This window comes from Perna viridis, chromosome 8 (genome assembly GCF_037379345.1).
Source record: "Perna viridis isolate PV_CMFRI_1.1 ecotype Kerala chromosome 8, ASM3737934v1, whole genome shotgun sequence".
NCBI lineage: Eukaryota > Metazoa > Mollusca > Bivalvia > Mytilida > Mytilidae > Perna > Perna viridis.
Genome location: NC_142452.1, coordinates 39,727,897 through 39,794,876, shown reverse-complemented (window position 1 = coordinate 39,794,876; position 66,980 = coordinate 39,727,897). Strand labels below are relative to the sequence as shown.

The following is a 66,980-nucleotide window of genomic DNA, read 5'->3' as shown; positions in this document are numbered from 1 at the left end:
CTACCATTGATAACATATTTACTTTATATTTATTTTTCATAAAAACGAAAATTATATAGCGCATTTATTGATTTTGAAAAGACGTTCGATAAATGATGGCCATATGGCCTTTGGAAGAGTAGAAGAGTAATCAAAAGAATGTAATCCAGGGACAAAGACCAGACATGGAAAACAGACATACACATCAAAGAACATAAAGTAACTAAAATCATAAATACAAAGTAACAAAAGCAACTGAGCAACTCGCACTCCACTAAAAACTGGGAGCATGGACCAGGTGCACTGGTAGGGTAAGCGTTCTTGAAAATTTGCGAAAGCAATACAATCACAGGCAGAAAAGGGACTGAAGACTATGTATGAGATACTCAAGAGAAGTAGATACAATTGCCTATCGATTTCCTGTCAACGAGGTCTGTAAGATAAGGTTGCTAAACCTATTTTATCACATGGTTCTGACGTTTGGGCTTCCGAAAAACTGAAGTAAAAGAAAAGGTTCAACAAAGATTGTGCCAAATTTTGCTACATTTAAAGTCTTCAACTCCAAGTGTTATGGTTTATGGTGAATTGGGTCGACATCCATAACTTTTGGAAGTAAAACATAGAATGGTGCTATACTGGACAAAACTTGTTTCTGGAAAGCAAACAAAATATTTTAGTATGTGATGTATGAATTATTGTACAAGATACAATCATTCCATTTCCATGTCTTCTTTATGTTAAAAAAATACTTGATGAGTGTGGTCTTTGTTATGTATTGATTACTCAGACTTTTTGTAGTGATACTTGGTTTAAGGCAGCGGTTAAAACATGTTTATTCGATCAATTGTAAAAATCGTGGAATGATATGGTTCATAAAAGTGCTAAAGCTGCAAATTATTGAATCTTTAAGGGAGACCTTGTATTTGAGAAATATTTTGATATTTTGGATGATAAAGATTATATTTTTTTTATTTTACAAATTTCGGACCACTAATCACATACTGTCTATAGAACAAGGTCGATGGAACAACATTTTAAGAGAAAATATGTTATGTGCATTATACAAATACGGCCCTTTGAGGAGGTGAATATCCAAAATTGTCGGCCAAAATCCAGTCATGGAGAACATACATACACAACAAAGAACATGAAACAACCATAATAATACACACAAAGTAAAAAAAGTAAATGAGCAATTCGGACTCCATTTAGAATATGGACTAGGTACACCGGTAGGGTAAGCGTCTTCTGCTGTTCCAGGAACACCCGCCGAGTTGCTCATAAAAAGTCCAGAGTAGACGAAGATGGCAGGAAAACTATGACACGTAGAACAAATCAGTTTTCATGGTGCAGATGGATAAACCGTAACGATCGACGAGAGATCATGTTAACGCCCATAAGACTTCTGTAATGATGCTTTTAATCTTGTAGCAACATAACCCTTTTTTTTAAAGAATACAGTTATCAGTATCCCGTAAATACTTTGAAATTGACAACTATGTCGCAATTTGCAATGTCAATATCGGGTGTCAATTTCACTGAAAGAGAGCCCACAAGAACAAGAGAACAAATATTCCTTAAAATACGTAAATATTTCAGACAGTTAGAAAATGGAATTATAAGGATTAAACACTGTTTTTTCCAAAATTTATGGATGTGTAAAAGCGGACCATTCACTCACAAAAGTGACAGTGTTTAATCATACCAAAATAACCTTCAAAATGATAGTGATAACAACATTGCATGTACATGTATATAATAAACAACAAGTACAAGTTAAATAACATTTGTCTTTTTAGTGTGTGTGTGTGTGTGTGTGTGTGTGTGTGTGTGTGTGTGTGTGTAAATATATGCAACTTTCTTTTATTAAAATACGTCAAAAAAGTCTTACAAATGAATCATGTCAAAACGTGACAAAATACTTAAGTATATTGTTTGTTTGTTTGTTTGTTTGTTTGTTGGGGTTTAACGTCCGAGCAGCAATATTTCAGCTATATTCAGACAATGAACATGAAATGGATGATAAAATGAACATGAAGTGAAAAAAAGGATGGGTCACAAGGATAATAGGGTCGACAAATTTTGATTGGCACTGGAAAAAGAGGGGATGGGTAAGGTCGGGCAATTTAGCCTCCTGTGGCGGCGCGCAAAGGTTCCTACTCCTATCGAATACCACAGCAGGGTTCTTTAACGTGCGGGGAACGTGGCATCTTTCCCAACACGGTGCACCACTTTGGTTTGCGGTCAGGTTTTCCGTATTATAGCCTGACAACCCCAGCATGTAACACGCCAGGGGTACCCCATTCCACCACCTGGGGCACACATCCCAGTTGCTCTGTGGGCATAGCGCCTAGCCCCCGGCTAGGTTTCTGAGCACTATTTAGTCGCCTTATACGACAAGCTTAGCGCTGCTGCAGGCCTATTCTTCTAACACCCGGACCTGCACGGGGCACTTAAGTATAGGAAGAAAAGTCTTAACTGTTTATAGTGTTATCTATTCCAAAGACCTCGATTGGAGTTTCCATGAAAACTGAGGATATTCTAAGACTTGTCATCCTTGTAGTTATGGTAGCTAAATTTGTCTTACGATACCATATATATGCGACTGTAGGAGGACCTTATTAGACCTAAGGAAGTAATGTCGCAATATATGTTCTCCTACTGTCGAAGACAAGGCCACAGCTAGCTACATTGTATTTTTTTACATATTCTATATTGTAATTTTTGTAACGATGTTAGAACTGTCAAATTTGCGATACAAATTTTTGGTCGTTCCCTCCGTGGGACTCGAACTCGTACCGCTGTGACATCTCATATATATATATATATATATATATACACAACGTCTCAGAATGTGACGACTCTATTCGCTACACTGCTCCATCGGATCAAATTGATACAGGGAATATAGCGTAAACTTATAGAAAGGTCTGAAAAAAACCAACGATGTTAGAACTGTCAAATTTGCGATAAAAATTTTTGGTCGTTCCCTCCGCAGGACTCGAACTCGTACTACTGTGAAATCTATGGCAACACCGCCTGCACAAAGTCCAGCGCCCTAGACCACTCGGCCAGCTAGGCTCTATCAAAATATAGCTTTCGCTGGCCGGGTCATTCGTCCTCGTAGGATTAATCTAGGACTGTATCTTAGTACACGATGTATGGTAGTACGGGACAGTTCATTTTAGATGTTATTATGTAGGAGAGAGGATCAAATTAATGATGCATGTCACAACAAATCAATATTATACAAACGTCTCAGAATGTGCCGACTTTATTTGCTACACTGCTCCATCGGATCAAATTGATACAGGGAGGATATATAAACGCACAGAAAGGTCTGAAAAATTCCCAACGATGTTTGAACTGTCAAACTTGCGATGCAAATTTTTGGTCGTTCCCTCCGCGGGACTCGAACTCCTGTGACATCTATGGCAACACCGCCTGCACAAAGTCCAGCGCCACTCGGCCATCTAGGCTATATCAAAATATAGCTTTCGCTATAAAAAAGTTTAAGATCAAAACAGATTCAGAAGCTGAATCGCGTACGCTGTGGGTGATTGTACCTTTATATAACTTTATATATATATATCAATGTTCAGCAAAGTAGATACCCTAAGTAATTCATGTTTCAGATATATATCGGGTTAATTTTCTTTTTTGAAAAGCAAAGTATAAACTGAAATATTCCTAGTATTTGTTTGGCACCCAATGAATCTAATTTATACGAAAGCACATTGAGTCCATTTTCGTAAACTAAAAACTGTTTTTAGCATTATAATTTTTTATTTTATTTTATTTTATTTTATTTTATTTTAATTATAATTTTTTTTTTATTTACAAGAATGAGTTCAGTGGGCTTTCGTAAAGTTAGAATAACATTTGAAGGGGAATAAATACAATTTCACATCTAAAAGAACTTCTTCTTTTAAAATGTAATAGCTAAAACACATACACAATCACTCCATACCTAATTGTTTTCTATTCGGAGAAGGTTCTTGCAGACGAGGTTATAGAACGTAAATATGTAAAGTATGTGACGCCACAAAAAATGAAGCACAAGTAATTGAAAGAGAATCCCTAACTTTTCTCAATACATGCATAATTTTTATATAGAATTTAAAATGTTAATTGTTTGATAAAATTCCTTTGAATTTTATTTTACCTTTTTTTCGACAAACATCTGGCTTCTTTCAAAGCCATTGGATATAATATTCGTGTGAAAAGATCGCCTTTTTATTTGTCTTGGAGCGAAAAATGATTGTTGTTTTTTTTAACAAAAAAATGACCTTCACTTCACAAGAAATATAAAATACTGTACAGTTTTGGAAAAAATATATTTATACCTAAAGTAAAAACTTCTGCAGATAAAACTAATAGTTACCTCATATAGCCTCTAGATTTACTCGATTGGTATTGCGTTTATCTTACATTTAGAATGATGCGGCGGTGACTAAATCATCAACTCTTATAAAAACTACATCACAAATCATTATATAAACAAATACTTTCGAGCAATTTGTTCTCAATAAATAATAATTATCGGATATAGGTCCATGGGTGTGATATACAGTATGTGATATAGGTCTATGGGTATGATATACAGTATGTGATATAGGTCCATGGGTGTGATATACAGTATGTGATATAGGTCTAGGCGTGTGATATACAGTATGTGATATAGGTCCATGGGTGTGATATACAGTATGTGATATAGGTCCATGGGTGTGATATACAGTATGTGATATAGGTCCATGGGTGTGATATACAGTATGTGATATAGGTCTATAGGTATGATATACAGTATGTGATATAGGTCCATGGGTGTGATATACAGTATGTGATATAGGTCTAGGCGTGTGATATACAGTATGTGATATAGATCCATGGGTGTGATATACAGTATGTGATATAGGTCCATGGGTGTGATATACAGTATGTGATATAGGTCCATGGGTGTGATATACAGTATCCATTGGTATGATATACAGTATGTGATATAGGTCCATGGGTGTGATATACAGTATGTGATATAGGTCTAGGCGTGTGACGTAAGGTATGCAATATATGTCTGTGGGTGTGATATATAGGGTACTTGAAATGGGTTTAGAGGTCTGTAGGTACTTGAAATGGGTTCAGGGGTGTGAAATACGGTATGCAATATACCGGTAGGTCTAGGAGTGTGCGATATAAGTCTAGGGAAGTGATATACAGAAGGCAATAAAGGTCTAGGGGTGTGATATAGAATGCAATAGAGATCTAGGGGTGTGATATAGAATGAAATATAGGTCTAGGGGTGTGATATACGGTATACGAAAATCCGTCGTTAGAAGCTCCCGACATCTTCATTAAAAGGATCAGATCGAGAGAAAAAAAAAATGGCCAATCTCGATTGAGCTTTCCTTTCTGCGAGTGCGAATGTTCGGGCCAATTTAAATAGCTAATATCATATAATCATAGAAATCTTGCAGTTCTACACATATTAAATAGCCTTGATATCGTTATACGCCCATATCGTTCGATAAACATCACATATTTGACATGGAGTATGATCGGCGGCGGGGCGATATCTTAATGCAAACTTTGCAAGGAGAATAACCTGCGGAGTGTTATTTTGTTAGTTATATGTTGAAATGTTTACCCTGGTTACGTCATTTGGTTGCCGACTATCTCTAAGTCAAGTTCAGTCTATAAATAGAATCCCTTGACAAAAAATCACCAATCCTTTCACCTCCCTTGAATACGACAGACAGACGGGCAAAATTAACAACTCTCATTTAGAAATGTACGAAAGAATATTAAATCGTCAGACTTTCGAATCCTCGAACTATTATGCCGTCGGACTATCGAACCGTCGAACTATTGGACCATCGGACAACTACAGCCCATATATGCATAAACTAAGCTTTAATTTCAGAATATGAACTTCCAATAGATACAGGATCGTTGCATGTTGAGTTAAATACATTATCCACCATAATGCATACTATGGCAAGCCAAAGTGGACAAAAATAAGCATTTTCTAATATTAAAAAATGGTTTTTAAAATTACAAATTCATTTTTTAATATTACAAATTCATTTTCTAATATTATAAATTGGATTTCTTGTATCACAAGCGTACGCTAGGTGGAATGTACACATGAACATGTATACATACAAAGTGCATGTATTCACCTTCGTTTTAAGATTCATATACTCAGGTGAATGTACATATTTGTTAAAAATTCTGGAAGAGCTATATGTAAAGTGTACATTCTGCATGTAAAGGTAAAACAAACAAGTCCCTTGAACAGCTGCACAAAGAGTTATATTATAAACACCATAGAACACTATCTAGTCTGCAACAAGAACTTGACTCATTTTTGACAATGTTGCTTGAATCTGCTCCAATTAGATAATTTCTGAAGGTGAACAAAGTCAACTTACATATAATAGATTAAAGAACTTACAAATAAGGACAAGACTTCGGTTGCTTACTTTACCCTGTATGTCTTAACAATGCTCACAACTCATCACTTTTGGCATTTGCACTTTTTCTGAGGTCCTGACAGTATGCTTCACTAAATTCACATACCATGAAAACTGATTTATTCAACGGGTCATAGTTTTCCTTTCCTCGTTTGTCTACCCCGGACTTGATTTTTTATCAGCAACTCGGCGGGTGTTTCTAAAAAGCAGAGGACGCTTATCCTACCGGTGCACCTGGTCCATGCTCCCAGGTTTTAGTGGAGTCCGAGTTGCTCATTTGCTTTTGTTACTTTGTACGTATGATTTTGGTTACTTTATGTTTTTTGTTGTGTATATCTGTTTTCCATGTCAGGTCTTTGTCCCTGGATTACATTCTTTTGATTACCGCTATAACCTTGGTTCCCTTGATTACTCTTATAAAGTATATGTTTGCATTGATTTTTCTGTCACACCAACATACATGTATCAGTTACACCAACCAGTTAACATCCATGCTATCATTTAGCAATTTCATTTTCGACAAATAACATGGAGAGAAAACCTTGTTATTTCTTGAATATAATAGAGATCAGAGGCGGGCCCAGTGGTTCTCAAAGGAGGAGGCCCACTGACTGACTTAAGAGGGGGTCTGCTCTTTCATAGGTCAGTGATTTTCTATCAAATCAACTAAATCATTCCTACCTAAGAAATGACCCTGGCTCTGCCTTGGCTTTGTGATTTCCAATATAATCAACTTCGTTTTTACTATCTAAGAGGGGGGCAGGCCCCTTGGGTCACCTTTTGAATCCCTCTATGGAAATTTCCTAAACTGTGGTAATATATACAGAAAACTATAAATATGTCTAAACAGATGTCATGTTAGAATGTATCTACAAGTATAAAGTTCTAAAAAACTTGGGCATTTCTTCAAAAATTAAATTAATATTAATATGTTAATAATTTTTAAGGCATGCATTTAAATGTATGTGCAGGTTATAGATTGAGGAATGAATATTAAAAAACTTAAATTTAAAAACCTCTCATGCACTTGTTTGATCTATTATTTTAAGATAAGCTTTGTAATAAAGTTATTTTTAAATTTTTAACTTTAGTTTATAATTAACAGTGACAATTGAGCCGCTTTTTTAAATACAAGGGAAATGCTCATTAGTACGGTATGCTCTCTATCTAAATTTTGCAAATATTTAGTAAATACTATATGTAGAGTTCCTATCTACATATATATGTATAGTTACATTTTTTAAACAAATTCTAAACAAAGGCTGTCAAAATATTCCTGCAGAATGCAGAAAAAATACTGAAAAAAAACCCATTATTTTTCATCAAATAAATTCATATTTTAATGAATTTGAATGTTTGAATGAATATTGTGAAATATGCTTGGGGGTTCTTGTGTATTCTGGGGTATTCGTTGATATTACTGTGGTTCGAATTTTACTGCTTTGAATATTAATATCTCATTACTAGTAGAACTTTTTAAGAACTTTATTTTCAAATGTGTCTGTATTACTCAAGGGACATACATTTTGGAACTTTAAAAAAAGCAGATTAAAAAGGAACTGAATTCGTGAAATTAGAAGTAAGTCTATTCTCGTTGTCAAATTACTGCATTAACTTAAATCGGATTAATATAATATCTCACCTCAATGTAACTTTGTCCGGTAAAACGACTTTATACCTAGCCAAAGAAGTTGATGGGTATAACGCAAACCCCTCTTTGACTTTTTTTGAAAAATTGTTTGGTTTAGACAGGTGTTCTGTTTGCCAAGGTTCAAAATACATTAACACTGATATAAAGGGCTTTCTAAAGGTGGTTCAGATAGAATTTTCTGTGTTTTGATATTCGGTTAAGAAAGATTTTTCTTTAATACGTGTATTTTTATGTCATAGAAGTTTCATGTTCTTTACTTTTAGGTAAAATTTCTACAATTGTTTAATACACACGTACGCGTGTACATTAAAGTATTACTGCGTACACTAAATGTCCAGATAGACATCCCATATTGTCGATTATATTTCCAATAATTATAAAATCTGCTTATATAAATATGCTTCAATTCGTTAGTTTTGTCTTGCTCATTTTTATTTTATGCTTTTATCGTTTCTTAATTTCTTCATACCAACAAAGATAAACTATGAAACGAATGCGTAAAAAAAAAGTTTTCAGACATATTTCTGCAGTGTTCATATATAAATGAATGAGTTTGACCCAAATAAATCATATTCAAAGCATGTGTAATATTTCATTTTGTTCTGTTTTCCTTAGTTTCTTATATGTTCTCCCTTACATGAAATATAATGTTTCGTTTCAAAAGTTGGTGCCGACTGGACCAACAAACTAAAAAACGGCAGTAATTTTGATATTATATGAATGAAACGAAATTTGAAATTATAATGGAATATAAGTTAGTTTTGTCTCACGAGATAAGTACAAATCTATATACATTGTAGCTGTCACGGTAGACGTGATTCATGATTTAGAAAAATAACAACCAAACGATGTTTTTTTCAGCTATATTACCAATTGCCGTATACAATTATTTCCTCTTCGTTTTTGCAGAATAAAGCATAAATGATCAACGGGTCATAGTTTTCCTTTCCTCGTTTGTCTACCCCGGACATGACTTTTTATCAGCAACTCGGCGGGTGTTTCTAGAAAAGCAGAGGACGCTTACCCTACCGGTGCACCTGGTCCATGCTCCCAGTTTTTAGTGGAGTCCGAGTTGCTCATTTGCTTTTGTTACTTTGTATGTATGATTTTAGTTACTGTATGTTCTTTGTTGTGTATATCTGTTTTCCATGTCGGGTCTTTGTCCCTGGATTACATTCTTTTGATTACCGCTATAACCTTGGTTCCCTTGATTACTCTTTTCATATTATTACATTACTATTTAGGACTCCTGCATACAGATCTGTATATTTGGAAAAAAATAAACATACAAACAAACAGTTAATTATCCACTACTTAAACCAACCAAATCAAGAACCATAACTCTTGCAAAGTGCCAGTTTCATATGTACAATATACATGTACATGTAAAGACAAGTTATGATGTCTATTACATGTACTGTCTATAAATAAGAACTAAAAATGAATTTGGTGGGTATCTGACCTGTATAAAAAAAAACCTCTTGTCTGATAGTTATATCGCTGCTTTGAAAAATTGATATTTTTTAGTGAACAAACTGATCGAAAAAATGCCTTAGCAACGAAGATGTGTCACCTGTTAATATGGCAACGGCTATTCAAAGATAAGTTCACAATTTTTTTTTTATGTTTATATGATGCAATGATACTATATTTAAAGTTTAGGTATAATCTGTTACCATGTGTGCCATGCCCAGATTTTTTTGGTGACTCCAGAGAATTGGTCTTAATTTCTATGCATATCAATGTGGACCAAACACATGTCTATACATAACGTATTTTATTTGGCCTTATACATATAAAACAGAGTGTTTTTCGTAAATTTTGTTGGTATTTAAAGTTCTTAGTTCAAAGACGAGCAGAAGTAATTGGTTTTCGTATGACCTATCTAAGATATTTTAATTTGCTGTTCAATGCCATACTTAAAGTCACAATCTCCTTCAATATCTAAGAAAACAGTTCTGCTCCCTTCTGTCTTAAGATCTTTATATTTGTCTTTTAAAATGGTTTTCATATCGCCTGTGTAAGTTTTCAAAAACTTATTATTGTCCTTTTTACTGTGAATATTCACTATAACTGTCCCAGTAATTGCAACAGCGGATTTGAATGTGTATTCCGAATGTCTCTCAATTATTTCCAATTCGGCGGTAAGTTTTGAATTAGACGGTACAGTAAGACTCCCTTCCGACACCCATGTTAGTGTTTTCTGATCAGTTGTTTCTTTCGTATAGTTAACGCTAAATCCAGAAGAAAATCCGACCGAAGCTTTTACCACACTTCCGGGTGCCTCTAGTGTAAGGCCCATGTTCGTATTCGTTGTAAAACTTTTCGATAACGAGGCTTTGCAAGATGCTGTTGTTTGTCGCTCTGCTTTCAATGAATGTGTTTGAGGCATGGCACTGTTGTTATCAAAAACTGACTTAAATATCACATTTGTTACAAAATGTTCCGTTCCTTTCTTTTCGGTAAATTCTGGTGTTTTGACCTCAAACGTGACCTCTGACCAGTCAAACACTAAATCAACATTTTTCAACGTCTTCGGTTGGAATCTTTTCCTCGTTCTCAGATAGAAGTTCCACGCCCGTTCCTCTACAATATCTTTGAGGTCAATAATTATTTTATCCGATGTCATTTTTTCTGAAAAATAAATGCACTTAAATAATTTTTATAATCTACCTGTAATTGAAAGACGCAGTTCATTGGCGTTGAAGTGATCTGTTGCCTTGATATATATATATATATATATATATATATATATATATATATATATATATATATATATATATATTATTAGTATACCCCCTGAAAGTGCACATTGGCCTTACTCCGCTTGTTTCTCTTACGGAATTACGCAAACTCTTACTCCGCTTGTTGCTCTTACGGAATTAAGCAAACTGGCTTATACTTGTTTTTATTGCAGTTAAATCGCTATCGATTATAGTTTAAGTAGCCCAGTGTCAGGTCTGGGGGAGGGTTCCGAGGGTTCAAAAGAATAATCAAGGGAACCAATGTTTTAGCGGTAATCAAAAGAATGTAATCAAGGGGCAAAGGCAAGACATGGGGAACAGACATACCCAACAAAGAACATGATGTAACAAAATCACACATACAAAATAACAAAAGCAAATGAGCAACTCGGATTCCACTAAAAAACTGGGAGCATGGACAAGGTGCACCGGTAGGGTGAGACGACTTCAATCTTGTACCAACACAACCCTGTTCCAGAAGCCTATTTGTTAGAATTCTAGCGCGATACAAAGTCTCAAATACCCATTTGTTGGAAGATTTTGCTGATGTCCGCAACATTTTGGTAAAAATGAGCATTTAATAGTTTGAGACACCTGTAGATCCGCCCCTGTAACTCTTCATGCACGATATATTGCATGCTTTGCGTATTCAGACTGCATGACACAAGCATTTGTTCTCAAAACTTTGTAATGGATAAAATATTTGAAAACAAATTACATCAACCTGAAAAGCATGTTTTAAATGCATTGGGTGTGTTGATAAAAAACAAACAATGACAATACTGACGTGTATCGTGGGGGCGGGGACATGGAATTTTATGTCAGATAAGAATCGCAAAAATTTGTTTATTTGTACATGTATTTTAGCAGCAACAAGTCGATATTTATATTTAAAAATCTGCCTTGTTAAGTAATAGGGAAAATATAGAATAATTACTTTTTATGCTTTTTTATTTAATTGATGAGTAAAATTGTTTTCTCCTAAATTGGAAACTAATTTATTTGTTTTTAAATCTTAGCACCCACCCATCCCCATCCATTTTCTCTAGTAAAACGATCGGTGCCTAAACACATCTCATAATGTTTACTACTGAATGTTTCTCATTGTTAAGAACAAGATGCCAACATTCCATTGAACGTACTCTTATTATCAGAACTCCAGACAATACTCAGCTTTATTTATCAAATACATAATTATCGTTAACCCTACAGTTCTTGAATCCTCAAATAATAGATGCATTGCTGAAACAGCTGTTATTACCATGTATGTTAGGAAAAAAATTGAAAAGATGTCGAACTATTGTCATCACTTAAGCTCTTTTTTTATGAGAAGTGGATTTTATAGGAACATTGCTGACTTAGACAATTACCATCTGTATAATATTGGACCAGCCATTTTCATACATAGAAACACGAGATTTAGTTGATTAAAAATCAAAACGAAATATTGTTCGTGTTGTTCGACAAAATCACGACTGACAGGAATTTCTACCCCCCCCCCCCCCGGTGCTGTATCCTAAAACCTAAAAACGCATCACCAGTTTCGGGGCATGTTATATTTTACATACTAGCTTCGAACGCTATATATGATTTTTCCAGGACCATGTATAATAGTTTGACACTTTTTGTTTATTTATTGATCCATTTGTTATTTATCAACCAGTATATTGCAATAATCTATCAAATAAAACATAATTCCCAAAGTAAGAAGATTATTCATATTGTACAGTGGTGAGTCTAGAAATTTTGACAAGACGTCCAGGCTATTTTTGTCCAATTTTTACCCAAAAAAATCCTGGAACCCCTACCCCCTTTTAATTCGTCACTGTTGTATACATCAAATAGAAAGAAGTTGCGAATACCAAACTGCAGGAAAAGACTTAATAAGTAAGATGTACTTCTATCTGACCCATTTTGTAAGTTATTCTACTAATAAAATATGCTTAATGTAAATCAAACTGCGAAAGGGATACGATTCTTACACTGCATGCTACATATGGTCCAGAGTTTTAGCTCAGTATGAAATGTTCTTTAAAATTGAAAAGAGTAATGTCCTAGCATGCAAACGTTTACTGTAAGAGTGTTTATAATCATTTTGTTTAATTCTTTGCAATCAGGTACGAAACCACAATTAATTCCCCTTGGTTTTCGTTGTATATAGTTTCAACTTTGGTAGTAGGTACTTTCCACATTTTTTCATATCTTTACTGGAAACTTATTTGCTGAAGTTTTGCTCTAATTGGTAGAAAATAGGTTAAAATTACATGTGATTTTTTTTTCATTAATCAGTTCTGACTAAAAGTTGTGATTTGGTTCAGTGGAAGAAGGTTAAAATTTAGGACTTTTAACTCAGTTCATTTGTAATGTTGTTTACCCCATCTCCGGGTTACATGTATTAATTTCAGAAAATGATGGTAAAATTTTCTACAATTTATATATAAAATCCTGTTTGTACATATTTTAGGCCAGAGAAGTTTTATTCAGTTTGCGCCGGTGGAATTTTTTTTAATCTGCTCAAATGTGTACATTGAAATGCACTTGAAAATTAATTGTGGTCTCGTGCCATCATTGTTGAAGAGAGGGTCAATATTGCCTGACAAAGATTAATCGTTATTTGAAATGTTGTTGGTAAAGCCTGCATTTTCTGGTGCGCATTCCTGAAGCAGCCCCTAATTCTGATCCTTGACTATCAAGTCAAAATTTACATGTTTTCAACTCTATCTGTTTGACACATCCATTCTAAAAATATATTGTATATTTGTTTGAGTGAAATACTGACACGCCTATAAATAATTAAAATAACTACCCCGCCTTATATCAAAAGATTAATATTTCAGGAAATATTTCCTGAGCTTTTTGGATGCCGACCAACTGATCAAGAGGCTGCTTGATTTAATGGCGTTGTTGCTTTTTTTACAAGTGCATCCATTTTACATCGATTTTTTTACGTACGAAATGTACCGGTACATGTAGGTGTATTTTGTTATTTCATTTCATGCAATGGACAGATAATTTGATAACTTGAACACTCTACTATTGTTTTCTATTGAAAGTTATTAAAAATTTAGGATCAGACAAAAATCAAAGAGAGCCTCGGATCAGCTAGGTTCTTGTTTGTTGTATTATAATAAAGAATTGTTTTATACCAGGCTTGGCTAATGCTAATATTGTTTGATTTATAATTTTTTTCTCGTCAAGTAAACTATTTTTCCTGAAAATGTGGGTTCGTTTGAGTATCAACATAAGCTCATAAGTCGCCATTATGAATTATGTTAATTTGTAGCTGCCAGCTGGCTGCAGCATATCTATTCAATTATATTTTATGTTTAGTTTCATTGAATCTTAACTCCTAAATAAAACTTACTTTCTAAAGATAAAGTTAATGAACAACGAAAAATACCAAAACAAAGCGACGAAAATTTTATATTGAATGTTATAATGCTCGTTTCGATTCTGTCTATTGATCAAAAATTTGTTTTCACATCTGTGACAGATATCCCACCTTGCCGGAATCAACAATTTTAGCCCCTGAAATGAATTCTAGAAAATTAGCGTGAATCTTAACCTCGTTAAGTAAAAAACGGGTAACTATAATATTGAAAAATGTATGGCAATTTTATAGAATATTTGACAGGTATTCGTATTGATATTCAAAAATGCATTCATGATCATCAAATATAAGTTGACACTTTTATTTTTTCGTAGCTTTGTACTAATGATAATAGTTGCTTAATTACCAAACATTTTTATATTTCGTATAAACGAACAGACTTACCGAAAGGACAGAGGTGAATTACACTTTCAATCCTGCTACAGAAATCAACATATATTTCTGATAAAATTTCTATTCTAGTGATTGGTTTAAACCGCTCACGTGACGCCAATGAAAGCTCGATCAGATCAATTAGGCTATAACGAAGAAACCATGATAGCAATATTATCTGTTTACAATTAGGAAAATGATTGCTTTCAGTGAAAATATGAATATGATGATTAAACCATCAAGAAAATTCAATATGTCTATAGATACGGTTGTGTATTGCAATGATATAAATCTGACTCAGAAATGAGGCTACACATATGCGACGATTGCCGTCATAATTAGGACCGATAACTCTGTATGTCTAGTATACTGGTTCGCTGTTATTGAGAGGACCAGTTCGATTTACCTGTAAAACCCAAGCTATATCGTCTGAATAAAGCTGAAATATTGCTGCTGGGATGTTTAACCCCAACAGTTTTCATTTTAAAGAATGGTCACAGGAAGTAAAGATTTATAGGCATTTGGTATGAAGGCAGATAAGAATTATTTTGTTAGTTATCAAATAAACTTTATGAAGGATTAAAAAAAGTTAAAATAAAAACCTTTCCACCTGCCTATCAGCAAAGGATGATAATAAAACTACATTTTTTGTGACTTATGTCTTCAAATGTCCTTTTTTTGCTTCTTTTAATCTTTTAATGTCTTCAACCCAGGTATATTTGCAGGTGTATTTATTTCTTTAATTAAATAATTCACTTTTCTAAGTTAAATCATATCTTTTATTTATGATATTTTAATCTAATTATGTTCTGAATTGCAAATATTAATTAATATTAAGCAATATCAAATAACCATTCAACAGGTGTCCCTAAGACCTCAGGCCATGCTGTTCTGAGTATACCCAGCCAATGAACATTCTGTATAATTAGGTGTTTGACAAGTATGGTGTGCTACTGCTTCATCTTAGCTGTGAATTACAGGTAAAAATGGTAAGCTTGGTTTATACTGAACATTCACTTCCTAATGATGTGGATATAATTTCCAAACTGGGACCTAATAGTATATAGTCAGAATCAAATTTTATGAGCCAATCATATATTTCCCAGCTTGATGAAGTTAAGAAATGAATGCAGATTTGGAAAGTTGATATAATGTGTATGGCGCTACTTTATATGATAAAACGGCTTAGTGTGTACTTGCAAAAGTTTGTCAGGAAAACTACAATTGAAAGAAGGACCTCTTACCTTTTCACACTTAATAAATACTATTGTCAAACCAAAAACAGGATTTGATACAAAAATAAAAAGTGTGAAGATTGTGATTTTCGCAAAGAAAAAGAAAAAAAATGCATCTGTCCATTACGTCAAAAAGAGTTACTTATGACGGTTCTGTTATGTAAAACAGACGATGATGAAACACAAAAATAACTAAAATAATTATTGAAAGCAATGAGTGCCTTTTCCTGAAATATATCTATTCTACAATATTAGTCGATATCTTGGATGACAGCTGATTTTTCAAATATTCCCTGCCAGTACAAACTATTTAGTATGGCAAACTAACATGATCAGTGTTGTGGTTAGATATAACATCAGAGTATTCTCGATTCTGGTATCAATCAAGGGAACAAAATCCAAACAGTACATGTTATGATCAATTACACTATAGAGAATAGAATAACACCAAAAATGATTTTCATAAAAATTATCAACTAAAACATGAAATAAAAAGACCCAATTACTACAGACGTTCGACAGGGTTATTCTTTACAACCTCTTTTATAGACTTGAATTTTATGAAGTGCAATGATGGGAGGCTATATCTATTGAAAAATAACAAAAGTTGATGGCATCATAGACTTGTTAAAACATTCATAAATCTATGATGCCAAGTAGTCAGCATTGAAAAAAAACTTTAATGAATGTTGTATCAACACCTCGTGTACGTATAATGACATAAAGATGGACTTTTATGTATGGTTTAAGTATAAATTATGTATATGAATTTAGTCGACAATCAAACTCTTTTTAATTTATTCACAGTATTATTTTTTTTTGATAGGGAAAAAGACGATACATTTTACGCATTGCTTACTTCCGGTTTTAGACGCCATATTGTTGTTGTTGTTACGTATACTCCTGCAGAACTGCAGGTCCGGTGCTTATATCTAACGTTATCTGCAAAAATCCTTATCTATAGTTTGAGTTCGGTAAAATTTATAATATAACTACAAAACACTAGAGTAACTCTAGTACCTGATGTATCGTCTTTTTCAGCCAGCCATCCAGGCTATATCTCCCGTTTTACAGGGTCAGTCTATATATATATATATATATATATATATATATATATCAGTTAGTTATGTTATATCTAATTATAAACTATTGCTGCAGCTAGCAGGTTTGAGTGTGCAATATGCAGAGCATAGGAGAGTCCAGTACTGATAGTTTCAAATTCGTTACGGCAACTGTTCGAGATATAAGTGAATAAGGTTGTATCAAGTAAGAGTCACTGTCGTTATTCACAGTAAGTGGCTCCAGTTCAAGCACTGAGTTTAAAGACTGTATAAAGGGTTGACGGACATAGTGTAGTGCAGTACAGGTCACAATGAAATGTAATCGATCTTCTGCACCATCCCTGCATAGTGGGCAGGTCGGTTCTACCTCATACTGATTGAACTTATGACGATTTACCGTAGAAAATATAGTCCAAGTAATATCTTACATTTAACATGTGCTTTAGCAACTAACATAGGCTCAGTCCCAGCCAATTACCATATATTATGGACTTTCCCAGCAGCCAAATTGTAAGCGTTGAGATATTTTAGCGATGATTTACATTTTGCTTCTTCCTTCAGTTTTGTTTCCCATGCAGTATCTATCAACTGATCTGTAAACCATATGCTTCCAGGTAAATTTTCCAAAAGGTGTTTCCAGAAGTTCAAAAGCTGACGGGAGGCTGTATTGCACCAATATATCTCTAACTAAAATGAACCAACTATGAGATTTACTGTCTTTAATAGAAAGTTGCCTCCAGGCAAGTTGATTTTCAACTGGATTGTAATCCCTGCAGATACTTCCATATGTAGTTAGGATTCTCTTATGCAGTTCAGCAGTTGATGGTGATTCACCAAGTAGTAGATATGACACACTGTCTGCAGAGCGATCTGGGAGATGCTGGGTATACTTAAGCGGTCTCTTATAGTAACTATCAAGATTATTTAAATCTTTTGTATTGGATAATTTATATGGATAATTTGAGACTAAAGTAATGTCATCCGCCACTGTAGGGGTTCCACAATAGATTGGTCCTATGTAACTACCAATACCACATGATTCCAACAAGTTAATGAGTGGATTAATGAACAGCTTATATGCAAAAGGGGACCAGACTCCACTTTGTCTCACACAAATATTCTCTTGGAATTCCTTCGAAAAACTGTTTTTTCATTTAACTCGAGATCTCAAGTTCTTATGCCATTCATTTAACATAATCCATTCGTTTCCATCAATTCCGGCGAGGAAAATCTGTCTGAGCATTGATCCATTCCAGACTTTGTCGAAGGCCTTGGCCGCATCTAGGAATTCAAAAAATATGGGAGATCGATTATCTCTTGCCTCTGCTCTGAACTCTGTTACTATTAATGCCGCCTTAGATGATGATACACCATTTGTGAAGCCACGTTGGAGTTTAGGTTGTCCAGAGACAATCTTATCTGTTACTAAATTGAGATGTAATTTCTCCACCAGTTTACCAGCAATACTAACTACTGTGATCTTGCGATAACTGTTAGGATCGTGTAACGGTTTCCCCTTATTCTTGAATATGATCTGGTATCAGTCCTTTGACAAGAATTTGATTTATCAGTTTTGTTAAGAAGTCAGTAATTTATATCCGCCATACTTGAAATGTTCTGTCATTACTCCTAGACAATCTGGGGACTTGCGATTTTTCATTGAGGAGATTATATCTTGCACCTCAGTTTCCAGAAATATTGGTGTGATATCTTTATTATTTTTACATATATCTTCCAGTAGAAGGCGATCAAGTTCGACTTGGGAGTTGTATGAATCATCTGAGCAATCAGGACTATTTGCCGTAGTTAGATCTTTGAAATATTCTGCCCACCCCTCACGAATCTCATCATTAGTTGTAAGATTTTGGTCATTCACGGTGAGGTAGGTAGTTCCCCTATTTCCATCTTTTCTCTGCTCGCCTATGAGTTTGTAAAAGATAGTTTGATCTCCCTCATGAGCTGCCATAATATTTTCATATGTTGATCTCCTTTTGCTTGCCTCGTGCTGACGTTGTAATTTACGGTGTTTCTTTTTGGCTTCTTTCGTGAGTTTAAAGTGTTCATTATATGGGTCAACTGGTCTATACCATTCTTCTTCTGTACCCAGAAGTATAACTTACTTTCTTGACATGCCTTATTGATAACAGGTGACCAAGAGCGTTTTTGTTTCTACCGCTTTTTGGTTTTTATATTTAGTTTGGTTTATTTGACACTATTGTTAGTAGATCACACAACTGTAAGATGAGAGAGTTTACAGACTTTAAAATTAAGACTACGTTCTAGGTTTTCAATGGAAGTAGAGACGAGTTCTTGATAAAGTTCAATATCAACTTTTTCCCAGTTTATTTTATTACTCTGTATAATTACTTCATCCGGTTTAAATCCAGGTTCACCCTTAGGTCACCATAAATAGGATCGTGTTGTGACGTGTTAAGAGGCTCCACCTCAAGTGTTTTGTAGTTACTAATGATTCCAAGTTTACTTTGAATAAAATAGTCAATTTCAGTCTTACTACTGACATTTGGATGGAAATAGGTACAGCATTCTTTGACGCTGGCAGGTTTACATATTTGCTCATCTTGCATAAATTGGATCAATAGTTTATCCCTTGTTGTAGGACAATCTCTATTCAGAGATGCATTCATATCTCCCGCAATTATTATTTCACAAGTTGGCCTGTATTTATGTATAATTTCTCTTAACACATCAAGCGAGTCTGCATATTCTAGGTCAGCAGATGCCTTACCCCGACATGGGAAATATACTCCAAAAAGAATTATTGATGTAGGTGTAGCATTTATCTTGACAGTTGCTATCCTTGGAGAACCATCCAAGAATGCCTTTCTTGTTCTATCAGTATTGAGCGTTTTGTAGTTTTTTGGCATGCCTGTATGTAGTAGATTTGAGACAGCCCGAGTTGTGTTGTGGGTGGCAAGGCTTAAGTTTATAAGTCTATATATCAAATGACTTTTTTTTCTATCAACATTTTGCTTTCAAAAACATACGTTTTTTTTTAAATTAAAAACCCATGTCTTATTTGATTTCACGCAAATTCTGGATACAGCCAGTTGTAAATGCATCGATCACATCTGCATGTAGGTATACTTACGTTTATTTACATTTTTACAAATTATTTAATAATTTAACCACTTGCCTTTATTGGTAGCTATTTTTTGTAACAAAGTCTCTCTTGTTTACATTAAGAACCCCGGATAAACACTGCTGACAAATAAGCTATCCCCATGCATTCAAGTGGTCTTTAAAATTGACAAATTTACATTTCAAATTATTAGCATAATCTGCTAACCTTGAAAAAGGAATTTGTTTGTATTTCTGAAGAAGTGTTTAATAGAATCATGCCCAGTGAGTCGTTTTTATTCGTAGTCATTAAGGAAATACTAAAAATATGAGTTCCAATTTCTCTATCGTGTTCTCAGTACTTTGAAAGATATTGCGGGAAAGGGGAGATAACACTGTAAACACACCACCATGGCTGCAGGCGAAGAATTTCGCATTCCAACAGGTTTCGATTATATATTATTTCACAGGTTCCTGTGGTTATTTTCCCTTCTGTCTGATTTAGCTAAGGAAAATAATGACGGTGTTTCTTTGACTTGCAATGCTCTCATTTAATACTTCATAAATTTCAAACATTAGTTATCCCTGGTGAAGACACACCCGTAATCGTATGGATGCAAGTCGTTCCGGCCCCAAACCTGTCCGGTCCAAAGTCGTTCCGGCCCCAGTTTTTTTATTGTATATATATGCATCATTTGGAAACAGGACGATGTTGAATGATCATGACCACTAATACTGAAAGAATTGAATACAACAACGAAAAAGTCGTTCCGGCCCCAGTTTTTTTTATTGATATGTATCATTTGGAAACAAAGACGATGTTGAACGATCATGAAAGAACTGAATACAACAACAGAAAAGTCGTTCCGCCCCAGTTTTTTATTGATATGTATCATTTGGAAACAAGACGATGTTGAATGATCATGAAAGAACTGAATACAACAACAGAAAACAACAACAGAAAAGTCGTTGTAATAAAATAAAAACAAGTATATGAGTAATTGTAGAACCAGTAAGTCAGGATTATGCTCTGGAACATGGTCATCATCCTGAAAAAAATAATAGAAATTGTTGAGTTTTTATGAAAAATGATGCATTACAATGACTCAAAAGTATACAACACATAGGTATTGCACGGCAACATGCTCTTAATTATGAAATATTGTGATAAAACATTACAAAAGCAATGTCTATGGTTCTTGATGGAAACATTATGAATACATATTTGTTGACTAATCTTTATAAAAAATATGCGACTTCGGTAAAATCTCAAATAATTTATCTAAATTCATTGACTAATTGGTAAAATTAAATATTTTTATTTTGGGGATGGAACGACTTTTAAAATGAGGCCGGAGCGACTTGGGGCTGGAACGACCGAGGCCGGAATGACTTCGGGACGGAACGACTGGAAAACAATCATATCATGCAACATGGAGATTTTGTGAAGTTGCATCAGTAACAGTACTTTCCGCAGGGCCACTCTATACCTTTGTTGTTCTCTTTAACTGTATAGTCGTAGCTTTTCGTGTCAATTAAAGGTACTTGGAAAAAGGGGGGCACTTGCATACATGTGTACAAGTAAGATGTCTAGATCATGCCAGGTGTTTCCAATCGGTTGATCAGAGTTCTTAACCATAGGAAATGTATGTGATCTAATGTTGGTTGTGGATTGATCTATTATTTTTGTACTCTGGCTACAAACTCAACTGTAGTGTAACTGATTATTAGCATGCACTGTCTTTGTACTGTTAACATGTACATTTATTTGTTTGTTTTGTTAATCTTACACTTATAGGTGTCCACTCTCTATGATGTTGCAATTGATAGGATGTGCATTTACTTAACCAATATCTTTGCTAGATAGAAATTAAGGGATGACATGCTCAGCCCTCTAGGTCCTAAACCTTCTACCCCATCTGAGGCCTCCTATATGCTCCTCTTTATAATTTCAAAATTCTTAGAATGAAGTTTATGTTAACAGTGTCACCAAAATCTTCTCTACACATGTATAGGAAATAAACATTCATTTATATATTTTTTATTTGTATATATTTACTTTTTTTCTGTTGAGTAAGAAATTGTTGCATCTTTTTTTTTATTTTTGAATAAAAGGTGATTTTTCGAGTTAAAAAAAACACACCAATAAAGTAAATACTGAAATACATGTATTTAGTGACTATACATTTATGTTACTTATTGGGATAGAGTGAATAACCAAAATATGGTCTTAAGTGTTCAAGTACATTAATGTTCGTGTACATCCAGATTTAATGAGTATGTGGAATGCCCAACTTGTTCCGTGTACAAGTTAAATCTTTAAAGTGTTCTTGACATGAATAATTATACAGGAATTATCCTGGGATGGGCCCTTTCAGTTTTACGGGAAAATGTGTAGAGATAGAATTAAACTGGTCATTTATTTGGTTAGGCCCCTTGATAAGGCACAAAAATAAACTGTTTATTTGTGCCTTTTGACAGTATTAAAAGATTTCTAGCCCAATGAAATTTTGCTAGGGCCCATCTTTTTTCCAAATGCCCCATTGAAATCCTGAATATTTCCACTGGCTCCTATGTAAAATGGGCCATTGACCCATGTTATGGGCCCATAATGGTCAAAAGCCAGGAAAACCCCTGTAAATACATGTATATTACATGTATCTTATTTATTAGACAGATTTTCTCTATAATTTATTGCTATTTTCAACATACATGTACATGTAAAAACAATATTTTGATCCATGGATTGATATTCCTGTTCAGATGTTTCAGAGGGAGAAAGTACGAGGGTAAAATTAAGCAATACTGTGAAAGTGCTATTGTTTGTGGGATACCAAATTTCGTGGTTTTTGTGGGTAGGCTAAACCATGAAATGTCGTTCCAAACAAAAGAAGATTTCCATTGATGTGTATGCTTAACAGGGTAGGAAACTCACTCAAATTCCAGCCAGTCCTGAATACAACTTTTCAATACATTTGCTATATGGCTATATAGATTTTTGCTAAAATTAGCCAGCCCTGCCAAAACATAGCCAGTCTCAGGCTGGCGTGCAGGCTACCATTTCTAACTCTGATACTTAAAACCTCAAAACCACAAACTCCAGGAACTAAAGTACTTTCACAGTAAGTCACTCCTACATGTATTCATGATAAAATTAGAAAACACATGAATTTTCACCTCGGCAATATTTTCTCTGAACTTTACTTTCAGTGACAGCGGAGGAGGAAGATCTAAAAACAGTTCGAGTAGTGGCTATTGTTCCCGGTTTTGAGGTATCAAAGTCATTGGGTATAATTGGTGAAGCCAAGCCTGGAAAAAACTGTACTGTTGATCCTAAATATTCTTCGAAGTAAGCAAAATATTTCCACATACATGTTGATTACAGATCTGGCCCTGTGTGATATACTAGTTCAAAACAGTTAAAGTTTACTTAGTCAAATGTTCTCATCTAAAATGTATGAAAAGTCTTCGTTTGATTGATTTATTGTGGTTAAACGTCCTATGACAGATATTTCATGCATTTCAGAACAAGAACTTTTGACCAATCAAACAGACCCTGTAAGTCAGGTATTTGTTATACCCCCACATGCAACATTGGTGGTACATGTACAGTTGTATATAGTGATAGGGGTGTCCTTCCTTCCAATTTCTTACTTCCTTCTGTTACACAGGAGGGGACCCATCTCTTATCCATTACTCCTCCCACACCACTGAATGGAGTTAAACGAAACTTTCAAAGAATAAAAATGGAGGTTGCAAGGTGCAGGAGTGGGGGTTGTCAAATTAGTGAGCATTCGGATCCATGTTAAGATTATAATAATCATTTTTCTGATTACATTAGTTTAAAGTGAAGCAATTTTGCTAGGTCAATCATAATTATTTACTTTGCAGTTGCAGTATGCCACTACATGGCAGTTCCATATTTGTTTTAGGCATACATGTACATGTATGCTCCACAGTCATGGTCTATTGACTTTAAGTTTAAACTTAAACTATTTGACTTTAAATTGCTTTAAGATTTTGATATTAAGTTTTCTGATTAAGTTAGTTAACTACTCATGGTATTTAGTGTAAACGTGGGTAAGTTTCATTAAGTGTCAGATTCTGTAAGAATCAGGCAGTAATACTTGGTATGAAAAAAAAACCCACCATTTTGAAAGTCTAATTTGACTATTTACACCATCAGAATCAAGGAAAAAAGTCAAGATTTTCCATATCGTGTTGGTAAATTGAAATATAATTTCATTGAAATGCATTGTAAATGCACGTTTCATGAGTAGAAAACTCGGTTATCAACTTCATTTTTTTTGCCATTCTATTGAAAAATTTCTGAACAAATCCTGTGATGCAGGGATCAAATAATGGACTTAATAAAGAAATTATCCTTGAGTGAAATTATATTGTCAGTTTGGTGGGATTTTGACATGCATATTTCTGATTTTGTATAATTACAGCTCCTTGGAAGTAACTGTTGTTGTAAAGAAGAAAAACAAGGAAGAAAAATTCAGATATACAGTGAAGAAACTGCCCGGAGAAATTGTACCAGAAAAATGTGAAACTAAGGTACTTGAAATAGAATCTCAATCATTGAAAGCAAATAGTATTCAAAGTACTACCTTATTACAAACGTATTGTTATACCTCACTTGATATGGATGTACGTCCGTACCTCCTTCTGTGCACCTCCTATTTCAGATTTTGATCAAAATAAATTTGGGTGTTTTACATATCAAAATATGGACATTGTCATTTGTGAATATGGGGATATGGGGGACCCATCTCTTTACGTCACTCCTCCTACACCACTGAATAGAAAATATTGTTACTTGCCCCCATTGTGCACCTCCTCTTTAAGACTTTTATCCAAATAATTATGGAGGTTAAAAGGTGCATGCTATCAATTTGGTGAGTCTGGGGGGTATCAAGTTACTGAGCATTGCTCACAGTTTTTCTAGTTTAGTCCTTGCCATGCCTATTGGTACATACATGTAGGGTAAGGACAAGCTTCCTCCACTGTTGGCTTTTCTTTGAATGGTATTCAAGGTGTATCCTAGTTTTTTCACCATTTCTCTCTCAATGGTTCATTGCTGTGTTGTTTAAGGTTCTCCTCTTCCTTCTTCCTTCAGGTGTCCATTTTAGAACCTCCATGATCATGTCTTAAGGGTGTCTGCAAAGAACATGACCAAGCCATCTCAAAAGTAATAAAAATTGGACCTATATATTGTTCCATTCAGTCATTGCCGGTAGGATGTAACAACACTCCATTCCACTTTCTGTTCTGTTGACCTTTCTGACCAGCCAATCAGATTTCATCTTTCTTGATTTTGAAAGCATTATTCAACGGCAAAACCTGAGGATTCTTAAAGGTCATCTGAACAGAAAGTAGAATGGATTGTTTTTAGATCTTACATGCAGTGACTGAATGGAACAATTGATAGGTTTAATTTTATGTAGATTGAAGCCACCTCTATCCATTTTGTATCAGTAAAGTCTCTATTTCTTTTGTGTTTGTTATTCTGTACAAGTCAACTTTGGAGATTTTATACGGCCAGAATATTTTCATTATCCTATTCATTATACTTCAGAATTTATTTTCTATATTAAATCAAGTGTAATATTTTAAGTAATTATTTTGAAAACCCAAATTAGTTATGTTTAACAAAGATTAGAACCAGAGAAAACCTTAGTTTTATCAAGCCCATAGTTTAAAAATCTTTTTAGTAGAGTGCTTTACCAAATGTAAGTTCATTTTTAAGATATTCATGTACATGTACATGTATGTTATATAGCTCAAGATGAAATTCTGTAAGCTCCTAAAATAATTAAGACCCCACCATGAAATGTGGCAGTCGCCTTATAGTGATCTCTCTGTCCATCCCTGGCCTGTAAATTTTTGTCTTTCGATATGGGCTTTTGATATTTGGCATTTGGATAGATCACCTAAAGATGATAAGTTGTGTACAATCAATAGTGGACTATGACCTTGAACTTTGACCTCAAGGTCAAATTCCTGTTTTTTTTTCAATATATGACTTAACAGAGATGGATTCCATTTCAGTGGTTTCTAGTTACACTTAGAGTCTCCACTCCAAATGGTAAAATCAAGGGTTTTCAATATGTGAGCCTTAGCAAGCATATTAAAATTTTAATTTTGCCATAGAAAGTATTTTCTATTTTGTAATAGGTTATATGCTGGTGGTGGATTTGTGTTTCACCAGATGTGTTTCTTTTTTTATTAGAGAGTAGAGAAACAATCTAAATCAGGAGAATCAGGATCTCTCATGAAATCTGTAGAAAAATTTGAAATTTTGAAATGGTAGAAAGTCTCTGGCAGAAATTTAAATACTTCTCCATCTAAGAATCAGGCAAAATGTGTATAGGGTGTAGCACATGAAGGAAAAAACAGATATTTTATTGCATTAACCAAGTATTTATACCTGATAACCTCCAGAAATGACCATTAAAGTGTTTGTAAAATATGCCTTTTTAAGATATTGATAGGTCAGATTTAGTTGAAATGCACTATGGAAAAATGGCGGGACAATTTTCCTTCACTTTTTCTTTATGTTAGCAGTGAAAAATTCTACATCACATTTGCTTCAGGATAAATTTAAATAGCTTTTCAGTTGTTTTCTAGATGAATTGAATATATTTGTGGCAAAACGGACCAAACTGAAAAATATGATGTGCCACCCATTGCCTGATTCTTACACAGAATGGTACTTAATCACTTCCTATTGGGTAAAATGTTACATGCATGTTTAATCACAGGCGTAGAAACATTGATTTTTCAATGGGTTAAAATTTTGTGGTTTGATCTAAACTTGATTTACATGGGGATTAGTTTTAGTTATATAAAATATCATATAAAGGTTTATTTTGATTTTTTTTTTTTGGGGGGGGGAAGGGTTCAATTTCCGTGAAAATTATTTTCAGTGAAATAAATATTATTTAATCACCAATGAAAATGTCCGTTTATAACGAACTGTAACTTGGTACACTACTTTTACAAATGTATGTGCAATACAAGATTCAGTGATCTGCTCTCTTACAGAAGGGAGACTACTCAGTATGTCTAAAAAACAACATTTAAATCTGTCTTAACCAAATCCGTTTTGAACTTTAAAATTGTTTTTTTTAGGTGAGACAGGTTATTTAAATTACTAAGGTGCAAAATTCATCTAAGTAGCACTCCAGCTAAGAATCCTGAAAAATGTGATACATGGTTGGAAGGCCTCCATATTTTTATTTACGATATTTTGTTTAAAATATCATATAGTAAACAGAAAGTGACATGTGGTTTTTCACATATTCTGTATTCATAGGAGATAAAAAATATGTAGATTACAATGTAGATTTCAAAATTAAGGGAGATAACTCTGTAAATGATGCTAAAATACAATAGAAACTGTTGGATTTTCAATATAGATTATCTCCAAAGAGCAGACAGATTGGAATGAATGATTATACTTTTCATTATGTAGATCTTTAAAGCAACTTAATAACAAAAATAAAATTATCTAGCATTTTATGGGTCATTCATGTATTACTTAATTTGCGTGATTCTTACAAAGACTGCTACTTAAATTGATATATGGGTAAAGAGACTTTGAAAAGTGTATTGTTTTTTTGACAGGTTTATGGATTATTCATATTTCAGTTTTATTTTTTTAACAGTACAAGAAAGAACAAGTGATAATGAGGCTACACAAGGCGGAGGAATCATCATGGGCTGTTCAGTTGTCGAAGAGAGGATTAGATCAATCTGAAGATGAGTAGTTTGGAAAATCGAACTATGCTGTTTTTTGGCTTTGAAGTTGAAGCACAAATTAATTCAAAATGACATTTTAAGCAAAGCAATTGATTGGTTGTGTTTTATATTTTATACTCATTACTTAAGATTTTGAACATGAGTATTTTTCCCTGTAAGAATGAGGCAGTTGGTGAATCATGGTAGAATAAACACACAAGTCTTTCCATGAAATCTTATTCAAACTGTGATTTGAAAAGTAGTAATGGTATTCATTTTTTTTAAGTGTCTGTAATATGAGGAAAGAATTATATGAAATGCTTTGCGATTTCATCATCAAAGGGAGATAACTCATTTTCCCTTATCTTGAACTCACTTTTCTACATCCTTTGGGAGGTCTTAAACAAACAAACTGTCAATTCAATTGACCATAAACATGTGCCCACATTATTAATTGTGTTTGTTTTTTTATGAGCATGATTCATTATTTTTTTTCGATTTTGCCTGATTCTTGCAGGTTTCAACACTTGATATGCTACAAAATGTGATTACTAAAGGTTGTAAACGAAGGGAGATAATTTTATGAATGTTATTTTTTACAAATGCATTCTACAAATGATTCTTTGTAGATCCTTGTAGAGTATTGAATACCACTGTTTTTAAGGTTCTGTTTATAAATCTTAATTTTAGTTATGTATACATCAAACACTGGCTTTGAAGCTTGTGGTTATTTTTTTCTACTTGACAAATTGACATTTTTGACAGATTCTTGAATAATTAAATATAGATGCATTGTATAGCCAAAGTACATGTAGCATCATCTTTTACTATTTTTTTTTTCAAAGGTGGGAAAATCTCATTATAGCTGAATCTTAAAGGCTAACTATAATTTTACTCCTACAACATATGAGGTTAGAATTCTGTTCTTACATGAAATAGCTCACAAGGCAACCTCTATCATGGCTAATGTTACTGTATCTCAGATAATTTGCGTTTTTTAATGATGCAAAAATCTGACTGCCAAAAAAAATTTGGTCAAAATGAATTTTTAAAACATTGTATTTTAAGGCCAAAATTAAAAATTAATTTGTTTGCCATAGCCAACCCACCTGTCAAAAACCTCCCAACTAAAAATATTTAATAAAGGAAGATTGTGAATTTTTTGTTGTTTTTTTAAATGATTTTGACCTTTGTATTGAGACGTATTTTATGACTGATTGGATATAAAAATTCTGGCAGTAAATTTTCCCGAACTCTTCTCCAGTGACTAACTTTCATTTGCACTCTTAACTTGCTGAATACAAGACCAACTGATGGATTTTCAATGACAAAATTTTGGGGTTGAGAAATGAAATGAATCACTAAATCATTAGCTTTAGCCTGGTTTTAAGACATAGATGTACTTAAGTTCACACATAGAATGATTTGGAAGAAAATATTATGTACCTACCTTTTAATCTAGTCTTTTTTGAGCACTTGGACTATGGCAAACAGAAATATTTTTAAGTCTGGCCTTAGTTGTAGCATTTATACTAGATTTATATGCATAATCCTTTGTGAGGACTTTGATTATTGTCAGTTCAAAAATTACTATGCTTAACCTTAATTATTTCTATTTTTTCATTTAGTCCAAGACATTACCAGTATTTCAAATATTGTGATTTTTCATATTATTTAAGTCAGAATTTTTATTCTGTGAGTTAGAAGTATTGTGATATATAGGCCGTAGCATTTTTTTTTGCAATAACTAAAACAATTAAAAAAAATGTCTGAAATTACAATAGCTTGTTATAGGCTTCATCAACTTCAGGGGCGTTTTCAGGATTTTGGGTTGGGGGAGAGGTGGGACATAATAGAATTAAAAGCAGAGGGGAATGGGGCAAGAAAAATATGGGGGAAGAGTTTGTGAAAATTCAAGATTTTGATCCCACCCACCCCCAATTTTTTTTTTTTAATTCCCATTTTAGTAGGGGGCAACTGACTGGTACACCTTTTCTTGGTTATTCACCTGTTCTTGTGAAACTCCACTGTTTTTTTATTGCTGTGTTATCACCCAATTCATTGCATGTTAATGTTAGTTAGGTATAGAGACTATTGCATTTGTTTGTCAGTGCAATATATATTTTTTTTCTATGTAGAAACATTCTGGATAATTAGATTACATTGTACATGTAAAAATTTGATTCTTTATTTTGCTTAAAAGTTGCAATTATAATTGTATGCAATTGTAATAATTAGTAGACACTGTAAAATGTGATTATACCCCCTCATAAGTACATTAGGGCTTAGAAATCATATGTATATATATGTGTGTATAAATACAAATGATTGCAACATTTGTTTTCATATGTTTTAAAACACATGGAAACAAATGTTTACCTACATTTTATGAAAACCATTTTCTTTTCATATAATTAAGTGTCAGTCCCTATAAGAATCAGGCAGTAGGTAAAACATGGTATGAAAAAAGCCATCAGTTTGTTAGTGTAATTTGACTATTTGCACCATTAGAATCAAGGAAAATAGACCAGATTTTCCATATCATGATGGACCTTTGAGTTATAATTTCATTCAAATGCATTGAAAATGAGCATTTCAAGGGCAGTTAACTCTGTGAAAAACATCATTTTTCTAAGATTCTATTGAAAGATTTCTGAGCAAAGCCAGTGACGTAGAGATTAAATAGTGTAATTTTCAAATAAGTATCCTTGAGTGGTATTATATTGTCAGATCTGTGGATGACATGCATGTTTCTGATTTTTCCCATTTTGCCTGATTCTTACAAACTCTTAAATTCTAAGGAAGACATGTGCTTACAATATGATTTTTATTTACTTGTTTTTCACGAGTAAATTTGTTTGCCCTAAACATATGTTTTTCATGTGTTTTTTGTGGTGGTATGAAACACATGAAAATATATGAGAAACATGTTTTCCAGGTGTTTTTCAACATATGAAAAACATGTGTTGCAGTTTCTCTTAGGCATGTACAGTAAAACACGTGATATTCATATAAGCAGACAATATTTGCATTGGGAAATATATGAATGTTTACAAATTGCTTCTTAATTTGAAAATTTTCACTGACATTTTCACACATCTTTGTTTATATTACTTTCCAAAAGGAAAATATTTTTTGCATAAAATTTTGAGAGCTTGGGTAAGCTGCTTTATATGAAAAAGAATCATGTTTTAAGAATGTTCTATCTTGAGTTATTTTTTTCAAATAACTGTCTCAGGATTTATCATTATTAACTCTTTGAAATCCTTCACAATTGTTTGTAGTTTTTCCCAGTGCAGCAAAATGAATTAGTAATGGATCTTGTACTAATGTAAATGTTATATAAAATTGTTGTTTTTTAAACATTTTTTTTTTTCTGGAACCCCACCTTTTCAAATCTCAAAAAGTAAATTGCTGAACAATACATGTACAAATGTACATGTTGTTGTTATATTTTACATGTAGGTTGTTTTTTTATATATTGTTGATGGTATTAATTATGCGTATAAGTAAAATTTAGTACTGGTTAATATTTTATTACCAAAATAAAACAAATCAATTTTATAATTGTTATATATTTTATGGCCTTCACTTAGATTGTTGATCATAACTGTACATTCAACGAACATGTAGCTTTTAGCAGTACTGAAGGGTAAAATAGATGGAATGATGTATAGAACTATAGTTATGATTAATATATATACAGTGAAACACCATAGCAGATCTGTGGGGTTAAGGAGTTGTTAGAAATTTTGTTTATTATATTGGTAAAATTTGGATAAAAATTAGGAAATAATAGCTTGTATACACCTCCACACACACACACACAGATACATTTTAAAAAAAAATCTCTGGATCCATTCCTGAAACTCTGAAAAGCTTATTGTTGACAATTTGTGAAAACTCTTCCCCTTTGATACATGTACTACTAAACCAATTACAACCAAACTTGGTATAAATGTTCCATAAGATATTTTTTATAGAATTGGTGTAGGGATTTTTTATCTGTGTACAAACATGACCACCGTTACTTATAACAGAACATATATGTCAGACAGAAGTTTTTCGCACATATCTCCAAAACCAATAGGTTAAGCAAAATTCTGACATGGAGTTACAAGTCCTCAGCATGGTGAGATATGTCTGTGGTTAAATTTTTGTGTAATTATGTGTCAAGTCATGTTAGAGTTATTGCCCTTTTTCAACGTTTTTTCGCTTTTTTTAAATTTCATCACTTAAAACAAAACATTTCCTCTGACATTACTAGACAAGTTAAGAACCAAAATTGGTATGAATGTTCCGTTGGGAATTCTGCATAGAATTAATGTGGTGGTTTTTTGATCCATCAAAAATCATGGCTACAACTACTATAAGTAGAATATAATGATATATCATCCATTGCCTGACTCTTACAAAGAAAGGTAAGACTATAAGTAATTGGATCTCTTTGGCATTGTACCACAAGATACAAAGGAAGGTTTAGGTTGAATGTAGGGAGTATGGAACGAACTGTTTAGGAATGAGGGGCCAAATAAAGGGACCAGAAACAAGCAGTTTCTTGATGGTCGGGCACTACCTTGAGTAAATATGAATGGATCTCTTCTAGATTTTACCACAATGTGTCAATCCACAAAAATAAAGTTGGTATTGATTTTGGGGTTGCGACTTGAATCGTTTAAGAATGAGGAGACGAACAGGGAACCAGAAACCAACATTTTTCTGATGTATGGACTAAAATTTAAGATCTCCAGACCTGAAAATTATACTGCAAGGTGCCATACAATAAGAGGAAGACAAGGATTCATTTTAGAGATAGTGATATATACTTATTAGGAATTAGGGCCTAAAAGGGGTCACTTTCTGGTCAATTTCATATACTTTGTCAAAATTTAATCTTTATCCACCATTAAGAGCTGTTTCAATTAAGCTTGAATTATGCATTGTGTCATACTTATTGTAATTGAAACATGTGTTCAAATCTGTATCAGTAGTATGCGTTAATTACATTATAATATTTGCCAATGAGATACGGTAAAATAAATTTGCACATCACACAAATTGTTCTATTTTTAGATCTTACTCAATATAGTTGCTTATTAACTGGTAATTAATTTAAAACATTGTGTCTTACATAATTGGAACTACGGGATTTCTTTGAGTTGTTTAATTTTTCAGTTTCGGGTCAAATAATGGAAGGTTTAAAGCCGCTTTAGCTGTCATTTTCGTATCCTTTGTTTCTGTTGAAATATGCCTGAACTTTGAATTATCTTTACTAAATTGTACTATTCCTATATAGTTTCATTTGATCTCCACATATAAATGCATTAAATACATCAAATAGATATCCGTTATTGCTATTTTTAACAAGGTGAAAGTATTTTTTAACACAGATGAATGTCCTGTCGGTAATCATCGGAAGTAATGGCGAAAAATAATTAGATTAGAGCTATCGATCTTCTTTGACTTGAATGGTTGTTTTATGGCTTCAATTGCATTACTTCATGTACAAACTTATTTCCTCGAATCAGCAAAATTCAGTAGAATCAATATGAACAAATTTGGCAGCTAAAGCAGCTTTAAAATACTTTGAACAGTTTCATTTTCTATCAGAACCTTCTACTGTGTCCAACATTAAATCACAATTCATACTCTAACCTAAAAAATGAGTTTTGTCCAAATTTGTCTCAATTGGTTAGGGTTCGGCCACTGTGGTCGTATCAAGCTGCGCCTTGCGTCGCATTTTATTTACATGTATAATGCTCTAACAGCCTGTATTCCTTTTAAAGGAATAAACCGGAACCAACTTCAATAGTATCCAAACAAAAGTTAGTTGTAAATTATTAACATTATCTTTTTGATTTGAATTCACCATTATGATTACGAATAACATTCAATTTATTATAGTAATATCACTCAAAAATCACGTGGCATCATAGCAGCGCGCCAGTGTGCGTAATACTTAGGTTCATTGTCGGTTTACATGGAACAATTAGATGAATAAACACAAAACTCCGATATTCTGCAAAATTGGACTATTGACTACATGTTGGCATTTCCGACCATCTAATTTTTCAAGTCAAAATTCAATTCAGCGCACTTTGTAAGTCGGAACTGTTTGTCACATCAAACTTTAGCCACGCTGAAATAAAATTTAAATCTGCCCTTAGATCGATGCATGTACCTTTCATATACTTTCAACTGTTTCTCAGTTGACAAGCTAAAATAGCCCAATTGCAACAAAGTGTCGCATATATATTCATAGGTACTTAGGTTTTTCTGTAAAAGCACTCAAGTTTTGAGTACTTAGTTCCATAGACACGTACATTAACACGCCGAAATCTTTGAAATATTCCCTATTATCTCACAATTGAAGAGCTGAAATACCATGATTTCCCGCCATATTTCTGGTTTCCTGCCAATTCAATGCTATATATCGTAAGTCTTATGTTAGGTACCAGTTGTATCATTTTCATTCGGAACTTCGGGTTTTTTTCTTTCACTAAAGGTACAGAGCAGACATATTTTTCAATTAGATTTAAGATACCTCTTATGATTTTTGATTTAAGGAGACAAAGGGGACACACCCCAAAACGAATATTTTTTTTTGTCCGTTTTTGATTTTTGTCTTGGATTCTTCATGAGGACCCGTCCACTATAAAATAAACCTTTACTATTTGCTTCATCCGGATAAAGTGTATTTGGTCACCGATCGAATGTTTACTGGAAAAAATATGATACTATTTTTATCAATATGTAAATTTACTTCGTGTGTTTGATAAGCTTAAGATGTCTATAAAATTGTTATTGTTCTATAATGAGACGTTACCTTTTGATATGTTGTCAACATTTTTAGTTTAATCATTCGTCATGAAATATTATATTCGAAAGTGTAAAATTGTGGGACTGTTTGTTGTGTGTTTATTGATGGTGGACGCGTTTCTTACCTTTATGAAGTGGGGTGAGTACACAATTATAGTCCTTTGAATAACAATGGCCAGGGCGGATCATACATAATTTGAAAGGAGCATCGACCAATTTTTTGCAATTGTGTCACCCGGAATTAACAGAATTCTTTGAAAATGCGGGTTTCAAACCGCCGGAACTTCCTCATGGATTAGCCACTGCATAATAACATTATCAAAAGTTCATAGAGCGTTTTTACCTAATATATTAACAGAATACATCAAGGTATTCATGCATCATAAAAGTAATATTGAACAAACAAAACAGCAGGTACATACTTTGTGATGAATCGAATGCAATTGCTCAGCTGAAAACATGTACATGTATATAAGACTTTGTTTTTGGAATAACATTGCTAGTATGTTTACTTCTTGATAGATTTACTTATAGCCTTTGATCTTCAAGCAGACAAACAAAGCACAGGGGCGGATTCAGATTTTTTTTGAAAAAGGGGGTTTACATGTAGATAAGTTCCGAAAAAAAGAAGGTTACAGACTATTATTTGCAATTCTTTGCCAATATTTTGCAACCAACACAGGTTTGCAACCCTTGGAGCATTCTCTACCCCCTCAGACGGAAGCATTGTACCCCCATAAGCGAGTGAGATCGAGAACGACTATTTGATGGTTATGTGACACTAAGAGGACTATAGTTAGGTCTTGAACAGCATCAAACTATTCTGGTGAGGTTGATTCAAAAGGGGGCGGGATGGGGTCCAATGGCGCGTTAAAGAATTTTACCACACCACCTTCCCAAGATGTTTTCTCTCTAGCTGACTTTAAGTTCCACTCATTATAATGCATACATTGTAGTTCATTTATTGTAAAAAGCATGCTCTCTTTTTCTGTCTAAAATTTTGTAAATTATATACGTGCAATTGCATATAGGAAAGAACTGAATAAGTATGAATTATTTATATTATTATATACTTGTATTGAGTTCAATCCATTTTGTTTTGAGCAATTATCTAATGATATTGATAAAGTTCATAAATATATATAACTTTATATATATTAATATGTAAACGTCTTAGAATGTGACGACTCTCTTCGCTACACTACCCCATCGGATCAAATTGATACAGGGAAGATAATGTAAGTATCTGAAGTGTCTGAAAAATTCCAAACGATATTAGAACTGCCGAATTTGCACAGCAAATTTTAGCCGTTCCCTCCGATGGACACGAACTCGTACTGCTGTGACATCTATGGCAACACCGCCTGCACAAAGTCCAGCTCCCTTGACCACTTGGCCAGCTAGGCTATATAGTATTATAGCTTTCACTGCATAGTCGGGTCATTCCTCCTCGTAGGTAAATTTAGGGTTGTAACTTGGTAGTAAGGGACAGCTCACCTAGGTGTTTTTATGTATAATGTCTTCTTTCGTAATCAGGAATCGGTCCGTTTTTAAGGGTACGCAGTAGTCCCGCATGCGAGTACCGGACACAAGAAATTTCTTAAATGGACTCAGTGATGTGAATTGTTCGCTGGACTCTGTTCAAATCATAGGCCATATGCTGGACTCAAGGGTAAGGGGGTGGGGTAGACCCCCTTAATTTATTAGAAAAAGATTTGTTGATACTAACAACGATTGTTATAGTAGTTCAAGAATCCTTGTGTTATACAACTTTTTTTACCACTTTGGCTTGCCTTATATGAATGCATCCTATCTGAGATGGTGAATATGTGCATAATGGTGGGGTCAGATGGAAGTGGAATTGAAGTGAATTTAGTAATTGGCAGGACATATCATTTTTGTCTCTTACAATTCTAATTAAGGCAAGGAATACAAAAATGTACGTAATACCTCATTTGATTGGTGAACCCGTGATTCCGCTATCTATAAATTCGCTTTGGTATCCTATTGTTAGCACCCGATAACCCACAGATGATATATTGAATTAACTAGAAATAATTACCAATAGCAAACGGTATTGATAATTTAGTTCCGTTATCTACCGTGTTATCGGGCGTTATCTTTGGGTTAGCGAGTGTTGTCTATAGGTGAGCCAGCGTTATCTATGGGATAGCGGGTTGCTAACTTACAGATAGCGAATTTCATTATCGATCACAGGTGATTTAGTGAGTTAGGGCCGGTCAACCCATAGATAACGGTGTTATCTCATTGGTTAACATGGCGTGCAATTTATACAGAATGCGAAAACATTCATGATCACATGATATTAGCACTACCCCTAACGAATCTGCGAAGCTGATTCCAGTATGATAATTGGGTGTTGTTCGATCGACAGAAAATAAAGCCCTTAAATAGCGAATTTAACATCTGGTATTTTTTATCTATTATATATCTACTCAATTCATACACATAGTTTTATGGCCATGCAATCATTTATCATATATACATTTTGCACCTTGAAAATTTGAGTTTTCGCACCTTTGGAAAATCAATGAATGTAGCTTATTTGAAATTGATGTATTCAAATAACATGTACAATTATTTATGAAATCCGAAGGAAATTACGGCATGCTTCAATTTATGTTTATTGATCCGATTCTTTCAATATATATTTTATTAAAAATTAATCGGAATGGTGTTTATAAAGCAACACCATGCAAATGTCCTACCCTTTCGACATTTTTCAAAAGGGGACCCAAAGCGGTTGTCCCAATATTTTCCTTCACGAAGAACTGAAAAAAAAACATGAATCATATCTCCTGATGCTAAATTACAAATGGACTTTGCTTAATTATCATAATCCATTGAATTATATTGCCTCAAACATTTTTAACGTTTTAACTTCAATTTCATTAAGGGACACACCCTTTCCGGATCCGTTAACATAACATAAACCTCTACTGCTTGCATTTGTATCTTGCACAATGGATCACACACAGAAACGTGTTCACTAAATTATTGTTTTTATTAAGAAATAAAATCATTTAAAAAAGGACTATACGTTTTATACACATTGATAGTATTGATATTGCACAGCTGCTGGTGAACGATCCCCAATTATGTATTTACAGTCTGTCCAAATTAAGCGTGAACTGAAATGTTATCCACTGTTACTTCACTGGCAAATCGATATATTTTGTGAAGGGAGCTCATGGGGGTTTCCAGAAAAAATGTTTCCAGGCTATTACTCCCTCATTTTTGCCAACATTTTACAAAAAAAATTAAAAAATTAAGAGAAAAATGTTATGCTCAAGAAAAAATTTGACGTTTTGATCTCAATACACCCTTGGATCAACCACAGAATGTTTTCTACAATAAATGTTTATTTATTTGGTACATGCCTATAGGATATATACAAATGCAGAATATGAACATGAAAGAAATAAAATTTGAAAGTAAAAATTAAAAACAATCAAGCTAAGCTACATGTTTGCCAACCCCCCAAAAGTCAATTCGTAAGGTAGAAACGGACTTGGCACAGATTAGAGACCTCAACTTCAAGTCATTGCTTCATTCGGACGAATTGTAGTTGGTCGGAGCGTTTATTAGAAAAACAAAACATGATCATAGTTTGAATACGTAGATTTATGTGTGTTTGATGGATGTATCTATAAAATTATTATTGTTCTTTGATAAGTATGTTGTTAACATTTCTGGTATAATCATTCGTCATGAAATATTATATTCGGAAGTGTAAAACTGTGATACTGCTTGGTGTGTATTTAGTGATTGCTGAAGTGTTTCTTATCTTTATGAAGTGGGGTGAGTATACATTTTTTTAAGAACAACGGTCAATGCGGATTAATAGATTTTGAAAGCTAGGGGTGTTTTAGAAAAAGGAGGGTTTAAACTTTTTTCCCATGTGTGCCCGAAGTAAAGAGAATTTTGACAATGCGAGTTTTTGACCCTGGAAATTCTTCTTGTATTCGCTACTGCATAATAACGTAAGTTCGATGATGCGTTTTTACCTTATATAAAAACAGAATACTTATATCAACATATTCATGGATAATAAAAATAATGTTGTTGAAGAAACTAAACAGCAGGTTAATTTTGAATGATGATGCCAATGGCTCAGCTTGGAACATGAATATAAGACTTTGTTCTTGGTACATGTATAACATTGCATGGTAACCGATTTTTTAGGCGGGCAAACAAAGCATAGGGGCGGATCATGAATTTAAAAAAAAAGGGTGCTAGATGGAATCGGAAATAAGAGGTTGCAGACTAATATTTGGGGAAAAAATAGACAACTATAGTTAGATAAATGACATTGTATAATATATGTATTCAAACCATTACAATACGTTCAAACTGATCAAATGATTTTGACAAAGTTCTGATGGGATTCCAGATTAAGGAGGCCCCTGACAAGCTATTGTCCTATCATTTTTTTTCATATTGTACATAAAATTACAAAAGACAACCAACAAAAGATGGCGGGGGGGGGGGGGTCATGATATTCATTTATATATTATCTACCATAAAATATTGACTTGAATTAAGAGATATATTTCGTATATTTTTTTAGGAATGTTTGGGAAAAAAGTAGGTGTCAATAGGCTTATTTTCCAATAAGTTTTAAAACTAACTCCGGTTTTCCATGTTTAATTCTCGTTTTAAGATTTTTGTTTCGTGTTGACAGATATTCACGGGTGTAAGATCATAGTTTATAATCAAACTTCCATGACATAATGAATGCTTGCATTAAGTATTTTAAGGAGGTAGACCTAGGGTAAGGGACACAACCCTTACAAATCATTGGAACGTTTGTATTCAGGATTTTACATCAATGTCATGTAAGCATCAAAGTAACTTAGATTAATTTCATTCTGTGTCAAATGAAGCTTGATAGTCTTTGGTGAAATTGAATATGATACAAACATATCACGGACTTCATGAGATATGTCCCTTACCCTAGGTCTATCTCCTAGAAACTTAACTGCATTTAAGTGTTTGGCAGTGTGAAGCCAGATATTCATCAACTCTGAACAAACTCCAGGGCAATTAGTACGATGCATTAGTCGTAAAGTTGATATGAATGTACATGTACAGTTCAGTAATTACTATGTTTAACACAACATAATTTTTAACGAAGTTAAAAAGTCATGGAACGCAATAGTTGCAATGAAATTGACATGTACGAAATAAGCAATTTACAAAACGCGTGAAGAAATGAACTCCCATGCATGAACAGTTATAGTCATCATCATATAGGTTACATTTGTGGTATTGATTCTTTTGGTACAATTTCGTAGAAATCAATATTCGTTTATTTTTTTATTTTCTTAAGTAATTGCACAAGCATAGAACCGTCTTTTGTGAAAGAGTAATCCAGGGAACGAAGATTCTAGCGGAAATCAAAAGAACATAATCCAGGGACAAAGACCAGACATGGAGAACAGACACACACAACAAAGAACATAAAATAACCAAAATAATACATTCATTTTGTACAAAGTAACAAAAGTAAATGAGCAACTCGGACTCCACTAAATACTAAGGACGGCACTATACCAATTGAATACATGCATACATTTGTAACCACAAACATTTTTTGCGGTCGTATGAAAATCACAAATCGAAGTAACTGGTCATTTATTAGCAATAAACTTTGCTCATTAAGCTCAACTTTGACTGGCGCAATTATTAATTTCCTATTTTTTTTAATAATGACATGGTGGATTTCATACCATTTTCAAGGCATTTTCTGTACAAAAAATAATCTGACTTTTATATGTTTTCGACCCAACTGCAAAATTTCACATTATTCAACCGATAAGAAATTTCGTTAACCTTATCCTATAGTGAGATAAAGATACATGTACTGAGTGTGTCTCGACACTTTAATTACACATGAGATCAGTTCTCACCTCTCAGGAGAACTGTCAGAAGATTCGGTCGGCTTTCGGGCAGTTCTAAAGGTGTCATAGAACAGTTCTAGAGCCAGCTGTTCTGACAGTTCTACTAGCAGGACCGGCTCTACGAAAACATTTTTACTACTAGAGCCAGCTCTTTTGACATTTCCAGCAGAGCCGGTTCTACGAGAACAGTACTAGTACATGTAGTAGAGCCAGTTTTACTGGTAGAGCTGGCTCTGTTAGAACTGTCAGAAGAGCTGGCACTGTCCGAGAACGGCTCTAAATCTGTCATAGAACTGTTCTTCTGACAATTCTTGAACAGTTTTGTGAGAGGTTAGAATTGATATCATCTGTAAGTGGTATCCAGTGTGTTTATTTACGGTCAATCATTCGTTTTGCTATGATTGCCGTTTCGGAATTCGAAACGGCCTCAGAAGTGTGAGGGAGTCGATGGTCCGATCCAGTGCCGAGTCACAACCAATACTTTAAAACTGATAGAATGACGTTTTCTCTTCCATCCACGCGGCATAAAGGAAACATAGCGATTATTGTTTTGCGGAATAATGAACAATTAACTCGGTGGATGTTTCTAGAAAAGCAGAGAACGTATAAACCCTACCGGTTCACATTGTCCATGCTCCGTTTTTAGTGGAGACCGGGTTGTTCATTTACTTTCGTTAATTTGTATATATTATTTTGGTTATTTTATGTTCTTAGTTGAGTATATCTGTTTTCCATGTCTGGTGTTAGTCCCTGGATTACATTCTCTTGATTTCCGCTAGAATATTGGTTCCCTTGATTACTCTTACTTTAGTTTTTGCATGTACATGTACGATGTACATTGTCTGTGCGTGTTATTTTGGTTATTTCATGTTCTTTGTACTGTGTGTCATTTATTTGTCTGGTCGTTGTCCCTGGATTGTCATGGTTCTTTTAAAAAAAAAAAACCCTTAATCCCTTGATTTCCCTTCCGAATAACGTGTGGATTGGTATTGTAGCGGAAATGGCCGTGTAGTTTCGATTGGCGTGAACCAGATTTAAGAAATAAGTCAAGGAAACTCCATTTTATTATTGTTTTACCAAGGGCTGGCTATTCATTTTGTATTGTTTTAGCCCAAGCGATAGCGAGGAATCAAATAACAACATAAAGGCCAGCCCTTGATAAAACAACGATAAAATGGAGTTTAGATTCTGTAATTTATTTCGATTCTGATAGGACTAGCTTCTGCATATTTTTGAATAGACACAGCCTGTGTGTTGCACAGTATGTTGGCCATGTGTTTATCATTTTGTATTACGACTGTGGTCTGAAGAACATTAAAGCAAACCATATTAGTATCGTGGATAGACTTACGAACAACGATACACCAAAACAGGACTACAAGACGCAAATGCCTGAGATTTGGCAAAAGTTTAAAATACCAAAGAAAAAACAAAACAAAAACAACAGATCAAGCGAAAATGCTTCAAAATCAGCATCAAAATACGTGAGACTTATCATGACAGGCCTAACATAATACGCACCGGTCATGACAGGCGTGACATAATACGCACCGTCTAGAAAGAGGGGCATATAAAAGCATCTACTTGCAACTTGTAGTTGAAATGAATTTATGAATAGTCAATAAGCCACTCTTATAGACAGAATGATAGACAACGTGTGCTTAAGTGTCTGATTTATGACGACTATTAATGGTAAACCAAGCTGATAAATTTACACAAAATAAACGCGTCAAGGTCTTCATTAAACGTCAGTGTAATCGTTAAACGGCTGACATGTTTGAATAACGAAATATTTGAATGTTCGTCTGACAAGGAGGGAACATATAACCGAGTTATTATATCAAGTGAAGTGTTCAATGTTGACTTCACCTATTTTAGGAATGCTTAATAAAATGCTTTCTGGCAATTAAGTTTTTTTAGAACGAAATTCCAGCCCCTGATATTCACCCAGACCATGACTAAGACAGACCGAAATGTTTTTTTTTAACCTACATATTTTTTTTCGATGAGATTTTTTTTCGCGTGAGCGCGATAATTATACATTGTAGGTATTATTTTCAGTAACAGCCAGTTTTGATTTCCCCTTGATGCGAGGCTCTTTTTAAAGTTGAATTGTGGCTAGGACCAGATGCACAATATTATGTTACTAATGCTATTTTTTGTATTTTTACGTATTTTTTCTTATACATATCCATGTGTACTTTTTATTGTTTAGACCAATCTCAGGTCCGCCACGAGTTGTAGGCAATTCTAATCCAAACAAAGGGGGAGGGTCTACGTCGAACGCGAGCCCTCCCATTTTTCTGAAAAAAAGGTTGTTGCTTTGATAGAAAATCACTTAAGCGTGACGATTTGCGCCAGTTTCGTTCATTTTTCTTCATTTTTATTTTTTATGTAAAATTTAAAAGGATAACATAATTAGATTTATTTAAAATTTCTGCAGTGGTAGATTTAATTAACATAAACGGTGTTTACAAATTTATCCACCAATCATCGTCCGAGGTATCGAACACAGCTGTGTTGTATTTTCTTTCGGGGGGGGGGGGGTGGGATGGGTGCATCTATCAAAGATAGCTATAAATAAAGCCGGGGATTACCACTGCATTTGCATAACAGTATGACATCGAATGTACGGGGCACAATAGGGGAAAATTATGATTAGATGGATCTTTTCCGGGGCTGCAGAATGTCATAGACAATGTTAACATATTGGTTATTTGTATATTTATATTACATTTATATATTTATTTTATATTTGCATAAGCTATCAAAATATTAATGATATAATATTTCTATACTTTTATAGATACTGAACAGAAACCCAGAGCGAGAATCTCGTCTACCCTCAACTACAAGCATTTTATACAGTTTGTAAGTTTATGTATAGCATTTCACGTAAGTAATGTGAGTTGCAGAAAGTTGTTGACGAGCGAAAATTATTTTTAAAATGTATTATCATGGCTAATAAAGGAATGAGATCAAGATAGTGAAATAGGGGAAGTGAATGTATTGGAAATATGTTCATGTACATGTATAAGGTCGCCACCTGGAGGATAGAACTACTTTGAGTTGCGTATGAGTACAATTCAGGCAAATTTTTCACGAAGAAATTCTCCTATCTGCATCCGAGGTTATTTTTTAGTGTAGAGGAAATGGCCAAGAATATTTTAGTGTTGACAGTAGCGGAAATGGCGGCGTAGTTCCGGTTGGCCTCTGCTGATGATCCATTAGAATATAACATCTTGGTATGCATGCATGCAAAAACAACACAAAACAAAAACAAAACACAAACAAAACAAAAAACAAAACAAAACGAAACAGATACAAATGCAAATACGAATACAAATATACAAAAACAAAAAAACAAATAATAAAATCAAATATGCGATCTTTTGATGTATCAAATTCCGATAACCTAACCGTTTTAATTTGGTTTTATTTAGATTTATGAATATTGACTATGTGTGATATAAATATCTAGATGAACTGCCAATGCAGTTCGTATTTCTGTTCGATTGGATTTTTTTTACTGAGATAAAAGCAATTTTTATGAACTATTCAGTTGCCCGGATTTTTTAAAAGTGGTTTGAGATAACGACTTAAGTAGCAGTCTTTGTAAGGATCATGCAAACTCTGTAATATATGATACATGTACACCCCAAAAAGGCTACATTTTTTATTTTCTTAATTAAGTTGTCTTATGGGATCTATTTGATGAAATGTATGATAATTTATTCCAATTTGTCTATTCTTATGAGATAGTGTATATGTACATTGAAAATTTGAAGTTTATATTGTATCTTATTTTCATTTACAGAGTTATCTCCCTTAATTGTGAATTCTACAGCGCATTCTTTATAATTAATTTCATATGAAAAGCAGCATGTTTATGTTTGCTATAAAATTTAAAACAAATTACACATGTAGGCATTCCAACCATGAATTACATTTTGCATGATTCTTAGCTGGAGTACTACTTTAAAATATTTTCTTTTTAGAAATATTTAAACATGTATGACTTCACAAAAATCTAAGTTTCAAATAGTTCTATGACTCTTTCATTTTGTGACAGGTAGGAGGAATTATGCATTGATGGTATACAATTATTGTACTCTTGAATATGAAATTGTCGTAGTTTAAAAATATAGTTATCTTTCTTCTGCTACATATAAAATATTTCTGTGTCCCTGTAAAACTTGTTCAACCATCAGAGTCAATCGTTTGATTTTATGAAGGCATGTGTACTTTAATATTTGACCTACATGTCCTCCATATTATGTCGATCTAATTTTGTCCAAAATATTTCACACGTGTTTTTTCCGTGAACTATTGTTCCGCCGTTGGATGTTTTAGTACAAAACTGTGGAACCTGAATAAACCAAACCCTGAATAATCCAAAAACCTGTCTGAAGCAGAAATTTTAAAAGTCCCTTAACATTCGAAATACATTTAGAATCTGGATAAACGAACACAGAAAATAATTTACAAATAAAAAGTCCACCAGGGGCGGGACCAGGTGAAGGCGTAATGGGCGTACGCCGCCTCTTTTCAAAGAAAAAAAATCTATCGTATTCTGCTAAATATTGAATGTATTGAACGTGACAATTTATCATATTCATAATCTATTTATAAACATGTCATAATCTGGATTCCTTTTATATTAATTCTCGTAATTACGACCATCCTTTCATAAATTCCACATTTGTATTACATTTTTGTACTTAGACGATTTCTATTTTAGCCCGGCGAGCGAACCGACTGGAGACGCGCTGTACAGGTCTTCAACACAAGAGATAGTCCGAATGAAAGTAAGTTGTACTAGTGATTGTTTTTTCCAGATCATCATGCAGGAGGGAAACAGATTTAAAAAAAAAAACACAAATTCCACTTTCATCTCTAAGTCAGAAACAATTACAGACCGGGCGGATAACCAAAACTCAGTTTTCATTCGGCTGTCACACTTTTCTTATGATAGATTAATTGTACATAAATTTGGTACATATTTTTATGTACCTGTACTATGCAGGAGTTGTCGTTCTCGATTCGGTTACGTAGGAGACGTAAAAAACAAGCGATGCAGAGATCAAATAGAGGCCTTTTCAAATGGAAAAATAGTGAAATTATATTGTCAGTTTCGGTGGGTTTTCGATATGCATGTTTCTGTTTTTTTTTTCATTTTGCCTGGGTCTTACAAATACTTACACTTTATTGCTATAGCATCAGTATTTTACATACGTTACAATAGGTCTTCGTATGTTGTATTAAATTAATATTCGAACGGCAGACGTCACAATTACATGTAGGATCTTCCATGTTCGGGTATATGTTATATCTTTAAAGAATACAATTATGGCACCTGACGCATATCAGAAAAAAAACCCCAAAAAAACAAAGTACAAATGTAAAATTAGAACAACGGAATTCTAACATGACAGTTTAGTCAAATTTTCAGCTATTTTAATTCATGTATTTGCATAGTATATGTACAATTCTTGTTTGAAATTTTTATTTTCATATTTTGAGCCTTGTCAATTGTAAAACGTCAATTATTTTAATACAAATGCAGTAATGTAGCGAGGAGACATTCGCCGGTATGAACCGACTATAGAAAAATATACTTCCGGTTCGTCTGTTATAAATGTATACCTGTATGCCGTCGAAGATGCAATCTTCTCCGCGGACCTATTGCTGCTTCCTGGTTTACTATATATCACTCCGCTAGCATTTCAGCTCTGCTATAAAGGATTTGAAATAATAAATTGGGCAAGAGCACTACTCATTACAATCTGCGATGTGTTTCCGCTGTACTGTACTAGTTTGCAACATATTTGTGTGGTGGACGTGTTTTTCAACAAACGGTCAGCATTCTAATGGGAACAAATTATGCTGCTTTTCTTGATGACATATTCCTTCACTCTTATGATGCTGACTTTATAGCTGATCTGATCCGAAAGAAAGAATATCGTTTGGCTAGATCCTTTAAACTCAGTTTACGCTATATAGATGACGTTTTATCTTTGAACAATCCTAATTTAGGGGATTTGATACATCGCATCTACCCAAAAGAACTTGAGATACTGTGAAGTCAGCCTCATATCTCGGCCTACACTTTGTAATCGATGGCAAAGGAAAACTATTGACCAAACTTTACGACAAACGTGATGACTTTTCATTCAGAGTTGTCAACTTTCCTATCATCTGTGGCAACATCCCTTCAACACCTGCGTATGGAGTGTTCGTATCACAACTGATACTTTATGCCAGATGTCATTTTTATCGTGCTAGAACTCTAAAAAATAGGCTTCTGGGACAGGGTTATGTTGCTACAGGATTGAAGTCATCACTACATTAGTTTTATGGTCGTCATCATGAACTGGTGGATCGTTATGGTGTATCCATCTGCACCATTAAGATTGATTTATTTAACGGATCATAGTTTTTCTTTCCTCATCTGTCTACCCTGGACTTGACTTTTTATGAGCAACTCGGCGCGTGTTTCTAGAAAAGCAGAGGACGCTTATCCTACCGGTGCACCTGGTCCATGCCCCCAGTTTTTTGTGGAGTCTGAGTTGCCCATTTGCTTTTGCTACTTTGTATGTGTGTTACTCTATGTTCTTTGTTGTGTTTGTCTGTTTTCCATGTCTGGTCTTTGTTCCTGGATTACATTCTACAACCGTGGTTCCCATGCGTACTCTTGCATAAAGTGTTGAGTGGCAGTGTTGTGAATTTTTGAAATAGCGAATATACCCTCTAGATCAATGCAGGAGATGATAGACGAACCACTGGGTAAAACTAATATTGGAACACGAATCTGTGGTTTTGATTGAACGAACTGCATAATGGAAAGCACTGACAGTTGGGTCTCTTTATATTCATTTATAAGTGCTAGGGCTCATTTCAATTTAATTTAATATTGTCTCGTTTGTTTTCTTTTCAGAATTTCTTACCATAGGAATTCCAACCGTCAGGAGAGAAAAATCAAGTTACTTTTTCGAATGTTTTGGTAGCTTGCTGAACTGTACTGGAACAGACGATATGAAAGACATTGTTTTTGTGATATACTTGGGAGATTTCAATCAAACTTGGAAGGAAGAAATGGCAAATAAACTGCAAAGACAATACCCTAAGTTAATAGAAAATGGAACTATTCGTGTGATAGAATCTCAGTGGGATTTTTATCCGCAGTTAGACAATTTGAAGCATACATTCAACGACAGTGAGGCTAGAACAAGATGGCGTTCAAAACAGAATGTTGATTTTGCATTTCTGTGGTTATATAGTCTATATTTAGGACAGTATTATATGCAGATTGAGGACGATGTACTAACAATGCCAGGCTACATGTCAATAATAAGACAATTTATTTCTGAACAAAAGAATGAATGGACGTGTTTAGAGTTCTCACAAATGGGATTTATAGGAAAACTTTTCCATTCTAAGGACTTAGAGCTGCTTGCTAAAACCATTTTATTGTTTTATGATAAACAACCTGTTGATTTTCTATACCAATATTTTAATGCGTTAAATTTACAACGGGGAAGAATATTTCGGAGGCCCACTATATTTCGACACATTGGTTTTCACTCTTCACTTTCGGGAAAAACAATGGAGGCAGTTGATACTTATTTTGACGACGCACAAAAATCAATGAAGGGAGATAACCCACCTGCCAAGTTGTTTACAACGTTGCGCCAGTCTCCTGATTTTCCTTTGGAAAATGCATACTCATCACAAGATGGGTACTTTTGGGCGCATTCTAGTCCAAAAGTTAATGATACTATAAGTATATTATTTAATCAACCACAAAGTCTTCGAAGAATTTCTGTAATCACAGGTTCTAAGGGACACAAACGCGATATCTTAGAGCATGGACGTCTAGACGTCTGTATGCGTATTCATTTAGGGCCTACTAATGATGCCAGATGTTTAAACAAGACCGTACTTGGTACTTTTGTGAACGGAACTGTTCATATAAATAATGTTTTCCAACTTATCAAAGGTACAATTTCCAGCTTACAGATTACGGCTACAGCGAGTCAGAATTTCTGGTTAATTGTTAAAGAAATAGCCGTCTTTAACAAAATATAGATATTAAATTCTTTTTAAATTTCATTAAACAGCAGTACATCGGAGTAATCGGTAATAAGAGAGCTTTGGATTATACGATCGTCTCCTCAAAGTAAACAAACACATACTGAGTGATAGACACAACAGTCGTTTACCGTTTGACAGAGCACATTGCAGGGACCACAAGTGCTCTTTACTGAGGACTTAGGCAGGATTGAGCACATTACAGGGATCACCAGTGCTCTTTACTGAGGATTAGGCAAAATTAAGCACATTGCAGGGACCAACCAGTGCTTGTTATTGAGGACAGAATTTTGTACATTGCAGATATCAGACAGTATTCTTTTTGAGAACTGAGGCAGGTTTAAGGATGCATAGACCAATCGGTGCTCTGTATTAAGTATTGCGGTAGGATTGAGTAGTACGTGGACCAATCAGCGCTCGTTGTTGAGGACAGAGACGTGCAGGAGTAGGTTATTGCAGGGTTCTATCTATGCTCTTTATTGTGTATCTGGAAGGGACCTATCGGATTTTTTTATGGAGGACTGAACAATGCAGGTGTTACATGTACATGTACCTATTTCGTTTGATATAACTTAAAAGAAATAGTTCTCTGTGATCTAACTGCATAAATGTCTGTTTTGCAGAAGGCGTGTTTTCTTTTGTATTTTTGCTGAGTTTGAAAAAGTGACAGGCATCATTTTTAAAGGTACATGTATTTGATTGGTGCGAACGTAGTCATATCAAAATAAAATGATTGGAGTGTGTTCAGTTGACACCAAATTCGGCCTTGAAAATAAACTTTGTACATGTAACATCAACATGGAACTGTTTTGGATAATAATGAAGTAAATAATGTGTACATACCTCGCCAACAAAATCATTTTTATTTCGTTTATCCATGCATAACATTGATGTCTTAGAGCAAAATGGAGTGAAAATGCGTTAATTCTGTCAAACTGGCAAAACAAAACTCTTGATTTACATGTAATTTCATTTCTTTCCGGGAGATACTGGCCACGTGCACATGGGTAAACAACTCGAACATATTCCAAACATGAAAGCATTTTGCATCAAGACACTTTTGACAAATATTTAGTTTTTCGAAGCATGTGACCAATATTTCCGATAAACTACGTAGGTAACTGGTTAGGGCACTTTGAACAAAGAAATTATGTCGTAATTACATACCGGTATTGCAACGTCGTATGTCAAAATTACGATAGAGTTGTACAAAATGTATGTTGAAATAACGACGTATACTTCTGACATACGATGTCATAATAAAGACATGACTAAAAATCATTGTAATTTCGATATTTTTACATCGCTTTATCGTAATTTCGATACCGCTTTATCGCAATTTCGACATAGCTTTATCGTAATTTCGACATCGCTTTATCGCAATTTCGACGAAGGATGTTGTACGTTGCTACAAGATCACCACTACAGAAGTTTTATGATCGTCATCGTGACCCTGTGTATTTGCACCATGAGAACCAATTTGTTCACCATGTTGTAGTTTTCCCGTCCTCGTTTGTCTTGACATTTGCGAGAAACTCGGCGGTGTTTCTATAATAGCGGAGGACGCTTATCCTACCGGTGCACCTAATCCATGTACTCAGTTATTATTTGGAATCCGGGCTACTCATTTTGTTTCTTTGTACGTGTTATTTTGGTTCTTTGATGTATGTTGTGTGTGTTTGTTTCCCTATCTTGTCGATATCATTGGGTTATATTCTTTTGAATTCTGCCCGAATCTGATCCATTGATTAATATTGGGAACGTGCTGTTTTGTTTTATGTGTATGTTTTTGGTCGATATTTAGCACAGTTGGTGGTATGCACATGTACATAATGTACAAGGATCGCTTCTGCAGACCAGTTACCGAGGATATATTTTCTGGCAAAATTATTCATCCCACGAACATCATCAATACAATAATTAATTACGACTTTCCAATTTCGAAACAATTTATGACGAAGCTGAAAGATAAAATTTCCACTTTTTGGTTAGCAACAACAGAAAATTCTAACTTCTGACAAACAAGATTCTTACTAACTGCTAAAGAAATTTATTAATAGAACCGTTTTTTTTCGATCACCTGATCCTATATTCGATTCTTTCGATATTGATGATAACACGTCAACATTGCACCTTTACATTTAATATAAGATAGTTTCTGTCGACTGTTTACTTGCAAGTACTCTGAAAAAAAGGAAAAAAAGTGGAACAAAAATTAGAAACAAGATCAATGCCTGGACCTGCTTTGCACTACAGCTGCGTGTGATTTATAGTTGCTGAGGAAAATACGACGAAAGAGGTGTTAATGACGGAGACACGGAACTACAGTTACTGTACTTAATTCCAATAAATATCAGAGGACCTAAATTTCATGATAATATGCACAACAACTTATCGTATTCTTGTTACAAACCAAGTTTTATGAAATTCAGTTGGGTAGTTTTAGAGGTGTTCCGATGACAAGCTGAAGAGTTACGGATGGCTGACAGACGGACGGAGTGACCAAACTCCTAGACCTACTTCCGCCTTTAGCGACGCATGGAAAAAGAAAGTTTTAATACATACATGTTTTCGGCTTCGCAACTATGGGTTAAACATGTTATTTTCCTGTATAAAATTCAGACACTGCCAGTGGTAAAGTGATTCATGGTGTAGAAAAACCCACCAAACAAACGATGCTTTTTCACTCTACATATGATATATTTTCACATAGCGATGTTCATATTTCTGTATTAATTCTGCACTTTTGATAAAGGCATATATTTATCTCCCACTAAAATCAACCAAATCAAACAAACCCAAGAACGATAACTCTTGCAAAGTGCTGATTTCATGTACAATCTGTATAATATTTATCTCAAAAGTGCAACAACCAAATGAAAAACTAATTCTTGTTCTGTGATCAGAAACTGTTTCTGAGCAAGAATTAAAACTGAATTCGGTGTTTTTTTTCACATGCATGAAATCAACTCCTGTCTGATTGTTATAAACACTGCAACTTTCAAAAAGACTTCCTTAAAATATTTTTTTTAAAAACCTGAAGGCTTGCTTTCACACTTTTTCCAAATACCGCACTATGAAAACTGTTTGAGGTTTTGTCACTGCAGTACTGTCATTTTTGACCGAAATGGAATTTTACTTGATAACATATCAAAAATACCTAGGAGCGAATCCAGGGTGGTCTGGGGATGGTACTCCTCCTTGTGTTTTCTTGATTTCGTGCAGAGTTTGGGAGAGGAATGAGTAAATAGCAGCCAGGACCGTTTTTAGAAACCGCTGGACCTGCCCAGGCCTGAATATAGGATCTTTTTTAGAGAAAAAATCCAAAAGGAGTATCATAAATAAATGGGATTCGTCCTTACCGCAAAAAAAATTGAACTTAAAGTTGATAAAAATTGTAGTGGAGTCCTTGACATCGGTAACAAATTTTATTCAAACGATCATTTTGACCAACTACAGAAAACAAATACATCATTCGAAAACATGAACAACGCAAGTATTTCAATGGTGAAGTGTAGGTGTTTGTAAGAATCAGGCAAAATGGGAAAAATCAGAAACAAGCATGTCAAACCCGACCGATCTGACAATAAAATATCACTCGAGGATGCTTTCTCTATTTGAAAAGACCATTACTTGATCACTGCATCATTGGATTTGCTCTTAAATTGTTTTATAGAATCTTAGAAAAATGATCTTTTTGACAGAGTTATTTTCCCTTGGAATGTTCATTTCAGTGCATTTCAATGAAATTGTAACTCAATGGTCTAGCATGGTATGGAAAATCTTGTCTGATTTCCTTGATTCTGATTGTGCAAATAGTAAAATCACACCATCAAAATGATGGGTTTTTCATACCATGTTTCGCCTACTGCTTGATTTTTACAGGGACTGTCACTTAAAGCTTTTTGCATCAAGACAACTTATGACCAAATATTTAGTTCCTTGGAGCAAGTCAGCGACTCATCCATAGACGTTTAAAGGAGAAGGAAAATTATTGAAACGCGTGGTTTTCCACGCTTTCAATTGCTCATTTCCCCCAAAATTATGCACGGAATCAACGAAAATTTTAACGAAGAAGATAAGGGCGTCCAAACCTTGAAACCCAAAAGTTGCCAGCATTTTAAACAGGAAATTCCACGATGTTAATCAGAAATCGCTGCAGATAGCACAACAATTTTTTGATGCGTAAATGAAGTTAATAAGACTGTAATGAAATCTTTTTTTGTATATAAGACAAACTTACCCCATCGCAAGAATCTTTGCAAACAAAAAAGTTACAACTTATATTCAGTTTGCTTTTTTTCTTGATTTGAAACAATTTGAACACTGGACTAAAAGCCTCTGTGCCTTTCATTATAAAACCATCCGTTTTCTTTATCGGCCATCCCGTTCCGCATCTGCAGTTAAAACTATAATTATGAACATATCCCTCCCCCACCAAAAAAAATGTCGGAATATTTCACCAAGGGAATAATTGAAACATTTTCTTTATCTGTAAGATCAAAACTTTCAGAAGGAACATTTTTAAATTTCAAAGGCATTAACTTCAAGAAGGCGTCTTTTCTTTACCCAATTCAGTTGAACACTTTATTGGACTGATCCTATGGATGATTACTTATTTCATTCTATCTAAGTACTTTTGTTCAGGACAACTTAAATAAAAACCATAATTATAACAACTTTCGTCGAAACAAAACTGTTAACTGACTTTTGGGCCAGGTAAGCTAAAAAGGGGCTCACAAAAGTCCGAGTTGCTCACCTGGTTTCATTTCGCCTTGCTTAACCATGCAACTCGAACAAGAAGCAATACTACAACTTCGACCTGTGAAGAATACTGGTGGTCTTATTAATTGAAATGTTTTCTATCCATTATGGTTTTTTTTTCAATATATTGGCTAAAACTGAAAAAAAAACGTCTGTCTTCAACTTCGATCTCATAAAGACTTTTGTCAGCTATATTATGAAGATCATTTTATCTATTTATCTATCATGGGTTAAAATTGAAAAGAAACATATATTTTTTGCCCTTCAAGTGCAATAACTCTGACAAGGAGTGGTCCAATAACTTCGACCTAGTGAAGACTTTTATAAAGATCTTCAAGTCGAGGGAGGAAAGCCATTTTCAGTTTTTCTCTATCCCTAATAATTTGTTAGATATACGTGGCTTTACCCCAACACAAAATGTATGCTCTATAAATAGACATGATGGCAATGTTTTGTAGGGTAGTCAAGGACGTTAAAAACCCCCATCATTGACTGTTTTTGTAAACGCACTTTTTGTGCAGGATATCCTAATGAACATTGATGGCAACCTTAATTAAAATCTGTCAAGTAGTTTCTGTGTAAATCGTTGGAACAAATTTACATACGATGACGACGACGAATGCCAATTCATGTCAATAGTTTATATGGTCCTATGGGCCAGAGGAGCTAAAAGGTCAACTCTTGCTCCTACGTACGTGTACAAACTGTAATACGTAAACCATGAAACTTGAAAACATCTCCCAGACATCGATTTCTATGGATGTCTGTGAGACTTATATAAAACACATATTTCACAAAAACTTCACTAAAAGCTATTAAGTACAAAAATACTAATAGTATACATTGTTATATTGCAAATTTCGCTATGCTGTACACATTTTTCAAAGAGTAACATCTCTTCAGCAGCATTTATTTTAAAATAAAAAGGAAAATCTGAATCGAAAAAGTATTGTATACAAGAGGTACTGAAAACCAAAGCTATCGAATTAGTACACGTAAGAGAGGGTTTCTACCATGTGCAATACAGAGAATGGAGCCTCAGTATCTGATGGATTGCGCTTTATATCAACATTAATGTGAAGTTACATCGGTGTGTTGCCAGGAACGTACATTATACCCATACCACCTCATACTACAGAAAAAAAACCCATTAGAATTGTTTTCTATAAAACGTCGCATGTAGGTAATACAAGCGGGTTTTAAATTTCGTACAAAAAATAATGAATGATATCCCATCAGTCTGCAAACAGAAAGCATAATATAGCTACCCTGTATTACGCATGTTTCTCGTTAATTTTCAGATACATGTACTGGTAGACATGTCATTAACCATAGCCTATCTAAAGAACCTTTGTCTTAACTGCGGGATAGTTTATTTGCAAGCATACTTCCGCCAGGCAGAGCCATCCCCGCAGAAGTCTGATAGGATATTCAAAATGATTACCGCATGATAACACAAATCGGTCTATCTGGCAAGTGTATCAGATACAATGTACATGCAAATCATATAAATCACTACTCTATATCATAGTAAGAACATGGAATTTTTAATAGATAATTAAGTGCCTAGATACTATTTTAACGACGAAGTAGTTCTACAGAAAGAGGCCAAAAAGGGGGTCATTAGTACCTGAATATTGACTGTTTACTTTAAATATTCCCAAAGTTCCATGCAAACTTACCCTTGAACAAGTATCTGGAGTCTTTTCTTTTTATCATCAGAAAATACCTCACAATTAGACACAGTGAACGCTGTGTCTCCTGGTGCCGCTGAAAAAAAAAATTCTGACAAGATTATACTTCAGAATCTTTCAATAAAAATTTATATGCTCTAAAAATATCATTATATCAGCAGAGCAAGGAGGTGGATAAAATGTAAGAAGATTGTTACTCGGAGTAAAGGAAATATCCGTAAATGTATAGGTTACAGACCACCAATTCAACCAATGAGCATTTGGAACGTACGCAAAAATAGTCCTACCCAGAAATTACCCCTGTTCCTCATAGCGCTGTGAAAAAAGTTCTCATCTTATTTAAAAAAATTAAACAGTTTCTGAAAGGACAAACATTTCAGTACATTTTATAGGTGCATTTTGCTTCTTGTGATGTGAAGCCTAATCTCCATAATGATTTCTAAATATACCCCTATCTTGTGAAAACACTGGGATTTCCCATGCTATTTATAGACACTTCACTTCCGGTGACCAGTACTGCACTGCAAGTCTGCTAACCTCACATGCCATTCTGAGGATTGTGAGCTGACATATGTAGAATCATGCTGATATATAGTCCTCTGCAGGTTAAAGTTAAGGTAAAGTCCAGAGAAGCCATTGAATATTGTGAAATTTGCATAGAAGCCTATGGGAAGTGGAATTAGTGGTTTCTAGCCTATATATAGTTACATCTAAAATGGCGGACGCGGATTCGGCTCCTCAGTATTTATATCGGCGATTTTGTGAATATTATTCATTATTCAGTATTTCATGTCTTATCACTGGATTTGGAAATTAACTACCCAAATTGCTTTCGCGATAATTTGTTCAAATAATATAGAAATTGGCCTTACAAATAAAATGCATTAACGTGTGTAAGTGTTTATCAATAATCTTTGAAAAAGATTCAGGCTAAATAGACCCTTTTTTGCTAAATGTGGGATAGCCAAAAGACAGGCAGACAGACTACGTCCTATATACCCGAAAAAAAAGTTTGTTCGGCATATGATACATTTCCTCAAATAAAAGCAGAGACGCCTGAACAATTCTACGCTTTGTAAATCTCAAGGTAAACAGATAGGAGTTGAATTATAGGATCCATTGTAATTAATTGGAAAGAGTGAATAATCAAAATATTATCATGACTGTCGAAGAACGCCAAGATTTAACGAGTGTTCGGAACTTGTTCCGCGCACGAGTTTAATCCTCAAGCGTTCTTGGGACGAGTGATCATATTTTGGTTATTCACGAAAACCAACTGATTATCCTATTTATTATATAGTCTAAGATTTTTTTCATAATTTATCGGTATTTTCAACATGAATTTTAAATTCTGTGATTGGCGTATTGATATATAAGTTGTGACGTTTTGGCAGGAGAAAGTCCGAGAGCGAAATTACCAAATTTATTTCAGTGTGAATTATCGAAATTTATTACAATGGGAACATTCGATAAAACACTGCTATCCATATAATAAGTGCTTACATTCCAAGCAGGAATGACACATTAAAAAGCCATCACGCCAACGGCCAGTAGAAGTTTACAGATACACACATGCCAATGATGTGAGGACGAACAGACAGACAAAATCATCTACTGTAGATACATATACTACATGTGTATGTTAAAAAGTAGACATATGGACCACAAAGAATTTTACACTGCTAATACAGGAAATATCCTCCCAACGAAAAAAAAAAAAATAAAAACAAACATTTTTTATCCTTGAAAACTTGCCAATTCTCTTTAAAACCAAATGGTTATATACTATTTAACTAAAAAAACTTACGTGTCATAACCGCCTTGAATATAACAAAATCCCCCGCCCTTGGAGAAGAAAGTGGGAGATCTTTGTGAGTACGAAGGCCGACAGTGTAGGACGATTGGGACTTAGGTCCAGAGGGTTGAGCCATTACTGTAGGAGCAGATACTCTGAAGAAGAGGTTTAAACACTGATTTCATATTTCAGGAGCAATAGGGGTGACAAAATTTTAACATTTTGGTTGTAATTTGCCTCTGATATGACACTTTCTAAAACGTAAGTAAAATGTTATATCAATATAATAATAATCATAATCATACAAAAATCATATTTTTTTATTGGATAAGCATGTGTTATTTTGGTCTATTCCTTTCTTCAACCCCCCTAGAAATGATCGGTATATATCTGAGTTATTGCACCATGAACACTTGAGTTTCTTAATTAAAGGTTAAGCACATGTGCATAAAAGTGTGATGTACCAAAAAGAGTACTCAGTATATTATAACACATATTGTCCCCAGCAGATGGTGATACACCGAGTTTCATACTCAGAAAATATATCGCCCTCCACTACGTCTCAGGCAACATATTTACCTCGTGTGTTACTTCGGTATACCACCCTCTACTACAGGCAATAGGTGTATAATGAATTAATCTGTCTTCAGTGGTTTCATAAAATGTGACTTCCAAAGTGCGCTTAAGCAAAGAAAATTAAGACATTTAACCATAGGAGACGATTCAAATAACAGAAAACGTCTTAAGATACGGTTAAGAAGGCAAGTAGGTTAATGCAAACGTCATAGGAAACGGTTAAACAAATACAAGGGTCAAAGGGGACCGTTAAGTTAAGACACAATATTACAGTAAAGCATCATAATTTATGCAGTGCCGCCCGGGTCCAAGACGCCTGCGGAGTAACCCACTGTTGTTGCATATATCGTAGGAAAATGTTGACAAAAACGTGGACCCCACTTTTCTGTAAGCTCTATCCAATTAAAAATATCTGGGTCCGTCTCTGATACGCCAATCACTCGACCAATCTTATACTTACTTTGGGGGTTCAGAAGTACTTGTGTGATTACCATTGGCTATCATGGTATAGTAACATCTAATATCAAAATGTTTATCTTTAGGGGTATCAAATCTTTCCATAAACATTCTAACTTTTACTCGACCAACATAAATTGTATGAATGTCTGAATCTCTCTGTAAAAAAAAAAAAACAATGAAATTACTGAAGGATCAGTTTTATATGAATGCATGTCTCCTCAAAAATCAAGTTAAATGGATATGAATTCAAACATGTTCGCACTGAACAGAACAACTTTATTGTTACAGAGCTGCCTTTTGATTGTTATGGGGGTTGGGATGGGGTACATGTACATGTATGATAAAAGTAAACAAAATATTAAGGTAATAATATCAGAATGATCGTGCTAAGTCAAAAGGAAAAAAATCAGAAAAAGAAAGTTTAAGGAAAATTTGGAAAATGTAAACAATGATCAGAAAAATGTACCTTTTGTTCAATTACCTTGAAAATCAACAGTGTTCAAGATATTGATAAGGGCAACCAACAATGTACTGTATCTAATTTGATCCCAGAGCAATTGAAGTAAGCTGATTCTAGAGTGTCCACAAACATACATGTATAATATACAGTCTAAAAATCGCAATTTATCACTTAACTGATGGTACATGAAAGGTAAATGAAATGGTACAACAAAAATAAAGAGGAGTTGCAAGTTACATCAAATTCCTTTCAGTGGCGTAGAAGCAGTAGCGGAAAAAGAGGGATACCCTCTGTATAACGGAAGTATGGACGGAAGACCGGAATCCATACTATATTATACTGGGGGTGTAGAATAAAAAGACAGGAGAACGATGTTTGGTGAAAAGTCCAGGATGACACTGACAGTTGGCTAACTCAGGACAGGCTAGAATAAAAGGTAATAATGCAGTTCAGAAATTATACTGAAAACAAAATCCAGGACACAAAACTTGATCCTAGCCAACCCACCCCTGGAAATAAAATGGTTGCTAACTTAATGTAAACTGGGCAGGTCGTTCGTGCAGCATTGAGAATGGACGTGTGAGTTGTGTTAAAATTCAAATAACATTTTTTTTAAATGTAAATACACCTTCTGGAAGGATTTTAGTAAAAACAAATACGGTTTATCCAGAAAACCCCCTTCACCGCAAAAAGAAAAAAAGACAGAATAAAACAAAAACAAAAATAAAAATAAGAATAAAAAATAAAAAAATGCCAAACGCGTTTACGGAACAGATGGGATTTCAGGATTCAATTCTACAATGTACCGTTAGAGTGCACGTGTTGTTTCCAGTTCCATCATTGTTGTGCAGTGGGACGGTGAGGTCAAACCTATCCTTCTGATCGTCAGTTGGTGTAAACGAACATTCGCGTTTGTCCCCATCCCCAGAAAACACGACCTGCTGGGCTGCTCCTACATATTCAATCTGCACAGAATTCATGCTTAGAGCATTACACTGAAGTATAACTGAAACAAATTAAGGAGGTAGACCTAGAGTAAGGGAAAAAAAACTCCTGAAAATCAGTGGAACGTTTGTATTCAGCATTTTACATCAATCTCTTATAAGCATCAAAGTAACTTGGACTGATTTCATTCTGTTTCAAAGGAAAGCTTGAAAGACTTTGATGATATTGAATATGACACAAAAATATCAATGATTTCAATAGTTATATTCCTTTTCCTAGGGCTACTGCCTTAAGTAAAATGTAACTTGGAAATTCTAAACAATACATGTACATGTAGTACTGCGCTTGTAACAGCTATTTTAAGTAGCGATGCCTTCTTTTTTTCTTTCTTTTTGAACCGTGTCAAAGTTCCTCTTTCCTTTTCATTCTCTTTGGACATGGCATTTAATAAGCAACTCGGCGATGCAGAGGACACTTACCCTCCCGGTGCACCTGAACCATGATTCCAGTATTCAATGGAGTACAGCTGGTTGCTCATTCAATTTTCATAGGTGTGTGTCTATATTCATTGTCCGTTTGTTGTCCCTTTATTGTTTCTTCTTGATCACAGTTTTAGTCCTGGTTCGTTTGATTTACCAACACACAGGAGTAGACAGGTCAATCGCGTTTACATTCTTGAAATATGAATTTAAAAAGACCAATTTAAAGTGGTTTACAAGCATCGGCTGTCTAAAAAGGGATCTCCATGCCCAATATCAAATTGAACTATTCAGTACAGAAACTAATGAATGTTGATTGCATGGCATACGCGCTTAAAGGTAAACTGTAAAAAAAATGTTTTTTTTTCGTGAGGTGAGAACTACAATAAACAATATGTGTTGTGTATTGTGGTTATTAAGGAAGACGCTGAAAAATTTGATTAAAATTCAATGCAGTTATCTTTCCTTTGTTACAAAATAGGTAACATTTGGTTACTCTCATTTTACTATTATCAGGATCAATGGGCAGCTTATACCTGGTTGTACTGCAGTTCAAAATTTGTATTTTTTTAATCCTGAAACTCGTTCCTTATTTGTACACGGGCTTCGAACCCCCCCCCCCAAAAAAAAAAAAAAAAAAAAAAAATAAATAAAAAAAAATAAAAAAATAAAAAAAATAAAATTAAATGAATAAATAAATAAATAAATAAATAAATAAATAAAATAAAATAAAATAAAATAAAATAAAATAAAATAAATAAATAAACAGAAGCATATGTTTTTGTATTTGTTTGCCAGGATTTATATCACACTTATATAAATTCCAAAATTTCTGCTTTTTATAATTCTTCAAACCTTTCTTTGAACATACATGATGTCTGTAAGTATGACGTGGACGCTCGAATAATTGAGTGCGAAAAAGGAATGATCTTGATTCTTTTACCGATTGTGGAACACATACAGGCATATACTGAAAACAAAAAGCTTTCGCGACAAAATGATTTATCGATGGAAGTACTTCAACATAATAATGAAGTAGTTATGTTGGGGTACGTGATTGTCCCTTTCTGACATAATAAACTGAGACGTTGTATAAAAATATAATAAAAAAAAACTTTTTAAACAAAATAGGGGCCGCCCCCGAATCCGCCAGTGTCTTACTAAATTGTATTCATACCTCCCTCAATTACCACAGCCATGTAGGACCAAACAGTTTCGCCATTATCATTCATTGTCTGACATGCGTACTCGCCTTCGTCGTCAAAATCTAACAGATAAATCTGAAGACTTGGCTTAGCAACAGTTCCGTCAGCAAATTTCTTTGCATCACCCGATATATTTAGGTAGGTCGTTGTCCCATTCACGGTCTTGTACCAACGAACTGACGTCACTGTAGGAGTCAACGGTCTTTTACACAAAATTTTGACATTATCCCCCTGGGAGACAACGTACCGTTTCACCGTATGGTCTAGAGTAAGAGAAAAAATATTATGGGCACTGAATACATGTAATTGCCATTGCTATATAACCAAACCCCGTCCAGACCTTAAAATTGTCCCGAGTTAGATAGGTGTTCGGTTTCCTAAAGTTAAAATCACATTTATATTTAATTTTATTGAAATGGACTTAAAAGTGTCTGGTTAAGACAGGATTTCGGTTTATTCAAGGTTAACTTTGGACGGATGTCACTGTAGTTTAAAATTATAGGCAACAGATCCCGATCTTGAGTTTATTGTTGATCGGTACGATCGAGGGGATCGACGTTGTTTCTATGCACTGTATTTAGAACCACACTACCGTCCCTTATTATCGGGTCATTTCTGCAATCTGTCAAATAAATAATAAATAGCTATATGTATGTTTGATAAGGGGCTAATTGGCAGAGAAGTAAAACAAAATAAATAAAATAAAAAATAAAACATTAAAACAAGTTACGGATATGATATACCAATAATAATGCTCTCCCAAGATATCAGCACAATGGCGGAAAAGGTGCTCCTGTGCGTGCATTTTCTCTATCAAATTAAAGCACCCTATCTATAATCACTGACACCAGAGTCATATCGTAAATCTCAATTTTGTTTGTTTTCACATTTAGCAGATGACGTTTTTTTTAGAGTTAAATTACAAAAAAAAGATGTATTATAATATCGGACTGTCAGGAATGAATCATAGTCTCGAACGTAGAGGTAAGTTATTTTTTTCCTTTCACGCCATTATTTTACGATTTCATGCTGATTTTGGAATAGTAACGTCCCTTTCTGTTTAACGTACAATGAAAGACAAATAAATATATAACATTCATAATGTGCCAGTAGCTTTGGTCAACGAACCACTACGTATCACTCCGCTAGCTTATAGACTCGGAGTCAGGGTTCATAAATCCTCTCAAATTGAGATTTTTCTCAAACCCATCCTCAATTCAAATTACGAGATCACTTGAAATTTAAAATTTTAGGAACTTCTCATCTTGATTTTTTTTATTAAAGCCATGCCTGATATACAGGATCTGAAGCAAAATCACTACTCGTAAATCCGCGAAGTATTGTACTAACTTGTATAAAGATGTGGTGTTTAGAACTGAGTGTTGCGGAGGAGTAAAGCTTTGAATAGCAAATATAGTTTACTGCCTGTGCAGGAGTTTGCTTTTTGGTGACACGTGATTGTACATTATTCTACGAATGATCAAATTACTGAGTCCTGCTAACAAGACTGCCGCACTTCATAATTACATCTATACACATAAATAAAATTGTTGTAATTGATCAGCAATGAACGTACCATCTTGGCAAAAACTACCGCTATACCCATCATTACAATCACACCGAAACTCTGACCCATGCGGTATACAAGTTCCTCCGTTTTGGCAGAGAGTGCTCAGACATGGACCTAAAACGACAATAATACACTTGTATATCTGTATCGCATATCAAAAGAGTACTCATACAGGGACCGAGACGACAAAAATGCATGTTTGTATCGTATAAAGTGCCTAGACATGGGATCGGAACGACAAAATGGTGTAACGAGGGCTATAAATCTGGTTTGACCCACCTTTCATTTTGAAATGCCTGCACCCAGTAAGGACCATTGCAATATTTTTCAACTTACCGGATTTTGCCCTGAAATTGTCATTTGTTATAACGACTTTCCTTTTGACTACCGTCTACTTTTTATCATATCGATAATTTTTTTATTACACTTCATTTAAAGGTATCTGCCCCTCAATTACAAGGAACTTATCGCAGTTAAACTTCATGAAGTTACTTTTGTTGTTAGGGCCTTTCAGAGCTCACTTAAAGGTGTGTTTACACTTATTGACGACCTTTTGGGGTTCTATGAAAGTACAGATGAGAGCAGCTCTAACCTCTTACAAAACTATTCTAGAACTGCCACAAAAAACAGCTCTGTGATATTTAAAATAGTTTTCGAACAATTCTAAAGCCAGCTCTTCTGACAAATCTAGCAGAGCAGGTTCTACTAGTAGAACTGTTCTCGTACAGCCAGCCCTGCCAAAACTGTCAGGGGAGCTGGCTGTAATAGTAAAACTGTTCTCGTAGAGCCGATACTGCTAGTTGAACTGTCATAAGAGCTGGCCCTAGAACTGTTCTATGACTGTTTTAGAACTGTCATAGAGCCGACTCTTTTGACAGTTCCCCTGAGAGGTTAGAACTGTCCTAGAGCCGACTCTTTTGACAGTTCCCTTGAGAGGTTAGAACTAATCTCATCTGTATGTACAATTTTGTATTTAGGTTATACGGTGGTGCATTTGTTGCGTTCACCATATCCGTTCTTTTTCTATTAATACCATATCGTCCTTCCATGGCTATTGCCAGACGCTTTCATTTACTGTCATTGTTCCCTTGTTTTGTCTTCACCATGACAGACACCTTACTTAATACTGGACCTATCAATATCGTGACTGTCGATTACTGACGCTTTAAAAGACCTTCCACCATCTTGATGACCGATTGCTGATGGCTTAGTTCTCAACAGCAGATGGCGCAACTAAATCTGCATTGTACCTCAGTCTTGACCACCGATAGCTGACGCCTTAACTGAACCTATCTCTATCTTGTCCATTAATATCTGACACTTCAGTGGACATTCCTCTACCCTGACAATTGATAACTGACACCTTAGTGAACCTACCTCTATCCTGGCCATTTATAACCAACACTTCAGTTGACCTACCTCTATCTTTTCCACTGATAACTGACACTTCATTGGAACTACCTCTATTTTGACCACTGATACAAGGAACTGCCACTTCAGTAGATCTACCTCTATCTTGACCAACGATAATTGAGACTTCAGTGGACTTACCTCCATCTTGACCACTAATAATGAACACTTCAGTGGACGTACCTTTAATTTGGCCACCCATAACCGACACATAAGTTGACCTACCTCTATTTTGGCCACTTGTAACCGACATATCAGTGGACCTACCTCTATCTTGACTACTGATAACAGACACTTCAAGGGAATTAACTCTATAGTGTCCACTGGTAACTGACACTTCGGCTTACCTACCTCTATATTGATCACTTCCATAAACGATTGACGCTTTACTGTTCCTACCTCTATCTTGTAAGTCGTTGACCGATGCTTTTCTGAAAGTTCTACTATCTCGACGTTTTAATGAATCTACTATATTTTTTCCGTTATGATCGACACTTAACGGGTCTTACCGCTATCGTTACCATGATGGACGATTTACTGGACTTACCGGTATCATTTCCGCCATGAGCAACAGTCACAGGTATAACCGAAAAGATGGTTGCTACCTGCAAAAAGATGTATATTTTTTTCTTTATTCTTTTTAACTAACTCCATCGTGCGTGAGTCAAAACCAACCAGAGGACAATACATATATGGTCTGAACTGAGTGGAGTTTCAAACAGATGCATGTATAAATGAAAAACGAACTCCAAATTTAAATTGGACTTATTTGTACGTGTCATAGCAAGGTATAAGTAGTAAATTGTAGTCAAAGAGTAATAGATATATAATGTTTATACTTATACCATTGTAATCAGAAAACAAACGTACAGAAATACACAAAGTATAAGACGAAGTCCTCATCATGAAAATGTCCGTCACTGGTGGGAAGAGTTTCGTCCCTGGGCGTGTTTGATTTCGCTTTCTTTCGGTGTGCTTGATTATGATGGTCTTTTGGTCTGCTTGATTTCGAGTTATTTTGTATGTTTGATAACGCTTATGATGGCCTTCTGTGTGATTTCTTTGTTTTGTTTATAATTTTATACAAAAATAATGTCTGGTTCAATGCCATTTTCAATTCGTTATAGACCTTTTTTTAATGAGCGATATAGTTAGAACCTTTCGGTTATGATGAAGGACAAAGCCAAAAAAGTTAAATTGATCTCCGTTAAAACTAAACTCGACCACCCAGGCTCCATCCTTTATTAGTTTATCATCACAAACAATTCTTGAAAAAATATCTCTCTAATTATATAAAAGGTCTCTTATACACCAGAAATAGCCTTGTAGTAAAAGTAATTTGCAGTTCTGAACCTGGCAGTATACCTGCGTTGGGCTAAAGATTGCTCAACGGAGTCTTTGACGTTGTATTGAACGTCAAACGTTGGATGACCCGAATAATTTGCATCTTCAATATATTTAAATGAGAAGACCTCGCTTCTCTTCCTTCCGCAATAAATTAATCATAATGCCTTTGAGTGCTATATGTACCATGTATAGTCGCATTTGTCAACCTCCCTTATAATTATTCCGTTTGGGTTGTTTTGGAAGAAAAACGGAAGTAACGGTGTCCGGATATTATTTCCGTCATTGGACGGATTATTAAGTCATAGAAACCACTTCCGTTCCGTCAAGCTGCATCTGTTTTATCAAACGAGTGTACACAGAATTATAATATATTCACATAAAACCGTAAAGTCCTAACTGTATAACATACGTTTTTTTTACCATGAGCTCAGGAACCGGTACCAAATATTCCTTCGGTCCCTGGAAGCGATGTAATATACCTTTCTCTTGGGACCCCAGGGCTTTCAATACGAGGAGGCACCATGCCAATTTCACCATTTCACTTCAATGAAATCACCTGCTAAAATTTGAAATTTGTTACAGAACTTAAACAGAAAAAAAAAACAGACTTCATCTGTTCAAATCTTAATTTCTCCTGTTGAAATGAAAGTTATTGAAATCCCTGGGACCCCCTGGAACATTGAAGGAACTTTTTAATTTGCTGTTTGGTTCCGTTAACAGGACTGCACACCTGTCATTGGAACATGACTTTTAACAAGACATTCATCGATTTATGATGGTGTCCGTCTTCTGTTTTGTCGGTAAACGAAATAACCATAATAAACCTCAAAATTGCTACCATATCACCTGTTTCGTCAAAATTGATACAGAAACCGGTAGCATACATGTACAATTTCTACGGGTCCTAAGAACCAGAATGGGTACGTAATTTTTTTTAAAATCCAAGAAGCAGTACATTTAAAAAAATATACTTGGTTTGTATTTTTACAAATTTAAAAAAGTAAAAACCAGTCATAATATGACATTGAACAAAAATAACTAAAAGCTTTTTCTTCTTTTTTTTAGGAGCATACACAATTAGGACTTCTGCAAAGTAAATGCAACGTTTTCCCGAAAAAAAATACAGTAATGTTAATTAAAAAAGAAATACGGAAAATGTAGTTTACTGTAGTCTGTATGAAATGCTTTGAACTTTTGTCTGACATTTGGTCAGACTCGCTGACACCCTAACTACATGTACATGTATTAATGAGTCAAAGATGCAAAGACATAACAAACATACACGGTAGTTTCATTTTTCCGAATATCTTGATATACTGATTTTTGAAATGAAGGGAGATTACATCATAGCGTTACCTGATATATGAATTAAAAATATTTAAAATAAACGCTATTTGACTAAATTTTATTATAATGACAACATTGGCATGACTGGAATTGATTTGTTTTATAGTTGCGTTGGCACAAAATTGTATAATGCTGTTCTACATGTATGCAGAATGAATCAATTTTACCTCTTAGAAACATGATTTAAATGATGAAGATTGAAAAAAAACCTATGCCTATTAAATAACTTCGTTTTCCGCAAAAATAATCATTTTTTTTTCATTTTTGTACACACTTCCGTAAATATTTGTTTTGTTAACAACCCCCCCCCCCACAAAAAAAAAAAAACAAAAAAAAAAAAAAAAAAAAAAATAGAAAAAAATAGA

At 34.4% G+C, this 66,980-nt stretch overlaps 4 protein-coding genes across 7 annotated transcripts; 2 read left to right on the top strand and 2 right to left on the bottom strand.

The window, feature by feature from the left end:
• Positions 1 to 9,862: 9,862 nt before the first annotated feature.
• On the bottom strand, positions 9,863 to 14,744 carry LOC148610464 (uncharacterized). Its single transcript, XM_088543390.1, has 2 exons — positions 14,620 to 14,744; positions 9,863 to 10,734 (listed from the first exon to the last, which is right to left on the bottom strand). Exon 2 carries the CDS (start codon positions 10,727 to 10,729, stop codon positions 9,986 to 9,988), a length of 744 nt encoding a protein of 247 aa, XP_088399516.1. The 5' UTR covers positions 10,730 to 10,734; positions 14,620 to 14,744; the 3' UTR covers positions 9,863 to 9,985.
• Positions 14,745 to 20,353: 5,609 nt separating this feature from the next.
• LOC148610463 (uncharacterized) lies at positions 20,354 to 31,297 on the top strand. The gene is made up of 4 exons (XM_088543388.1): positions 20,354 to 20,426; positions 23,192 to 23,330; positions 24,436 to 24,544; positions 27,658 to 31,297. The coding sequence occupies exons 1-4, from the start codon at positions 20,393 to 20,395 to the stop codon at positions 27,757 to 27,759; spliced, it is 384 nt and encodes a 127-aa protein (XP_088399514.1). The 5' UTR covers positions 20,354 to 20,392; the 3' UTR covers positions 27,760 to 31,297.
• Positions 31,298 to 34,296: 2,999 nt separating this feature from the next.
• Positions 34,297 to 49,189, top strand: LOC148610462 (alpha-1,3-mannosyl-glycoprotein 4-beta-N-acetylglucosaminyltransferase C-like). 4 transcript variants are annotated; one of them, XM_088543385.1, is made up of 4 exons: positions 34,297 to 34,688; positions 43,280 to 43,368; positions 45,215 to 45,281; positions 47,411 to 49,189. In XM_088543385.1, exons 1-4 carry the CDS (start codon positions 34,598 to 34,600, stop codon positions 48,559 to 48,561), a joined length of 1,398 nt encoding a protein of 465 aa, XP_088399511.1. In that variant the 5' UTR covers positions 34,297 to 34,597; the 3' UTR covers positions 48,562 to 49,189. The 4 variants fall into 4 exon arrangements, with proteins under 4 accessions (XP_088399511.1, XP_088399513.1, XP_088399510.1 ...); XM_088543387.1 differs by having other exon boundaries at positions 34,298 to 34,688; positions 43,280 to 43,344; XM_088543384.1 differs by lacking the exon at positions 34,297 to 34,688 and adding an exon at positions 37,998 to 38,371.
• A 1,317-nt stretch (positions 49,190 to 50,506) lies between these two features.
• Positions 50,507 to 64,857, bottom strand: LOC148610461 (uncharacterized). Its single transcript, XM_088541213.1, has 10 exons — positions 64,792 to 64,857; positions 64,469 to 64,526; positions 62,518 to 62,625; positions 60,914 to 61,204; positions 59,119 to 59,318; positions 57,854 to 58,008; positions 56,830 to 56,972; positions 55,011 to 55,098; positions 52,808 to 52,961; positions 50,507 to 50,748 (listed from the first exon to the last, which is right to left on the bottom strand). The coding sequence occupies exons 1-10, from the start codon at positions 64,825 to 64,827 to the stop codon at positions 50,734 to 50,736; spliced, it is 1,248 nt and encodes a 415-aa protein (XP_088397339.1). The 5' UTR covers positions 64,828 to 64,857; the 3' UTR covers positions 50,507 to 50,733.
• Between the last annotated feature and the right edge of the window lie 2,123 nt (positions 64,858 to 66,980).

What these genes read in the sequence shown, in the direction of transcription:
- LOC148610463 (XM_088543388.1), top strand. Translation starts at nt 20,393, where the DNA reads ATGGCTGCAGGCGAAGAATTTCGCATTCCAACAG. An exon ending in AGAATTTCGCATTCCAACAG is followed by an intron (nt 20,427 to 23,191) that starts GTTTCGATTATA and finishes CTTTACTTTCAG; the next exon opens with TGACAGCGGAGGAGGAAGAT. An exon ending in GATCCTAAATATTCTTCGAA is followed by an intron (nt 23,331 to 24,435) that starts GTAAGCAAAATA and finishes GTATAATTACAG; the next exon opens with CTCCTTGGAAGTAACTGTTG.
- LOC148610464 (XM_088543390.1), bottom strand. Translation starts at nt 10,729, where the DNA reads ATGACATCGGATAAAATAATTATTGACCTCAAAGATATTGTAGAGGAA.
- LOC148610462 (XM_088543385.1), top strand. Translation starts at nt 34,598, where the DNA reads ATGAAATATTATATTCGAAAGTGTAAAATTGTGGGACTGTTTGTTGTG. An exon ending in TCTTACCTTTATGAAGTGGG is followed by an intron (nt 34,689 to 43,279) that starts GTGAGTACACAA and finishes ATACTTTTATAG; the next exon opens with ATACTGAACAGAAACCCAGA. An exon ending in GTTTATGTATAGCATTTCAC is followed by an intron (nt 43,369 to 45,214) that starts GTAAGTAATGTG and finishes TTTCTATTTTAG; the next exon opens with CCCGGCGAGCGAACCGACTG.
- LOC148610461 (XM_088541213.1), bottom strand. Translation starts at nt 64,827, where the DNA reads ATGATGAGGACTTCGTCTTATACTTTGTGTATTTCT. An exon ending in TCATGGCGGAAATGATACCG is followed by an intron (nt 62,626 to 64,468) that starts GTAAGTCCAGTA and finishes TTGTCGTTTTAG; the next exon opens with GTCCATGTCTGAGCACTCTC. An exon ending in CGGTAGTTTTTGCCAAGATG is followed by an intron (nt 61,205 to 62,517) that starts GTACGTTCATTG and finishes CTCTTACTCTAG; the next exon opens with ACCATACGGTGAAACGGTAC.